Source organism: Cupressus sempervirens, chromosome 5 (assembly GCF_028749045.1).
Source record: "Cupressus sempervirens isolate cs-2001-9-10 chromosome 5, ASM2874904v1, whole genome shotgun sequence".
In the NCBI taxonomy this organism is placed as follows: Eukaryota; Viridiplantae; Streptophyta; class Pinopsida; order Cupressales; family Cupressaceae; genus Cupressus; species Cupressus sempervirens.
The window spans coordinates 428578988-428651076 of NC_143122.1; the positions used below are offsets into that span (position 1 = coordinate 428578988).

The 72089-nt window shown below is 35.0% G+C and overlaps 1 protein-coding gene across 1 annotated transcript; it reads left to right on the forward strand.

Moving 5' to 3' along the window:
• Window positions 1–6015: 6015 nt before the first annotated feature.
• LOC149556621 (ubiquitin-conjugating enzyme E2 7) lies at window positions 6016–32728 on the forward strand. Its single transcript, XM_089831037.1, has 6 exons — window positions 6016–6260; window positions 7927–8029; window positions 22540–22637; window positions 22848–22948; window positions 23080–23157; window positions 32254–32728. The coding sequence occupies exons 1-6, from the start codon at window positions 6215–6217 to the stop codon at window positions 32329–32331; spliced, it is 504 nt and encodes a 167-aa protein (XP_089687163.1). The 5' UTR covers window positions 6016–6214; the 3' UTR covers window positions 32332–32728.
• Window positions 32729–72089: the final 39361 nt, after the last annotated feature.

A 72089-nucleotide genomic window follows, 5' to 3' on the forward strand; every position in this document is an offset into this window, starting at 1 on the left:
CTGTTTGGAACTTGAGATTATCTCCTCAACACGGTGGGAGTGGACCACTTAGGTTCCACGCGGTCGGGTGGTAGTGTTTTATCACTCTTATCATTTGAGATCTGTTTGAGACACCGTGGCTGAAGTATTCTTGGTTGGTATTTATCTTCATTATGTTCTTGGATCATTATGATAGATGTTATACCTTATGATGGATGTATTTATTGGTATGTTTCTTATATTGATGATTTGCATATGTTAGATGATGGTATCCTATGCTTTACTTTGCATGTTAGTAGGATGTTTTAGGAGTGACATTCCTACTATGTTAATACCAATGATCTCTTCAGTGCTTTGGAATGTTACGCACAGAGGGATGGCTGGGATCCACGATGGTCTAATGATGCTATTTACGGTTGGGAGGAATCGTGCACTTAGTTATTTTTGTTTGTGTTTTATGGTTATCTTTTATGATGGATGTTTATATCTTTATGATGATGATGTATCATGTATGATATGTGGTTTCATTTACTTTAATTGCATCATGGATTAATATTGGATGTTGATGTACCTCATTTACAGTGGATGATTGAGCTAAACTAAAATATAATTACAAAAGGACACTTGTATATGGTTTAAAAATGTTGGATGTATCATTGTTATTTCATAAGGATGTGATGTTAGATAAATAGTTAATTTAGATGTGATTCAACGTTAAGGGATCTTTAAGCAATGTAATTGTTATGTATGTTATGTTTACTTGTATTTGAATTGTTGCTATTGCTTCCGCAGATGTTATGAATGGTTTTACTTTCATATTTAAAAAAAAAAAATTGTTTGGCAAACTTAGTGAAATTCTTTGGATCCCTTGGTGGGGCATTACATGTTCACTCTTGCCTTGTATTCATTATCTTTATGACCATACTTATTTAAATTATTAAAAAAAACTATAAAAAATATTTTCTCTATTTCTATAAATATTAATGGTGTGTCCCACCTTATGATAAATAAAACATACAAGATTACTAGTCCTATTTTTGCATACATTAGGAATGTGTACCACTTAATGACAATTAAAATACACAGGTTTGTAATATTTCTTACCAAGACTCCTTTGAGTTGCCTTTGGTGCATATATAACATCTTTCCTGGCACCTTTGGTTTTGAAAGAATCACCTTCTTCATAATTATTATATCCTAAGCCATATTTCTTTGCATGCATCCTTTGATTCCTACTTTGTGTTGGTATGTGGAGCCTAATCAGACTCAAAGGTTAATTTTTACCCACTTCCTTCGACACAGTTTCCCCCATAATTTTTATAAAGGGGTTTGGGGGGAGCACCTCCGTGAAAGGGTCAAGGGGAAACACCCCTTATGGGTTCCTGGGGTAGAGCCCTAGGCATGCTTCTTGTCACAATACAAGGCAAGGTTGAGGGCAACGCCCTACGAGGCCAAAAATGACTTTATTATTATAAAAGGTGTTGGGAGTTATTTTTGTATTGGGTGACATATTGTATCTCTAATTTTGTAATTATCATATGTCTTGTATAAAATGGCTTAGGGTTAGGGATTTTATGTATGTATGATGTTTTAGTAGCTTCTTGCAATGATCTTGAGTTGCAAGAAATTATAGATTGTAATAAGACTAAATCATTGGATAATAATATTAGACTCATTGTTTGGTGGATATGGCACAAGGATTGGGTGAACCACGTCAAATTTTTGTATCTTCCATTCATTTGTGTATTCTTTATTCCTTTGTGATATTAGTTATATTTACATGCAACTATTATTTTTTGTCTAAGTAATCCTAACAAGTGGTATCTGTAAAAGTTGAGAAATACAAATTCATAGAACTTGAAGACCACTTGCATGTAAAATAACCTATCACAAGGAAGAATAGAGCAAAAGGCAAAAAGATGGCTCTAAAAATAGGAAAGATGTATTCCATAGATAATGGAATTGAATTTTAGAATACAAAGGACTAATCCTTTTAAGAGGAGATCAAGACCTAAAAGGTAAACACTTAATAATTAATATAATTATTAAATGTGACAATGCATAAATTGAAATCTTAAGAAGGCATAAAAGGTGACTTAATAAAACAGTTAAGTTTAAACCTTTTACTCTAACCCCCCCAGGATGAATGACAATGCAACTAGAAACAATGAAAGCAAAGAAAACTACAATGCAGGAAGAACAATTAGGTCCCAACAACAAGGCTCTGATACCATGTAGATGTCGAGAAATGCAACTTCACAGAACCTGGATGCAAAATAACTTGTCACAAGGAAGAATGAAGCAAAAGACAACAACATGGTTCTTAAAATAGGAAAGATCTATTTCATAGATAATGAAATTGAATTTTAGAATACATAGGAACAATCCTTATAAAAGGAGATCAAAACCTAAAAGGGGGACCCTGAAAGGTAAACATTTAATAATTAATATAATTATTAAATGTGACTATGCATAAAGTGAAATATTGTGAAGGCATACAAGGTAGCTTAATAAAACAATTAAGTTTAAACCTTTTACTTTAACATTTAAACCCTTGATTTTGTTGTGTTGAGAATGGGAAATTTATATGCAAACATTATAGCCAAAATATAAATTACAATCTCATTGTAATTTATTATTGAGCGTTGTGAGTTTGGATAAAAAAACTAAAATTCAAACATTTTTTATTCACATTTGTTTTCCAAATGATTTGTAGTTAGAATTTGTAACTTGATGTTTTCTTGGCTTCAATTGATAATGTAGTTAGATATTGTTTCAAAGTTCTTGAACAAGAACTTGTATCACATGTACACATGGGTAATGATTTCATGATTTGATGAATTATGAAAATCTTTGTACTCTTATTATTATCCATTGATACTTGCACACATTTATATGAATGCAAAATGTCCAATCAATGCTCATGTGGTTTATTTAATTTTATCTAATTGTCTAATGCAACAAGTTTGTATATTGTTATTATTTTAAATAATTTTAAAGCTTAATTCATTTCATTCTTGATATCTCTTGTATGCTTTTGTTATTTATTTTCTTGTTGTACTGCTAGAAAAGATTGCTTGAGTAGTATTGTTTTCCATCTAGATTTTGTTTTGAAGACATTTAATTCAAAACCAAAATAGAATTACCATTTCAAGAGAAGTGAAAAATATTAAAATTTCACATGGGACTAAATGGAAGAGTAAAACCAACAAATGCCCCTCCTTAAACAATTATATGGTTTAGTTGACCTATCCCACACAATTAAGACCTAGCTTACCAAACCCTGGAGCAAACTCTTACTTTTCAAGAGATCTTTGATTCCAAATTCCTTTCCATTGTCTTTGCTAACACCATAGTCAATAACATACTCAATCTTTTCTTTCTTTAGTTTCTCTACTGAGTCCTTTGAGAAACAAAATATGATTATGAATAAAAACATGAAACAAAAAAAAATATTTAAAATTATCCTTCCTATCCTCATAATTTTATAAATTACATAATTTTATAAACCACAAATTGAATCCAAACTATAACAATCAACAATTTATATACATAACTAAACTACTAAAATAAATTCAGTACAATATATGTAATATAATTTTTACTGTTGGAGGTAAAAACACTATATATGTAGAGAAAAGTTGAATTTGTTCGTAGTTTCATCAATTTCCTAGATTCTTAGAACTTTCCTCTCATTTCCAAAATATCCCACTCATTGTAGATCTCAATGGCAAGATAAATAATGGTTTATAGACTAGACAAGGGACGTAGAGGATAGAATAATGATTAGGCCAATTACATATGGGCTTATAAGGATATAATAAGTGTAAATAGAACACATAGGAAATGAAAAATGTTTTTGATTACGTGTGAATAACAAAACAACAACAAAAAACTCTTTTTAATCACGATAAAGGGCCATGTGTACAAACTACAACCCCTTGAGTTCAAGATATATTTTTTTTCAAAAAAATATGACTATTTGAGTGACAAGTGAAAGTCATGAGAGATATCTAGGAATTCTTAGGAGGTTAATATGTGGTACCTTACCTTTGATACATAAGTTGAATGGAGTAGTTCTAATATTTTATGTCTTAATGAGCTAATTTGTTGGATCTTTCATTATGAGTGAACTTGCCATTTAAGTCCTTTTCATTTCAAGCACTTATAGACTCAAGACAAGCCCAACCTATGAAAGGCATACCAAATGTCCACCACTTACCAAATATCAACAAACGATAAATAAGGCTATTTAATGCCCAAAGGTCTTAGAGGAAAATTGTTGTGGATGACACTTAAAAGTAAGACAATTTTACGAGAGTACAAACCATGTACCAAACAAATAATCATCCTCTTTGTAAATGACAAAATATAATTTATTACGAGAAAATAATTCCACAAGAATTGTAAAGTTTACCCATGAATCAACTAAAATCATTGATAAACATATAGGTAGGGTTCCACCCTTACATTAACTAAGAAGTTTACCACATTGGAAGCCTAGTTGTCCTCCAATTAAGGGTTTGCCACCTTGTTGCATTCTATGTAACAACAAACATAAAGAAGACACTATAGTTTTTTTTGCATGTAACCCACGATTCTTGCAAAAACTTGGTGTCTTCCAATATGAGCTCAAATTCTACCACTGTTGAATATCTTTCCATAGTAAAATTCATTATTTCAACATCCTTAACAAGAACAATACCTTCCCAAACTACTTCCAATTCAACTTAATCATACACGTTGATGCTCACATATTTAAGAGCTAGCTTTCACAAATAAACTATAATCATCATTATAAATGACCACCTCACCCAATAGCTTTACAATTGCTAGATTAAGGTTTCTCAACCTTAGTGTCTAAAAATGTTTCTTTTTATTATTTATTTATTTTATTGCATCGATTTTAGAGTATTAAAATCAGGGGACTAGTGTCATAGGTTGCTATCTTGAACCTATGACAATTTCTATAATGACTAGGACAATTCCCAATTTGGTGTTAGAGTCACAAAGATATAGTATTTGATATTTGGTATTAATGATGTAGTTCACTTTTAACAAGTGGTGTGAGGAGGGTGTTGCATATAGTAAAGAGGTTGTTATGGATGAGTTATGCATTGTCGCTTTGGAAGTTTTTACGTGCAACACCCCGCAAGATTAGCAAACTATTGTTTATGACATCACATACCTCTTTGGCATTGGAGTTAGATTTGGAAACCATGCCTACACTTTTTGCTTGTGTTGAGCTTTATAAATATGAGGCTTCTTACTGAACTTTAGATAATAAATTAAAGATCTTCTAAGAAGCTTCTATGTGTCACTTTTTCTCGATAATTTTGTACTACTATATATACTTGTGAAAAACATTGGCTCTAGGTATTGTAATGTAACTATTGGTGGTTGCTGGTGGTTGCTAATAATACAACCAAGTATATATATTAGATGTTATGAATTTATTTATTTAAATATTATTTTCTATATGTTTATCTAATTTGTATAGTTAAGAATTTGTAAATTTTTTTTGTACCATCCTTTCTATTAAATTTAATATTAGATAATATTTATTCACACTAAATATTTTATCAAAAAATATTTCAAAATTTTACTAGAAAAATACTTCAAAGATACTTCTATCCAACCCTATTTTTATAACTACACATTTTAAAATGACATCAAATTAGTCCTCTCCAATTGTCTCAAGGCTCCTAATTTTAAGAAATTTTGACTGTGGAGGGAAGGTCTTGGACCCCAACCTAAAGAAACCTCAAGAAATCCGTATGGGTAAAAACACATGGAAAAATGTATTTAGGCTTTGCGTCGGTGACTAGGTAAAAATCTGATCTACATGGACGGAAATCAGAAAAAGGCCAAGAAAATAAAAAGGTCACGGTAAAAAGTGGACAGAACTTTCCCTCATATAGGAATGCAGTTAATTCTATGAAATAATAAATTTAATCTCTAATCATACAATTGTGACTGTAAGCACTTGACTTCTGTGCTACCTATAAAATTCTCAGTGGGGTTGCAGAGAAGTTTGTATTGGTGGAAGGAAGCAGTTCATACCTATTTACAACACCCACATAAATTACCCAGTCTTCTAGAACATCTTATCCCTCGCTCCTTCATCCATTTTTGCTTTCTTCATTATTGGCAAAGAATTCACTGCTACTGTTTCCTCAGGTTCATTTTTGCATAATTCATTGGTGGGGTTCAAAGGCTTTGAAGGAGAAGCGCCATGTCAGAAAGCCAGGCCAGTCTTTTACTCAGGAAGCAATTAAAAGGTTAGGGCATAAAATTATTTCTCTTTTATGGGTTTTTGTTTTTGTTACTTCTTTTCTAATCTTTTGAAACTATCTAAACATCGTGTGGCAAACGTGATGCTGATCTAGCTCATCTACATGTGTCGGAAGAAAACCCGTTTGATCTGCGTAACGAGGTTATCTTGGGAAGAAAGAAGATTAACATTTAGGATAAGAGAATTGTTTTTGTATGCCTTTTCGTTTGAAGTTTTATGTTGTTGTGGCTTTTTTAAGCAGAGCTGAGATCTGGTGAATCAAGAGTTAAGTGCTGGTTCATCTATCTGGATATTGTATGGTTATTACATTGTTATTACAATCTTTCCAATCGAAACCTCCGGGGTGGAAGATGTGGTTGCCAGGAAGTTTGTTTAAGAGTGTTATCCAACCAAAAGCGGTGTGTCATTTGAAATCGTGGTTTGCTATGTTTTTCGGTTCTAAATTCTTGTTTTTTGTTTCTACCGATTATAGTAAGGGTGCTTTATTGCTTATGAACTACACGTGTTTCACTGTATTCTTGCAATAGATTACACATCAATCGGGATATGCATCTTTTTGCTCGATTTTCTCAGTCCCAATTTTGTTTAAAACATAGGGGCGTCTGCCTATTGCAATAGGCTACATTATCCTCCGATTATTTTAAAGTTTGCCTGTTCTATGGGTTTTGGGGATTTTTTTAGCTTAGGGTCCAAACAGGTATTTTTTGTAAATTTATCAGTATGCAATATTTATTCTTTTGGCTCTTTTACATTTTGGATGAAAAGAGCAGACATCATTCTAGTCAATTTTTCCCCTTTGCGTAGTTCGGCAAGAGCGTGGCTTGCGTTATTAATTTTCTGTTTGGTATAATCTGGCAAGATTCTGGCCTGCATTGTTATTTTTCCATGTTTGGCATAAGTCGGCAAGTGTATGGCGTGCTTTGTTGTGCTTCCAATTGGCAAAAAATGGCAAAAGTGGAGTCTACATTGTTATGTTTCTGTCAGGCATCCTCTTTTGGAAATCTAGCCTTCATTGTTATGTTTCCATTAGGCACAATTTAGCAACAGTGTCACCTATATTATTATGTTTCTGTTTGGCATAATCTGGCAAAGGTGTCACCTGCATTATTATGTTTATGTTTGGCATAATCTGGTAGAACTGCTGTCTGCATTATGTTAGTACATGGACCATGTTCATTGAGCCTTGATCCTAGTTAATCATCATGGCAACAGATTATGTCACCATCACAGTGAGTGTTGCACAGCCATAGATAATTTACGTGCACTTCTTGTTTGATTTCTTCATGAGAGTATAATTAAGATATTGTTTTATCATAATACACTATGTGCATATGCTTTTTAAATTTCTGTTTTCTACCTTTGGAATCTGTAGAGGATTTTTTTTTGGGTTGAGCTGGGACTTGTTACTCTGTTAATGTAAAGGGTTTGTTCAGATTGTTGTGAGAGAAATAGCTATTATGAGTAATACCTGCCCTAAAGCAGATTAGGATATTCACAGAAAACCTAAATTTGGAGTGGACAGAAGCCATCTTGGTCATGTGCGACCAATGGCAGTTTCATTATCTTTGTTCTTAAGATTTGTAGTCTTGTTAGTTTTAATTTGCATTTCATGTTGCCAAAACAAATTGATTCGTTTTTTTTTTTGTACACAGAACTATCTAGAAATCCAGTGGATGGCTTCTCAGCAGGACTTGTGGACGATTCAAATCTTTTCGAGTGGAATGTAGCAATAATTGGTCCCCCAGATACATTGTAGTAAGTTCTGAACAATGATCTTGGTCCTTGCTTTTTGAAGTAACAATGATAGTTTCTGTTCTATTATAAAAAAATATTTATTGGTTCCTTGATCAATTGCATGAATATCAATTATCTTGATCACATCTTTACTTTGTTATAAGGTTGTATTGCAGATGATTATGATGATCATTTGGAAGATATGTAAATGATGTGATGCTGTTGTATTTCAAAGCTTCTCTTGGATCCTTAGACAAAAACATGACTTATAATAAAAATTTCATGGAGCAGTATTCCGCAATTTCCAGTTGGTTCACTTTGTTTGGAATGTTTTTACATAGTTTCAAACTTCAAAATCCTGTTACAAGAAATATAACGTCTTTGAGAATTGAGTTGTGGACAAGTGATGGTTTTTTTTTGCCACGTGCTTCTTGGCCTACGAGTTGTGTTTCGTGATGGCTAGGAAACAGAGTCATTTAAGTGCTTGTTTAATACTATTAAGGCTGATTCAAAGACATTTTAGCTTACTGAAAAGATGTTTGTCAACTTTATGCTTAAGTCAAGTAAAGGGAAAACCTGCTTATCTGACGTTTTTGTTATGATCCTTTTTGTTTCTTGCTAATAGTTGTTGTTAGCTAACATTAGATGGGCACTTTATCATGATGGTGGGTTCATCAACCCTTTTTTTGGCCTATGTTAATGTAGTTAGATGTTATGCAGAAGGTGCGTAGATGTGTATTTATCCAAAGGGGTAATTAATCTTGAAAAGGTCTTATTGTTGTCATGATTTGTGTGGAAATTGTGGGAAAATCTATTGGGTCTGTGTTTTGGGTCAAGTTCAGTGTTCATAACTTCATACTGTGTTGGGTAATTCAATGGGAGTTGGTGTATGTACCATCTCATGAATCTTCTCTTAACCTTATTCAGCAATAACCAAATCTCAAATGTTACTGCTCTGTGCAACTCAGCCTACAATTTGTTTGTATGTGAAACAGAGAATCCTTTTTTGGTATTCCCTTGGGTATATTTCCTATTTTTGACGAACATAATGAACCATTATCGCTTCTAAACATCACTGGAGAAATAAAAGAAGCCATTCTCCTTTTTTGTCAAGTGCAGTGTTCACACCGTGTTGGATATTTTGAGGAGATATGGTGTTATGCACCATCTCATGAATCTTCTTTAATCCTTGTCTGGTAAAGTACAAGTTTCAAATATTGCTGCTCTCTTTAACTCAGCCAATAATTCAATTATATATAAAATAGAGTATTCATTTTTTATACTCCTGGTTAACTTTCCTATAGTTGATGAACATAAGGAGCCAGCCTCCTTTGTAAACATTATTGGAGAGGTAAAGGGATTTCTACTATCAGCTTGAATGATATGCTCTTGTTATGTGATAGATCTTCAAAAGGCATCCCCAAATAGAGCTGGTGTACCTCACATTGGATGGCTGTTGTGAGTTAACCTTGCCATGTAAGAATTTCATGGATTTAAATTTTATGTTGGAAGATTGAACATTTGCCCTTAGCAAGCCATTTGGAATTTCTTTTGTAAATTGATCTTTTGTAGTTTTGGTTGCAAGCCTTCAACTGTAATGATCTGCTTTTCTTGCTCAAATTTCATGCACAGTTCCTCCATTTGCATTCATAATTTGCTTAAATTCTTTAGCCGTTGTGCTCGTATGACCACATGAACCCCTTTTTGAAACAAATAACAAAGTAAGAGAGGCTTATCGCATGTCCATTCACAAATTGATCTGGCAAATAGCAGAATATTGCAGTCAATGGCCGATTTTTTGCAGCATCCCCTTTCTATATTATTGCAAAGGGGTTGGGGTGCTTGACAAGCATATCATATCCTCATCCCTTCATCCATGGTACATCTGGGAGAGTGCCATGAACGCTGATATTGTGTCCTAGATCGGTTATGCTTGCACTTCATCATAGTGTCACTGTTGATTGAAACTTGAATGTTTGTAGTGAATCAACCTCTAATACTACTAGTCTCCAAGGTAGCTAATGCCAAAACTGATGAGGTTGATTGCAGATATTATCTGGATTGCTTCTTTTCCCAAAAGTTTGGTATTTGGATTTTCCCAAAAGTTATTATTCTCCCCGATTGCTTCTGGATTTGATTGTGAAAATCTACTTGCTCTTAATACGTATTATGACAATCGATACTTCTTGATGTTCATGTTCAAATGCAGTTTACGCTCAAGAACCTAATCAAAACACTTTCTTACATGAATTCTAGGATTAGCTCACACATTTAGCTGCTCAGCCACCTCACTATGGAAGGATAAGAAATTTACAAATAAAAGACTAAAGTTAAGCACAGGGACAGTTACACCTTGCCAACCAGATATCAGAGGAAACAAATGACCGTGGCAACATAACAGTCATCTGTATATAGTCAAATAATATTTCTTGAATACTCAATTACCCACAATACGAAATAGAATCATCTTATTTACCGCACTTTCATGGCAGTCCTAGAGAGAGCTAAAATTAGAAGATAGCATCCAGGTGTAGAAGTGAAAATGAATAGAATCAAACCCAGTAACTGTTAAATTTTAAGCCAGAAATACAATAAGTGAGCAACCATCAGAAAAACATCAGAGATTACCCTGGGGTAAACCCTCCCCAACGAGGGAAAAAACCCAGCCCACTGAAATAGCACCTTTATTTCAAATCTCAGAAAAATGATTAAAATGTTTTCAACATATGATTGAATCAAGGTTATTATATCAATGCGAATATAGAAATTATCATGTGTAAAACATTCTCTCTGATAAGCACAAGAGCAATATGCTGAATGAATGTTTCAACAGTTCTGAAGCATAGAGCAGAGATTAAAAATAACTGAAGAAAGTTACTACTCATCTCTTAACTTGCATGCACATCTGATTCATACACCACTAACAATCATTAACAGGAATAGTCACCAACTTCTCAGAGAATGTGGTTCATAGATTATTTTCTGTTCACCACAGAAAAAAATGCTTTCACAGAGATGCCATAATTTATCACCACGCATACACACTTTTACGTGTTCTCTTAATTTTAACAAACCGATAATAATATCCTACTTCCACCAAGAAACAAAGAAGCTGAAACAATTCTCGACCGTTACGAGACAAGGCGATTAAGTTGACAAACATAAACATTCCAGTTGACACATAAAAGAAGTGTCTTGAGAGAAAATAATAAAGTTGATTCGATTTGAATATAGGAACTGATGAGTAGGAGCAAACCGCCAGTGTGAACACCATGTCATATGCTGAGAGCCTGAGAGGGCTTTACACACCAATGGTGGTGGAAATAATCAACAAATAATTATGCGCCAAAAGGAGATGCTCAGGCCAGGTAAAATGAGCAACCAGAAATCACAAACATAGGAATTTTCAAACCAAAAATAGAGAGCAGGGTCAACTGTATCTGAGCTTCAAACCATCAAAGATGGAACTGCCAAAGACTGATGAGAGTAGAAAAATCTCTTAGGAACACAGAGATTTGGAACCACAGCAAATATAACTATACAGGATATCTTTTGCAGCTATATTCGCAACATTAACTACGAAACTGAGGAAATCACTGCTGCTGAGGAAACAAAACAAACAGCTGGAAATAAGGAGATATGAATGCTTATGCATCATGTCAGGGTATCTCCCTGCATTTCTACTTCAATAATGTTATGTTGCAGAAGAATCTGGGTTCCCAAGCAATCTTACATCATCCAAAAACAGAATAAGGGATGGTTGCGAAGTTTTTGGTTTTGGTGTGCCAGTTTTTGAATAAATGGCATGCTTGGTTGAATCAACCTGTTCTAGGATCGTTCCATGCTACAAGTGACTTTGGCAACAATACAATTTTTTCGCCGTGTAACAATTCTGAGGTGCTACACAAGTGTTGCTTATTGCCCTTGGTGGCTTTCATGCATTTGGCTTTATTTATGTCAAATACTTGGCATTTGAAGTTCTCAAGTTATTTCAGTTAGAATAGTATAGACCGAGTTTTGGGGTTTTATCTGAGATAATAAGGCAAGATTTGTCTAGAATAAAAAATATGAGTTCTAAACTAGAGCAACTCATTTAATAACAACTTGAGCATAACAGCAAATCTGCTTAGAAGACAAACTGTAGATTTTACTGATTGAGAGTCACCTTTCCAATCATCATAAGGGCATTTAGAGTCAAGTGAATGAACCAAAACACAGTGGCAATAGCAAAAGGGCATGGGCAAAAATGTGCCCTACATATGACAGGCCTGATATATCTGGGTAAAGAACAATGTAAAGAATAGGTGGGGAAATAGTTTACAGTTATAGAAAATAATGACCATTGATTTTCCTAGGGAATGCATTCTAAAGTTGGGAGGAGATGGTCTATGGTGCAGCCATTGAGATGTGTTAAAGTAGAGGCTCATGTGCAGATGTGGGCTTGTAGAGGGCTAAGTATTTGCATGTGGGACTTCCCTATGGTGTGGAGAGTTGTTATAAGCCACATTGGGAGAGGATGAGAGTATAATAATTAGAATTCTTATCAGCCTGTTGTAAGTCTGGAAGGAGAGAAGGTATCAGTGTTTAGCTTCCATTCAGTACTTGATATTGTGAGTGTTTTGGCAGGCTACTAGGCTTAGACTGTTAAATATAAATACAGATCTTTATAGAGGAAATCAGAACTCTTTATATATATCAGTTTGATATTTGTAAGACTGTCACATATATTATTTCAGATTTTAATATGTGTTATGACTGGAAATTGATTAAGTTATCCAAGGACCGAATCATATTTAACTTGATTTATCTATGAGACTGCTGGTAGTCGATAATGCCCTGGTTATTAATTATTTTCTACAGCAGTCATCGACGATGGATAAATACCTACGTGGGAGTCATTGTCCATGGAGGGACATGACTCTCCCATGGCATATGCCACAAGGAGTCATGGCCCTCTGTGGCTTGACTCATCATAACCAAGAATCAATTAAGGATAACAAGATCTTCTGTCTTACCTCAATTTTAATACAACAGTTATCACAACCTCTAACTAGTTCAGAACTAGATCCAGTGATAACACTAGTATCAAGATACAGAAGGACTTCATCTGAATGTAGTCAACCTCGATACATCTGTCATCAAGTGTTCAAATCAAATTATGACACATGATAACAGGTCAAGCTATTAATAAGATCGTCACCTTATAATAGCGACCATATCCACATAACAAATCATCATTTCTTATGCCACAAAACATCCACAATATTGCAATATTGATTTTAATAAATATTCATGAATAATTTACATAATATGAGATTTTAATCTCAGGTGACAATTTAATCATACCAAGTTTGTTCCTGAAGTACTCAATTTTCAACTTTGCAAAAGGCTCAGTGAAAATGTCTGCATTTTGTTCTTCAGTACTAATGTAGATCAATATTATAACATCTCTATCCACCATGTCCCTTACATAATGGTAAGGAATTTCTATGTGCTTGGACCTGTTATGGAAAACTAATTGATATTTTAATGCAGCTTTGATTGTCACAGTAGATTATAGTGGGTTTTAGTGGTTTTTCAAATAATCCAAATAAAAGTTTCCTTAGCCATACTACTTCACGTGCTCACATAGAGGCAGCCATATATTCAGCTTCAGTGGAGCTGTGAGCAACTGCTGACTGTTTTCTACTAAACCAAGATGCCATAGCTGATCCAAAGCTAAAACAACATCCTATAGTGCTCTTACGATCAATAGAACTGCTTGCCCAGTCTGAATCAGAATACCTTTGAAGTTGTAACTCTATATTTGTATACTTTAGTCCGAGTCCAATCGTTCCTCGTAGATATCTTAAAATATGCTTGGCAGCCATTAGATGAATTTTCTTGGGTTCACACATGAAAAGACTTCACACATTTGTAGCATAACAGATATCAGGTCGTGTGTTTACCAAGTACATAAGAGATCCAACAATTTGACGGTAATGAGTAGGGTTTATAGGTTCTAAATCTGCTGCTTTGTCTTTGCTTATGAAGGTTAGTTTCCATTGGAATTGAAAGAGGCTTACAATCCATCAATCCAAATCTGGTCAATATATTAGTAGTATATTTTCCTTAGTTTAGGAAAATGTATTTCTCTTTCTGCCTCACTTCTAAACCTAAAAAATAATGTAGAAGTCCAAGATCCTTCATGTCAAATTCAGCTATGAGATCTTGTTTGCATTTGGCTATAAGATGGTTTGCACCTATTATCAGTAAATCATCAACATAAAGAACAAGAATTGACGTATCATCATTAGATATTTTGAAGTATATGTTAGGATCAGCTTCATTTTTTAGAGTATCCTAACTTGGAGAGATATCTGTTAATCCTCTCATACCAAGCCTTGGGAGCTTGCTTAAGGCCATAGAGAGCTTTCTTTAGTTTGCATACATAACACTTCTTGTCATGTGTGGTGAACCCTTCAGGTTGTTCTATATATACTTCTTCTTCAATGATGCCATTTAGAAAAGCTGTCTTTACATCCATTTGATGTATTTTCCATCCTTTGGATGCAACAATGGCAATTATCGTTCTTACTGAGGTGTAGCGTACAATTGGAGCAAATGTTTCTTCATAGTCAGTTCCAGCCTTTTGAGAGAAATCTCTTGCAATAATCTGGCTTTGTGTTTTTCAATGCCGTCAGGTGCATACTTGATTTTAAACAACCATTTTGAAGATACAACTAATTTGTCTTTAGGTTTGGGTACGATATCGTAGACATCATTTCTTAGACATCATTTTTCTTCTACTATTGCATCTTTCTATGCTTGACATTTTAAAGCCTCCTCAACATTAGTTGGCTCAGTTTTTGTGAGTTTTGTTATTAAGGCTACATAACATTTTTGACTTCTTGTTTTCTTATTTTCTCTAGAAATCTCATTTGGTTCTACATCGTTCTCTTCAATCATTTTCCTGGCCCATAGTGGTTTTTTCTTGTGATTTAAAACTTCATCATTCTCAGCATTAGGTACAGAAGGGTTTCGTTCTTTTGAAGGACTCTTCCTCAGATTTCTAGTCAAAGTATCTTCTATAGTGTTCTCCCTCTGATTTTTAGTATTATAATCGTCTTCTATGATGTACTCCCTTCTCATTCTCAATTTCCTCATCTTCTTTGTTTAAGGATGTTTTGAAAGCGACGTCTTTGTCAAATTGAACATCCCTATTGATTTCAATAGACTTTTGTTTTGGAATATATTCTTTGTATTCCCTAGTTGTTTCACTGTAACCAACCAATATGCCTTTCTTTCTGGAAGGTTCTAATTTGAACCTTTTCTCTTTGGGAATGTGAATGTAGACCGGACAACCAAAAATTCTTAGATGATTAAGGTCTGGTTTGTTCCTTGTGAAAGCTTCTTCCGGAGTTGCATTTTCTAATGTTACTCAAGGGCTTATGTTTTGTATGTATACTGCTGTATTTGCTGCTTCGACCCAAAAAGACATAGAGAGATTTTGATCATGATTCATGGCTTTTGCTGCTTCTATAATAGTTCTTTTTTTTCTTTTTGCAACCCCATTTTGTTGAGGATTATAAGGTACTGTAGTCTCCATCTTAATCCCCATAGAAACACAAAATTCTTTGAAGATGTTAGAAGTGTATTCACCTCCATTATCTGATCTTAAAGTTTTTATTTTCTTTCCAGTATGATTTTCCACTAGAGCTTTAAATTCTTTGAATTTTTGTAAAACTTCATTATATTCTTTAAGTTTAGGAAGTATATCCAAGTTTTTCGAGAGTAATCATCAATAAAGGTCACATAGTACAACAATCCCCCTAGAGAAGGTGTTGACGTGGGTCCACACAAATCAATGCGAACAAGTTCTAGTACATTTTAGACTTGTGTTTACTTAAAGGAAAATACCCCTTTTTATTTTTCCTAGTGCACACCCTTTACAAATGCTAGTATAATCAGATTTGAGATTAGGTATACGTGTAGTGATTTTTCTTATGGTAGGAAGGGTACTAAAGTGAGGTGTCCTAATCTTCTATGCCAAAGTTCAATTGATTTATGGACCTCATGATTTAGGGCTTGTCATTTTGCTTTAGTACTTAATTTGTACAGGCTTCCATCTCTTGATCCTATATTAATGGCGTTCTTTATGTTGGAGTTTTTAGGCCAGAGTAATACTTTGCCCTCATAGAAGGTGACACAATATCCTTGATCAGCTAGTCCTAATATGGAGATTAGATTTCTTTTTATCCCAGGTACAAATAACACATCTTTTAGTTGAAAGGTTTCGCTTGATTTTATTTGTAAGGAGCAGGTCCCAATTCCTTTTACTGGGTAAGTAGAATTATCTCCAATTATGACTTCTTCTGTGCAATACTCTTTGAATGTTTCAAACTGATTTCTAAATCCAGTTATATGTCTTGAAGCTCCACTATCTATTATCCAAGTATTATGACTTGAATTTAATTCACTTGACAAGGCTAAATAGAATAGAGGATTTTCCACTTCATGGGATTTAGACAAGGTAGCTTGATTTTCGTTCTTTTTTGGACAAAATCTTTGAATGTGGCCAAACTTCTCACATCGATAGCACTGTACTTTGGATAGATCTCTTTCCTTTGGTTTGAACTTCCTCTCCTTTCCTTTGTTTCTTTCCTTTGTATGTAGTGCTTGAATCTCTCCTTATTTGTTTGTAGAGATTCCTCTTGATATTAGTTGTGACTCCTCTTGAGTGCATTCATTCTTTAGTTGATCAAATTTTGGAAGTGTAGGATGACTTACACGTTAGATGAATGACTCCCATGACATAGGAAGTCCTCTTAGAGCAATTAGAGAAAGTTCAGAGTCGTCTACATTGTTTCCAATGGTGGCAAGTTGATCCTTTATTTCAGAAATTCTTGGGAAGTAAGATGTTATTGCCTCTCCTTTGTTTATTTTCATGTTCATGAGTTGCTGCTTTAATGTAAGTATCCTGCTTGCATTGTTTATTTCAAACGTATCCTTTATGATTTTAAATACTTCAAAAGCTGTTTTCAGTCTTGCTATTGAAGGAAGAATATGATCTCTAACGGTATCAATTATAATCTTCTTGGCCTTTCTGTTTCGTCTGTTCCAAGTTGTCCTTTCAGGTTCTTCTTCAGTCATTTTTTGATCTTCTTTTACAAAGGTTTCTAATTCAAGTTCTTCAAGTAAGGCTATAATTCGTATCTTCCATGAAGAGAAGTTTCCAGACCCTTCCTATCTATCTTCTACTTTGATCCCGTTCACCATTATAGCCTCGATTTAATCTGACTGATATGATAAATAATAAAAAACATTATTTCAATTTAATTCCGATGATTTTCCTCTAACGAGGCTCTGATACCATGTTAAATATAAATACAGATCATTATAGAGGAAATCAGAATTCTTTATATATATCAGTTTGATATTTGTAAGACTGTCACATATATTATTTCAGATTTAGAATATATGTTATGACTGGAAATTGATTAAGTTATCCAAGGACTGAATCGTATTTAACTTGATTTATTTATGACACTGCTGGTAGTCGATAATGCCCTGGTTATTAACTATTTTATACAGCAGTAATCGACGATGGATAAATACCTATGATGGGAGTCAATGTCCATGGAGGGACATGACTCTCCTGTGGCATATGCCATGAAGAGTCATGGCCCTCCGTGGCTTGACTTTTCATAACTTACAATCACGGAATGGTGACTTTACAAAACCCATTCGATAACCAATATCATTTCAATATTAAATCGATTTACCATATATGTATTTTAAGGAGATATATATATCTCTTCAGAAGTACATATAAATATTTAATATCAAAACAATATTCTGAACCTATCAATCCGAAGGAGACTATAATCTTAATATAGACATAATTTCATTGGATCCACCAATGTAGCAGTGTACCATACCACCTGTCATTCCCATTCACAGTTTTAAGTATTATGATTGTACTCAAGTATCTGCACTTGTACTTTGAACCAGAACTTGTTTCGTACTGACACCAGCCAAGTGACTTTGTTTCAACTTACAATTTTATTGTGGTAACATACTCTTCAATGTAAAGCTGTATCTAAGGGTATGCGTTTATTTTCCAAAGATCAGGTTGCCAATGGGAACCACTCATATCCTGCCTACAGAAACAGATATTGTTAAGATTTTAGAGGATGTAGCTCAAGATGGGTCTTGGGTCAAATTTTTCAATGTCAAGGGCATCTCTTAGTTTGAGTGGGGGAGATTGTCGCAGGAGTACCTTTCTCGAATGTGCAAGGGACAACCATAGTTAGGAATGCATGTTACTGTCTGGGACATTGCTTAAAAGGACGAAGTAAAGTAGTCCCACAATCTAAGCTCAGGAGTAGCGAGGTATTCTATATGGGTCCTAGGGAATGAGAGTAATCAATCTTGCCTCACATTGGAGTGCTTAGGTTTCTTAGTGGATGTTGGCACACAGTCCTAAACTAGCCAAAAAAAAAAGTAGCTGGAACTTTAGCATGGGATGACTTTTGAGGGAGCTGCCCATGCTGGTTATAGTTCTAGTTGAGTTGGGTGAGCAATGTTGGTTTATGTGTCAAGTAAGGAGTTCAAGGATGCGAAGGAAGTTGAGTGTTAAGTTGGGCACTCACTATGGTTGCCTTTATGCATAGGATGGTAGGAGAGATTTATGAATTGTCCCATAGGAAAGGTTCAAAGTGGCTTTGTGGACAAGGTCTCAATGTGATAGCTCAATTTGTACTTTAAGTGACATGACAATAGGCTATGGGAAATAAAGTGGTATGAGGTATTGAGGTCATTGAAGGAATGGACTAGAGGCATGTAGCTCAGGGGGCATTGTTGAGTTGGATTTGGAGTCTAGAGTTTTAGGAAAGTTTGGATGGGCAATAGAGAAAGAGTTCAAGGAACTAAGTGAGGAAGGTGCAAACGTGGAGGAAGTTCACGAGTAAAAAGGCCTTGCATATTGGCTTAGTATGGCTGTATTGGAATGCATAGGGATAAAGGTTCCATTGGTGGGGCTTTGTGGGACAGGATGTGTAGTTTTTCCTATTACACATAAGGAAACAAAGAAGAAGCTAGCTTGGGGAAGTTTAGCCATCCCAAGGGAAGGAAAAGAGGCTTGAGTGGTTCAAGGATGAGAGGGTCATATTTAGCACTAGTATGGGGGACAATATTGGCCCATCTTAGAGTGTGTGGCAAGGAAATGCTAGCAATGTTGTAATGATTCTGAGCAAGTCAAGGAGGAGCCACTAGGCTAGGAAAGCCAAGGAACAGAGTTGGATATAGGAATTTGTTCATGTTCCATCTAGAAACATGCCAAGAAATTGAAGGGTTGTCTTGTGGGATAAGTTGAAAGGCTCAAGGAGTTAGTTTAGATGGAGTGAAGGGCTACGAGTTCCTTAGAGAGATCGGAAAGGGTACTTAAGGGTTTAGAAATGGTTAGACTATGAAGGGTTGTCTTGTGGTATAAGTTGAAAGGCTCAAGGAGTTAGTTTAGATGGAGTGAAGGGCTTCGAGTTCCTTAGAGAGATCGCAAAGGGTACTTAACGGTTTAGAAATGGTTAGACTATGAAGGCTATGCACATGGGGTGTAGTGATATCCAAGGAAGGTGGATAGGAGTTTAAGGGGGACTTTAAGGTTAGACCACGAACCGATACTCACTTAGTCATTGTTTAGGGAGTAAGATATTGACTGAGTGAGTTATTAGTTCAAGGAGTAACAGAGAGACACAGTTGAGGCAAAGTTGGGTAAGGGACATGAGTAAACTGTAGAGTTGGGCAACATGGTAGGACTGCAGAACATGAGAGCCAATGGATACGGGGCAACATATATTCACCCCTCCCAAGGTTAAATATTGGACGTCTTTTATACTTCCATTGAATAATGGTGCATACTATGTCACAGGGTTCAGCAAACATCATGCATGAAGTTTGAAATTTGCCAAATGTCCTGATAATCTAAAAAAATCATTTAAATTCACCCTAAAATTCATTCAGTAGCATTGACATTTTCACTCTAATCGTTGCATAGTTAAAACAAGGAAACAGAAGCTAGGGCAGTCCACTGATTGATGATGTAATCGTGCTTTAATTGTGCTTCCACTAGCAAATGGTCGCATCTACTTCACTCTTCATCGCGAATGGTAGGATCTTTGTTTTAAATGGTCGTGTATTTTCGGTGCTGCTCCATCTGAATTAAAAGGTTAGCCTTTCTGCAACTATTACAACATCCAAAAGGAGTACCAGCATTAAAACAAATTGCCATTGTCGTCAGAGATATGCCGTTTTTTTAATGTTTAAAAAAAACACTAGCAAATCGAAATGGTAATGTGTGGAAGAGGGTGATGTAGAAGTCGCAGATTAGAATGGCAATGTTTCTACTGCTAAATCTAGCGAGAAGTGTTCAAATTTAACATATTTGTTATATATTTAAATTCTTAATTTATGAAAGTTAAAATTTTAATATAATTAAATTAAGATGTTCTAAAAATTTGTTATTATGTGTTCAAAATTAATATCATATTGTTTACAATTTTTAATTTAATATCATATTATTTTATCTTAATATTAGTAAATTAAATTTAACTATTGAATTTCAAATTTATTTAATTTATATAATAATTTATATTGATAATAATTATTTGTTTATATTTTATACAAGTATATTGATATTTTTTCGTATATATTACTTATGTCTATAAAATAATTCAAATCTAAATAAGTCGATTTTTTTTTTTTGAATTTTTTACTTTGTTGAACTTCAGCCGAATTTTATTGCTGCCGAACTCGAACTTGAATTCGAACCTTGTGACTTAGGGTGCATATATGTTGCCCTATAGACAGTGCCAACATGAGATCATCTTTGGGTTATGAGAGGCAAGTGTGACTTGTAGAGCTAGAGCATGAATTAACATGGCTAGGTCATGGAGATAAGTGGAGTTGGGAGAAAGATGAGTAGCTGCTTGTATGGGATGCTGTCTACATGGGCAGAGTATCGAGGACATTGGTATGTGAAGTGATAGGGGGGCAAGTTAGTTTGGAAGTCCTAGGGATTGTACAGAGAACTTTAGTTTGGAAGTCCTAGGGATTGTACAGAGAACTCTATCACAAGGTTAGAATGAAGTAGTGAATGAGTCAAGGACTTAGGATGTAAGAAATCTGATAGACTGTTAAAGTTTGTAGGATGAGTTGAGTTGGCATGTTGAGAAAGAAATGAAAGGGGCATGAGACACAAGAGGTGAGTTGGCAGAGATATGTTGTTGATGCTATGATTGAGATGTTACATGTTGCACTAGGCTTTGGAGTGCTTGTTGATGGGTTGGTGAACAACTAGAGTTGTGCAATGGAAGTAGGTTGATAAGTCAAAGTTGAAGGATGTGAACTAGAGGGGTATCTTTAGGGAAGTGTATTAGTGGATTTAAGGAGTTTGTAGGTTGAGCTAGGATGGAGAATTTGGAGAAATATTGGATGAGACATTAGACATAGAAAGTGAAGTAGTCGAGAGAAGTAGGCAATGTGGGTTGCATATCATGCATTGGACCAGGCATTAGGGGTGCTTGTTTATGAGGTGACATATGATTGTAGTTGCGCAACAAGAGGTTGAGAAGCCAAAGGTGAAGGGTGTGAATTTAGAAAGTTGTAGGAGACATCGGAAGCTGTGTGTTATGGGACTTTTGGTGCTCAGAATAAAGAGTAATTAACACAATAGAGTTGGTGTTAGGGCAGTCTTCTATTTCGATGTATGTAGAGGGTTTGAGGTGCAGGGGAGATTTGGAAGATTAGTGTTTGGAGTGGGAAGGGCACATGACTAGGGGAGCTAGGAGTTGTGTGTATGATTCGGCAATGTGTGGGGTGGAACACTCAAGGGGAGAGTTTAGTTTGGGATTTGTGGGAGGTCCTGTCTGCAACAAGGGATGCAGGCTCAGTATGGAAGAATGCCTTTTTAGCATTGCTGTTGTAGTCACAAAGGAATTGTATTACGGTCTGTAATTGTTTTTAAAAGGTCTCCTACACGTAATTGTAGTGTTCAACATCAATTGCATGGTACACATGATTATTGTTTCTTTTGTAGTCACCAAACAATTGTATTGTTAAATTAATATTTGCCTTTCACCGCCCTCAATTTGTATGACAGTCTGAATTTGTTGACTGGAGAGGAGAGAGGAGCGAAGGATTCCTTACTGGTTTATCTATTAAACTGTTTGGTTCTAAGCTATTTCATTTTCGGAATGTACTGGAATGGAAATCATTTTGTAAAATTGCAATTGTTTAGTTGCTATTAAAGACATAGTTTCCTGTATAATTAGTTTATTGTTATGCAGTCATGATTTCAAAATGATATTTCAATATGTGGATTAGAATGAAGTTGCCTTAATTTTTGTTTTTGATTATTCAGCCCATAATTATTACTTTATGCCTGGAATTGTCAAAATTAGTATTATGTTTTTCTACAGAAGGTAATAATGGGCCAGTATAATAGGTCCAAGTTAACACTTGAGCATTTAACATTTTTTTGCAACTTTTTGCAGTGAAGGAGGATATTTTAATGCCATAATGAGTTTCCCATCGAACTACCCAAACAGTCCTCCATCAGTGAGGTTTACATCAGAAATGTGGCATCCAAATGGTTAGGTTTTACCTAGTATCATCATAAAAAAATTAGATTTCATGTTCAAAACTGATTTAGTTTCCGAGTTAATATTTTGTACTCTCTACTTCACGTGTTGATTTGTGATCTGCTAATCTGTGGAAGTAGTGCACGTGTTCAGTTGGAAGGTTCATTTGCACAGAGCAATCTTTAATAAATGAATTTAATAACAGATTATCTTTTTTCCAGTTTATCCAGATGGACGTGTCTGCATTTCTATTCTTCATGCACCAGGAGATGATCCAAATGGTTATGAGCTTGCCAGTGAAAGATGGTCACCTGTGCACACAGTAATGAAGTGCATTTTATTTTAGAATTAGTTAGTTATCAGTAAATAGCTACAATGCAATTTATTGGTATCTGTGAAATATGAAAAATAGTATTCCATCATCTATTAACTTTCTTTGGATATGGTGTGCAGGTGGAAACTATTCTCTTGAGTATTATATCAATGCTATCTAGTCCTAATGACGAATCACCTGCAAACATTGATGCAGCGGTAAGCATTTTGAAATATTATGAGCCTTTTGTCTGTACATGCATCAACTTTATTAAGCTAACTTTGATAAATTTTGGCAAGAGAATATATGAATAAACCAGCACTCTTTTCTGGTAGTTTTTGAAAAAAATTGTGCTTATCAGGAGAGTTAGTGGCAACAATTTATCATTTTTGCACTGTTTTAAAAAAATTAAAGGTATTTTGTACTGTACTCAAGTTGCAGGTTGTGGTTTCTGTTCAGGCTCAGTTTTTTGAATTCCACTAATATTTTTTATGGATTGGATTCATCTGAACAGAAAACATTCATATATATATATATATATTAGTTACCGGTTCGAGTTTGATTTGAAATATGGGTTTGAAGAACATGTTTACTGGTACGGAAAAATTGTGGAATAGGTTCTGGGTTCGTTTGTACAAAAACATGTAAAAATTATGTATATACATGTTTATGAAGACAAGAAGCATAAGTTGAAATTAGAATGTTACATAGTATCATAAAATTATATGATTTAATCATTTAAACAACAAAAACTCTATAGGCATAAACTTTAAACTTTTAACCATAGCATCATGAATCTTGATCATACCATCATATATTTCAAGTTCAGCATTGACGATTCAAAACATTAAAATTAAATCATGATTCATGTATCATAACAGCATGATCAAGTATCATTGTCAAACTCAAGTCTCAACTAATGCATTAAAAATTGTTAGAGTTTATGGATCGCTGCAAATGTAGTTGCATTGCCCTTTTGAGGTATATGCTTTTCAAATGCATCAATCTCCTCTTATATGTGTCTACCAAACGTTAACAGTTCCTCTTAGCTAAGGAGGGTAAACAAGAATTTGAACAATATATTACCTCAATGTAAAAATGGTTTCGGAATATCAACTCATTCGACTTCCTGGTTTATTGAATGCCAGCTCATTTGACATTTTAAAGTCCACTAATTTGACTTTGAATATGATGACATTTGATATTTGAATGCCAACTCTTTTGACATTTGTGAATATCAACTCATTTGACATTCACTAGGTGCTTAAATATTCATAAGGTATGTGCACTTGCATTCTCATAATGCATACCATATAAACATTTACAATGCAAAGTATAATCTATTATGATTTGCATAGACATCGTAAGATATCCATCATAATAGAGTAAGTTATTGAAAGATCGCCACCTTTCAATAACTTCTGCAAATACAAGTGATGATCATTTGGAAGTCGTCACTTCTTCATGATGTCTACATGGGGCAGGCCCATTGCACACATAGACTTTTAGACTCCCTTTGAATCCAAATCTCCCTCTTTTTCTTGCAAGAACACTTTTGGAAAAGATCAAGGTAAATAGCTCTTATAATTCTATATTAAAATAGTTGAGAGAGACTAATATAATTCTCAAGAATAATAATTTTTGATCAATCCAATATAAGATAGATAAATATCTAATTTAAATATATATTCTCGTTAAGAATATAAATTATTAATATTTATTATTCTTTACAAAAATCTCTTAGACACACATAGTCATCATATACTAATATATATAAATGTGAAGAAGAGAACTTAACATAATATATCTTATTAGTTTTACCTTAATGGAATCGATGATTAAGTCTTTGTAGGGGCACCTTGAACTTGACACCTCCCACGTTCAAGTACCTTATCTTCTTTTGAGTATGCCTTGGCTCTTTTTATATGAGTAGTTTTCATCTTCCTTGACTTGACAAACTCCATCTTCCTTCTCCTTAAAGTACCAATTCCGACATGCATGCTTTTGATATGAATTTAAATAAGTGAAGTAGGTGTAGGCTCTTTTCAATATCATTCCACATCAGTCTTGCGTATTGCTCACTTTTGTCTTCCCCCATGCGTATGGTAACTTAGTCAAGTAATTCTTTGGGGGTCGACTTGTATTCTTTGAAATCTATAAACTCTCTAGTGTGGCCGAAATTATTTCTTTTGTTGTGCTTAATGGGTGTAATGACAAAGAGTTTGACGGGTTTTTAAAATCTGTCTTCCTTGTTGGTGGCAATGCTCATGCTCCCATTAAGTGTAAAGTAAAACCAGCTACAGACATTATAATCTGCTTGCTCGTGCACAAGATATTGCGGAGATTCGAGCAAAGAATCTTGGAGCATTAAAAGAGGAGAGACATCCTCTTTTTACTTGAGAACAACCTTAATTATGGGTGAGTCCCCAACTATCGGTAGCTTGCCACTTCTCTTGTATATGTCTTATCATGAATTGCCATCTCATACCCATGTAATGTGGATGACAATGTGTTAGATCATGACATGCTTGTAATCCTTACGTGGATTTCACGTGGTCACTCGGTAACTATGTAACTATACTAGTTATATTTACCGATCTCACTTAGTTCCTCTTCCTTTCTTTTAAGCACTTAGTACTCCATCCTATGTGTCTTGTTTTGTGTTTAGAGTTGTTTACCTTCACTTCATAGGCAGTGGATGTAATTCGTAAACTGTCTCTCCACCTAGGTAATCCCTTGATTTTTGCGTTGATATGTATACTATACAATCAATGTTTGAATGAGTCCTCTCAATGAAATTGGGGACGTGAATTATTTATGTTCTTAAATCCTTTATTTGTTTATATTTCTAGCCATGCTTTGGGCTTTCAGTGATATCCGCAAAGTTCAATCACTTCATTGGGGCTAGTTTAAGCATTTTATTAAAACGTGTATTTCTGTTGTTTCATTTGCAGCTTGGCTTTGATACCATGTTGAGTTTATGGATCGTTGCAAATGTAGTTGCATTGCCCTTTTGAGGTATATACTTTTCAAATGCATCAATCTCCTCTTATATGTATTGTAAATGACACATGGAGAGACATGTCTCCTCATAAGACATGTCTATCCATTATAATTAATAAAATAACAAATATATAACATCTCATATATTAAATATACATATACATATACATATACATATACAAATATATATATATATATATATATATATATATATATATCACACCTGTATATGTAATATATATATACACACACACACTAGTCTCATATGTTTAACTGACTGAAGCTCCCAAACATTAACAAAAATGACAAATGTATTAATATTCATTTACTTCATCTTCCTCTACTTCATCATCATCTTCTTCTTCTTCTCCTCCTCCTAGTTCTTCGACATTTAGTTGACTTAGCAACAGAGCTAAGGCCAATGGGATCAACAGTAGCAGCAATAATAGTATGGGCATCAAAATCTTCAAAATCTTCAATTGTAAGCCGAGAAGCAGAAACATCCAAGTCCACCAACTTTGCATTTACATCCCCACACATCCCACCTCTTTGTCTCACCTTCTTTGTATTCTTTAGTCTTGTGCGAGAGGAAATGCAAGTTGTAATGCACAAATACCAAGTTTTCCACTCTTTTTGATTGCAATATATTGCGCTTTACTGAGTGGATGAAAGAGTATGTGCTCCAATTTCTTTCTGGAGCAGATGAATTAACAACCTATGAAGACATGATCAAGTAAACAATCAAAATAAAATTTAAATTATGTCTCTTGAATCTCAGAATTTCCGGCAATTTAGGAAGACAAAGTAAACTAATAGAAATTCAAAAAAAAATTAAACTTGTTATAACACTTTGATTGCAAGGGGCTGCAACGTTTGGAATCTTTGACTATGTAGGTACCACCAACTATGAGCATCCTTCCTAAACCAATGACGAGGAGCATCATTTATTAGAGTTTTTGCATCCACAAATTGTATGAACTCATCCGTAATCAAATCTCGCATATCATTGTCAGGTAAGTGTCTTTCAAATGCTGCCTTTTATTCATCATACACTTCTAAATCTCTATAGGGTGGTAGCCTTCGTGGTGGATCAATATATTGGGTGTGATAGTATTTGGGTGCCAATGCATAGGCAAGCAAATGTAGAGGATTGGTCATTTTGTTCCATCATTCTACAACAATTGCTTGCAATTGTTTGAAGGTCTCTTGAGGATCTTGCTCTTTTCATTTACAATTTGCTTGATCTTTTTAAGCATTGAGTCCATGCCATCATAGATCTCTCCAAGGCAAGGCTTGTCCGTGTCTGTGTACCTAAGCATGATTATAATGGGCTTGATGAGCCCAATGAGATATTCCACATGTTTCCACCATAAGTCATCCAATATCCTAAGCTTTATTTTGGATGCCCTCTCATTGTTGCTTTGCCTCCATATAGCCCAATTGTTGCTTATTACCATATTGGAAAGTGCCTCATTCACTTCCATAAGCTGTCTCAAGATGATTACATTTGATGCAAAATGTGTCTCAACAACCTCTAACACAAAATAGAGCAAATGAAATGCAACTATTATATACTTACTTCAAAAAAGAATACACATAATATAATAAAAAAAAAGAAATCACAAGATACTATTTAAAAAAAAATTAAATAACTAACTTGAGTGCAAGTTCACTTACCTTCAGCAACTCCAAACATGCAAACATTTTGGAAATCCTTGGAGTCAAGTGGTGGTTTGTGATGAACATCTAGATGTCATCAGCTTCTGCATACACTTCCTTAAGTCTTTTGTGGCATAAGATTGAGTGAATGAACCGCACAAGGTGTCCAAAACATATGTTGGTATCTCTCTTCCATCAACAAACTAGCAGCTCTAAAATTCTTTGCGTTGTCCATTACAACTTGGACAACGTTTCTAGCACCCACTTTTTCAGTGGCAGAGATGAGAATATTAGCAATAAATTGCCCATCTTTTACTTGCTTCTCACAATCCACTACTTTCAAAAACATTGCTCCTTTGAGGGACACAACCAAAACATTGAACAATGGACGATTTCTAGCATCTTTCCACCCATCCGAAACAATTTTTACCCTTGTCACAATCCATGGATCCTTGTTGGGCTTCAATTGTTCATTAATCAACTTGACCTCTTGATCCGACAAGGTGGTTTGTACTATTTCAAAATTGGGATCTAAATACCCTACAGGTGCTTCATTAGCACTTCTCAACATCCTCTTGAAATATGGAGAGCGAACTAGATTAAAAGACAATCCATTTGGATACAAGCATCTTGACGCATCATTTCCCTACTTTGGTTTTGAGATGCAATTTTTAGTGGTCCCTTTCTTTTGTGTCAAAGAGGTGCTTCATTTTGAGAATCAAGGGCAGCTAAGGTAGTATAGAAGGGGTGATTGTCTATCACAACATTTGGGGTGGATTTTATTCCCTTTAATCTTTTTAAAGTTTTATTGCCATCAATGGTATTTTGCCTAACTTCATCTCTCTTCTGCTTCCTCATGCTCTTGAATATATTTTAATACTAATGAATTTGACATAGGTGCATTTTTTTGCTGGGACATTTCTTGACTCCTCTTTTAGGGTATCCACACAAATGGCTCACCAAATGATAATATGAACTATTTCTTTCTACATCACAACCTAGACATTTCCAATAGAAATCACCACATCCTGGAAGAGGATGTACAATATCCTCATACTTCCACAAAGTAGAATCAGATTGGGGTTCTATTCTTTATGGGGTATTGGCATTGCCTACTGAGGAAGAGATAGATCCCATTGAAGTTCCTTTTCCTATGACCAGGAATTGTATGCATATTGAGAATGAACTTTTAGGGAAAACAATGGCTAGATCTTATTAGCAACGAAAGACAATTTAATAAAAAAATCTAAACAAAAGGAAAATAGAACAAGAATTTACGTCTTGCTGCCATTGTAAGCTTGCAAAGGTGTAGGAACACAAGAACTTGAAGATACTTGCAAACCAATGTTCCAACTCCTCCTTGCACAAACAAACTCTTGCTCAACCACCTATTTGCTCTTTCTCAAGACAAAATAACCTATTTGCACACCGAAAATGAATGCTAGAAGCTAACATAAGCCATTTACGTTCACTTTTCAAGGTTGTGAAACTCAAAAAATTATAAAATAAGTTCAAAAAAATAACTTAAAAGTCGTCCGTGGGGCAAAATTTGACATGGTTCGCATGAAATTCAACCTGTTTGAGGCAAATTCGCCTGGGTTCGAACCATGGTCCCAAAATTCAAACCCTGATCGAATTTCTGGCGAAAGAGACTCGAACTAGGTACTGGTTCGAACTCAGACCTGGTCTGGAGGCCAAACCAGCAGCAAACCAGGGTAACTAATACACACACACACACACACAGAGCACATGAACAAGAAGAAAATTGATCAAGAAGAAAAACATCCACCATAAAAACAAAAATGCTACTTCAATATCCATTTGTCAACTGGATTGTCATTACGAAAATTAAAAATATAATGCCTGCTTTAATTAATAACTTTTGTCACTAAAGAAGTCAAAACATAATGCATACAAAGTTAATCTCAAAAGGTATAACTTACTATTAAATAAAAAAATATTTAGAGCAAATGCTTACTTTCTAAATATGAGGACATGAATATTTTTAAAAAATATATTAATAGGGAACTATAAAAAAGCTACAATATGAGTGTATAATATTTACTACATGTTTCAAGGTAAAAACTAAAACAAAAGAATTACTGAAAAAATTTAACGGTGAATGGCATATAATATTTTTTGTGCTCCTGTATTTTTGGTAGATGTATTCTAGATATGCATTTCAGTTATGAAACAAAAAAAATTAAAGCATTGGGATGGTTAAATTAAAAAAAATGCACACTTTGTTCTCCATAATGAAGGGTGAAGGGAGCAAAGTTGTATTTTAAAATTCAAGCAGGTGACCTGAGAGCAACTCTGCGAAGACTAAGAAAAAGCTTGGTAGTATCCACCTCAGGGTGAGGATTATGGATGTTACTGTAACAGCATTCCCATGTTCTATGGGGATGACTAATCTGATTTCCACAATCTGAGTAACCTATCAAAAGCATCTATAGAGAGTAGCCCACGGTGAAACCCTTTGAATACAACCTCTACACCAATGCCAAATTATATTCTGCTGCCATGTTTTGACTTTCCCTGCTTGGTGCACCTACCAATATTTCTGTGGCAAGGGTGGTATGAAATGATGATGGTATTGGAGAATAGAAACCATTGGGCATTGGGTTACAGTCAAAGTTAAAAAATAACTAAAAAGAGTATGGGCACATGTGGGATGAATCCATGGCCAAATAAAGGCCCTGCCAAAATTGTCACCCTTACTGACCTGGAATCTGAACTGGGTGTGAATTTGACCCAGGTCAGGGGGCTGCAAGGGACAAACTGGCAACCTAGTTCTTTATGGTTTTTATTAGTATTGCTTCATTGAATTGGTTATCAATGACACTTATCACTTGGAAGTAGCATGGTGTATGAGTTGCAAGTATTCAAGTTAATCTATTGAATAGGAAATTACCTTGCCTGGAATTGTATATGAATTGTTTATAAAAATAAATTATTCTTTCAGGATCTTCATCTTTAACTTTTGATATTTTGGTCAGCGTCTCTTGCTTTTTGGAGCCTGGTTTCTTATGTGTGCCAGGTCGGAATTGGTCTATATATCAACCTTAAGCCTATCAAAATCATGTTTTTTTGTGCATGGGGAAAGTGATACAATGGCAAAAGGGTGGTTTGGCTCAATAATGGTTATAATATTTCTGTAAGTAAATTCGAACCTTTTGAAATTGTTGTGATTATAAAAGGAAAAAGGTAATGTTGGTATAGACTTCTTGTCTATATTAGGAAGCAAATGAGGCCTAATGATAGAAGGGTAATGAGTTGCCTGACTGTTTTTGAAATATTTCTTTCCCTAATGCAAAAAGAGAAGTTCGATTGTTGCAAGCAAATATATAATGTAACTATATTACAGTACCTTGTCGCTTTGTACCTACAATCATATAATGTAGAAGCCCATTTGAAAAAGCTTTAGCTTCATAGCTAAGGTGATAATAATAGCAAAGGGAAGATCCAGCAACTCCTGGAAAATGTTGTTAACTTGTTCATGCGAACGGAAGATTTAAGTGGTGTTCCAGCTTACAATAAATAATGAATACAACAATTGTGCAAAAGGATATAACTTGTTGGACTAGATATAATCAAGTTTGGAATGTTTTGATAGTAGGGTCAGCTGGCGAGTAGTTCTTCATTATAGCTCTGAGTTGGAATTGCAATCTTATCTAGCTGTTCATATCTTTACTTGAATGGGCATTTTTTAGTTATAGGTTTTCTTTTGATTGGTATTCCTCTGGTATATTGTGAATTTTAATTAGGCAGTTGTGCTTTTATGTTTTTGGTTATAGTTCTTTTCTCGTGCAGTCATCCTGGATTCATATGTTGTGCTTATGTTGGAATTGCAATTTTACCTAACTATTCATATATTAACTGGAACGGGCATTATTGGACTACTGGTTTTCTTTTGATTGGTATTAAGACATTTTCATGTGTTATATTGTGATTTTTAACTAGGCAGCATGCTTTTATGTTTTTGGGTGGGTTCTTTTCTTGTGTGGTCCTCTTGGATTCTTAGGGTTGTTCTTCCCATTAGCTCTCATTGGACGAGTGTAATGTAACGAAGGTCCTGTTAATGATTACTAGCAACAATGGCATTTTATTCATATTGTTTAGAAATATGAGAAGTTTTGGATGAATTAAATTACAGTACAAAATTACCTCTTACAAGTTTGTTTGGCTTGGGTTTTTCCTAGTTAATGATAGTAAGTTTCATATTAAGGTTTAGTAGATTGACTGATTAATATTAGTCTTAGGCAAATCTGCAAGAGAAATATAAAATGAAACCTTAACTACATAATGCTTGTAAACCTGTGTCCAATCTGATTATATCTTGAAAGGGCTCTTTTTGGTGTCCAGCTTTGTACTCCATTGGATTGTGACATATTTCAATTTGCATAGTGTGAACAATCTTCTGGTCTCAGTGCTTTTTTCTCATGTTCTTATTGAATTCTCAATGTTTGTAATGGGCACTCAATAATTTTAATGGTAGAAGCCACTATGCATGGTTCCGTCACTATATTGTTGTAAAGATAATGAGAATTATGGGGAAAATGTACCAGTGTTGGACTGTTTTTCTAGTTACCTTGTGCTGTTCTATATGCATGTATTTAGTTATTGATTAGATATTAACCATGTATGTGCAGAAAGAGTGGCGAGATCAAAGAGATGAATTCAAGAAGAAAGTTGGCAGGATTGTTCGGCGGTCGCAAGAAATGTTTTGAATCTGGACAGGGTCGATTGATGAATTCAAGCAATTCTTTTTATTATTGTCCGGTCAGAAAACCTGCATATGGATTTAGTCTAGGTTGTGTCTAAGCTGTGGTAATCTAGCTTGCGTCCGATTGTGTCATGGCATGCTTAAACTTTGGAAGTATGCATGAATCTATAGCTGCTTCAACATGGACTCTTGTGTATTCACAACTTTGGAAGCCGAATTTACAAAGTGATATGTGATATTCAACAGCAGTCTATGCTAAGCAATTATTGTTGAATGAATTTCATTGTTGCTGGTGCTGCTTTTTTTTGGCTTGTGGAGCCTGTGGTAATCATGGCAGCTCAGAATCTTGATGTATATGGGGGTTTTCCAAATGAATATATATATTTTGGACTTGTCGGCAATGTTGTCAACATGTCATATATTCTTGATGTTTTAGAATAATTAACCTACACAAATAACACCAACTCTTGTTCATATGACTAAAACCAAAATAAATAGTAGTTGATTTATTGATGTGACATCCAACGAATAAGCTCAAAATGCATATTCGACTATATTTCTCGAGAATTGGAAACTATTTTGTGTATGAAATCTTGTCATTAAAGAAAGCAAATGCCAAGAATAGGTCGAACCCTCAAATCTTTCCATATCAACGAAGTTGAATCTGTTGCACAAAACTTATCATATTGACAGGTGAAACTGAATGGTTAGGGAGGGAGAGTTGCTGGCTTGCAAAATACGAGGAAGCAATGTTTCTGTTTTCTAAGACCATAATTTTCTTCACTTCATTGGACAGCGTTTGATTAATAATCAGTTGAGGCCCGAGCTTAATCTTATTTGAATGAATGTGCAGCTTTTTGTAGCACCAAATGTTGATCACAAGGGAGATATTCTGATACATACACATTCAGCTCATTAAAGTCTTGCCATAAGAGGTCTAAAATCTTTAGTTTCACTTAATTCGGAAGTAAATGATTCCAACATTCAATCTATGTAAGAGGATTAATAATAAAAGTCTGTAAAATTGAGCCCATTTCTCAAGTCTTATTATTTGTTATAAGGTATCTAATGTGGATTAAGCCTCGGATTCCCCTATTCCTAGATTTGTACCTTATTTTACTAGATGTAAACTACTTGCTTGAGGACTGGATGCTGAAATTTGAATGAGTTCGATTCTTCAATCAAGAACAGCTGTCAACAGTCCACAGATCCATAGATTTGATGGTCAGGTACGTAAGATAACATGGTGAGAACCAGGGGCCACCAGTGCCAACAATTCTGTTGGATGTAGTTGGGTGCAATGTTTGCTTAACACTCTCATTTGACCAATATATCTCGTGGAAGTGCAGCAGCGCTTAAATGATAAATGCTGCTTATAATTGTCAAATTCATGAGGTTGATGGGCTATAACTACAGAGTAAGTGCTGATGTGCTTGAAGTATACAAGCTTGTTAGTAGTTGTAATTGTAATTGTAATTTTAAAATTCATGAGTCGCTGGGCTATTTGCTTAGCACTTTTCTTATTTGACCTAGAAGAATGTGCAAATGCGCCCAAGGGTAAGATATCATCTAATAGTTGTCAGTTCCATGCTTCACACCCTATGCAATAGCATACTTGTGCCTGGTGGCTTGGGGGGGTGGGGGCAGGGAGCACATCGCCCTGAGATAATGCAAATGTTTGGAGGGAGCTAGAGACTTTTGGGTTATCTTAATGGTGTCTGACCTTTTTGAATTGTAAAATATGTGAGTTTATTTAAATGGATTTATTTTTTCACGTTATCCCCATGCCTATTAAATGATTAGAGGTTTTGGGCTTCTTGTAAGATGAGGAATCAGGTTAGTTAAAATATACAATACAGCTAATTTATCTAATACTGTCATGAGACTGCATGCATTAATTTGTACTCGAGTTGTGCGAGGCCATGCCAATTCTTATATACTTTTGATCCTTTGATGTTTTGCAAAGATAAATGTATTGAGATTGAGGGCATGAACCATTCTTGAGATATATTTGTGTGCAGGTTATTGGTGTATTTTATCCTTGCACTCGTTACCTTGTGTATATTTGATGACAACTAGCTGCTTAAACCATTATGGCAATTATTATGTTCATACAAGCTATGACACTTGTATTGTTTAGATTAGACAAGCATAGGAAGGGCCTTGGTCCTTTATAGATCCGCCTTCAATCCAAATGAAGTGAACCTACAAGACATGGGATTGGCAAAAAGAACAAACTAGCAAAAACAACAAACTGGGAAGCCTTTGACAGAAACAACAGACTTGTGAATAATTATTATGAATTTCAAACTTCCTAAATTGACCGCCTAACCAACAATATAACAATGTAAAACAACAAAAAGAAAGCTGCCACCGTAACATTAGGATTTATGCTCTCGAAACCCTATCAAGGGAAAAATCTTGAGGGGGATTATAACTACTACAGCATGTACTAATATTTGAATATCCCTGTTAAAGGATATGACCACGTTCAGAGTCAATACAATGCATTTCGTACATCTGTCTTGTTAAAGGACAATTCCCTATTAAATGATTGAATCACTATTTAAAGGTTTACAATCTTGTTAAGAGTGATGAGAATAGAAGGCTCATTGTTGAAGCACATTGCCTAAGGAGAGAAGGTTAAATCCACCTTCAAGAGACTCAACGTTTGATAAAGGTTAAATCCACCTTTGTTGAATAGACTCATCAACAAGTCAACTGCCTTTGTAGCTCCATGGATGTCCACTAGGAATGTTATAGATTCCATTCACACCTCTTCTCAAAGCATTTGACAATCCTTCAGCTTTGTTATGATATCCAACATCAAGACTCACATACATAACAATCATTCCATACATTACAAATGAGGAAATTACTTTTCTTCATATAAGTTTCAAACAAGCAATTCAGTTAACTTTTTAGGACTTCCCTAGTTTATAAATAAACGAAATAACTCACCCAAGATATACACACCTTCCTAATATAATAAAATGTACAACAATTACAATTTATAAAATGCACATCAAGATCCATAATTAATGCTCATCACATTAATTTATACATTGCACCATCTTGTCAACTACTAGAAAGATATTCCATATGCCACATGCTATATATATATATATATATATATATATATATATATATATATGAAGATACACACACAATAGAGTATTCTCTGATCCTCTAAGCTTGCAAACATTAAGTCTAGCTCAGAATCATGTTATACTCAAAATAGTGCAACTATTTCTAGCATAATTCCCTATCATTAGCTTGCAACTCGTCCTCACTAAATCCATTGTAACTCACTTAAATCAACACATAAGAAGTTGTGGCTATAGACATAAGGTCTGCACTCATCTTGTAAAACAAATCCATGTGTGCAAAATTAGGATTGTCATACATTATTCGTATGGTACTGATCAATACCTTGCAACATACTGAATTTGAGTTTGTCTTGCAACTACAAAACATATTTTGACATCAATGACAAAACTTGTATTCATATCATCATGTCAATGTTAACTTCAACTCAATAACAATCTCAAAATCTCCCCCTTTGGCATTGATGACAACATATGGTGAAAAACCATCAATCCAAAAGTAACATCATAATACAACTTATGAATATACTCAACATAGCTCTCCCAAAGACATACTTCTCCCAGATGGAGGTTTTTTACACAAATCTCTGCCCCTTTGACATCAGTGCTAGAGGGTGTCATAGTAATGTCAAAAACCCAAAACAATAGTCATACATTGTTCGTATGGTACTGATCAATACCCTGCAACATACTGAATTTGAGTTTGTCTTGCAACTACAAAACATATATTGACATCAATGACAAAACTTGTAGTCATATCATCATGTCAATGTTAACTTCAACTCAATAACAATCTCAACAATCTCCCCCTTTGGCATTGATGACAACATATGGTAAAAAACCATCAATCCAAAAGTAACATCATAATACAACTTATGAATATCCTCAACATAGCTCTCCCAAAGACATACTTCTCCTAGATGGAGGGTTTTTACACAAATCTCTGCCCCTTTGACATCAGTGCTAGAGGGTGTCATAGTAATGTCAAAAACCCAAAACAATAGTCTCCCCCAATTTGATACCAAACTCTTCTTACTATGAGACCCCTCCCCTTAACACAAATATCTCCCTCTAAGATATAAACCTTTGCAAAAGTTTCCGAACCAAAGGTAAATCAAGTGCACCTCCCTAGCCCCCGACTCGCCCCTAACAAAAAATATGATCTAAAAATAGCTCTCAAACTTAGCTCTACACAAGGTGACTACCCCCTTGAGGAGCAACAACAAGCATCAAGTCTAGATCATGTGAATATGCTTTGATTATATTTGGATTGATGCATACCTACATTAGTCAATCCTCACAAGGTGGGGCCATCACCCCAAGCATACCTATGAGATACTCAAGGCGTCCTTAAGAAAAAGGCTTAATAAAGATATCTGCAATTTGTTCTTTAATGCTTACATATTTTAATCTCACTTCCTTTCCTACCACTTCCCTATCAAGAAATGATACTTGATACATATATGCTTAGTCTTATAATGCAACACTAGATCCTTGGACATATTAATAGTGCTTGTATTATTATAATGAATAACAATAGGTTCATTAATTATCATACCAATATCCTTTGATTTGGCAATGCAACTCAAACACCAGGTCTTTGCGCCATCAGGCAAGGATATCCACTAGGCTTCATTTCCTTTTGTGCATCAAATAGCTCTCACAGTCCAATTCATCACCCATGCTATGGTTGTTCTTCATCATCCCAGTCCTAGATCCATTATGGATATTGCCAACCTTTCAGGTTTTCTTTTGGATAATCAATCAATCATCAATAAAGAATTGTTAGGTGAGGAGGCTTCGCATGAGAGCTCTTTTGATCAAATTAACATAGAATAATTGCTAGTTGTGGAAACATCATTTGAGAGATCTTTGGATCAAGTTAACAACACCATTATTCCATATGAAGACCATAAATTTGATGGACAAATTTCTTCTTGGACTTCTCCATCGCCTCCATGCTATGAATATTCTTCAACCTTACGATCGCTTTTATGCTATAGATCAAGCTCAGTTTGATTTTTCCACATCCTTAGCTCTAGCACCAACACCTTATACCACTCTATCACCTAAGAAATGTGGTAGAAAGAAAAAAAGTTGTTGAAGACCCTCAATCAGTCTCAACAACACCATCTGCTATGTTGGGCGTCAAGAAGAGAAGGAAAAAACTATTTAAAATTTTGAGCATTTTAGATCAGTTGGAGGAAATAGACTCATTTGATATTTCTATTAACAAGCGTATGAGGTGTGCTATGTGCACTCTTTGAGGACAATGAAGCTCATTTCTAATTGGAATGTTAGAGTCATTAATGCTTGTGACAAAAGGACTTGCATCAAAAGATAAATTGATGCAAGTGGGGTAGATATTGTTCTTTTACAAGAAACTAAGTTATATGTTCAAGCTTCTCAAGTTATTTTTGCTAAATGGAAAAAATGGCAATTTCGCTCATCACCAGCTCAAGGTGCTTCTGGGGGGTTGATAATTCTATGAAATCACAAAAATTTGCAAATTGCTCACATTCACTCACATTTTCATTGGCAATTGGTACAAGTCTCTTCATTTGACATACACTTCATGCTATATAACATTTATGGTCTTACATTCACTGAGGTTGTGGGATGCTTTATCAATATTAGTAAACAATCTTCAAATTCTTGTTGGTGATGTCAATGTTATTTTCTCCCCAGTGGAGAGACAAGTAGGCATTTCACCTCCACAGCCAGTGATGAATGACTTTTCATTCTTTATTCAAGATAATACTTAAGTGGATGTTCGTCCCTCAAAAAGTAACTTCACATGGACAAATAAAAGGAAATGGTTTCATGAAATTGCTGAGAGATTGGATCATTTCTTAATTTCAGCTACTTGGGCAACTTCCAATATGTAGTTTGAGTCTCACATTCTTCCTTTCCTATCAGCTGATCACTACGCATTGCTTTAAAATTTTCAGCTTCAAATACTAGAGTGAACCAAGGTTCTTCATTTAAGTTTGAGAAGATGTTGTTCAAACATCCACATTTTCTTCAGCTACTCAAACAATGCCGGGTATCAACTCCATTTACTAAAGGCACTAGTATGTATTAGTTTCACATGAAGATGCAACATCTTAAAAAGAACATCCTGATTTGGAATTGGGAACTGTTCAAGAACATCTTTCATTAAAAAGTTGTAGTGCAAATAGAGTTAGAATATATTCACTCACATGTCATTCAACATGGGTTGTCCTCACAAATGTATGACTGTAAAAATTAATTGCAACAAGAAGGGGAAGAGCTTCAAAAAAGGGAGGAGATATACTAGCATCAAAAGTCTAGAGAGACGTGGCTTAAAGACGAGGATAGAAACACAACCTTCTTTCATAATACAAAAAAAATTAAAAAGGCCACTAATACCATTTTCTCTATTCACCATGCTATCACAGGGGACCTCATCTCAAATGCTGAGGGAATTAAGCAAGAAGGGATAAAATTCTTCACAAATCTTTTAGCACCATACTCTCAATCCTCCTCATGCAATTCTGATTTTGAAAATTTGAAAACCATCCCAGCCCTTCTCACTCTTAGGATAATATGCTTCTAATGAAACCATTAACCATTGAAGAAATCAAAGATGTGGTCTTCTCCCTCCCTTCAGATAAAGCTCTTGGGCTAAATGGGTTTACAACTATATTTTTCCAAAAGGCATGAGAGGTAAGTGCGTCAAGATGGTGTGCAAAAATGTGGACACCATAGGAAAAAAGTGAAAAGTGAAAAGTGCACATAATGCGACCGTGTTACATGTACTTTTCATAAAATTCAAAATTGGGCTTGGCTCGAAAATAATAATTAAAAAATCATCAAAGTAAACATAATGCGGTCATGTTTTTATTGGTGAAAATAAATTTTACTTTGCCTGTAGGTTGGGCCATTTTTCATGTCCAAATTTGTAGACTACAGAGGTCAAAGTGGAAAAATAAGCACAAACACAATTGGGTTTGGCTCCCTCAACCTCAAAGTCATCTTGTTTGTCGAATATCTTCAATGGTGCCTCCATGAAAAGGTTAGTTATCTTTGTTTTTGTTTTTTGTATTGTATGTTGTATTATTTTTGGTTTTTTGTATTGATTTTTTTAAAAAAAATCATTTGATAATTAGATACATCTAGACCCAATAAACACAAATGAAACCAAAGGTCACCTCCTACCGAAGAAGCAAACATTAACCTTGAACAAACACCTCAAAATGAACCACAAAACCCTCAAGGGGAAGCCCCAAGCACACAAAACCCTCAAATGACTGCACCTCAACAATCACCACCATGTCTAGGGTCTTCACTAATCCCATTAGATCATGTGAACTCTACCCAAGAAGACCTTGTTAAACATCTCATAGAAAATAGTGCCAGGATAACTAATTTGGTTGGTAGGTTGAGGTTTTCTAATCTTGGCCACCACTCCACCCTAGCCAACAAATTAGAAAAAATGGCCACTAATGCCAATGAGGTGACTGAGGAGGTGATTAAATGGGGTTCATGGAGGGATAAATGTCGTGCATATTATGTAGACGGGTTATCCTATGATCAACTAGTATTGTTTATTTGAAAGTGATTTATTGTGTTTTACCATTTTGTTCAAGTATTTAACATATATTGTATTTTATCATACAGGTAAATATCACAACAGTTTCATCAGGTGATGTGCCTCCTATTACCACAAGAGTCCCAACTCCATCTTTGGTATGAATTTGTTATTTATTCCATGCCTCTTGTATTTTTAGTATGTCTTAATCATTATTGATTGTGCATTAATTTTATTAACCCGCGAGTCCTCCTCCCCCACGACAAACCCCATTATGACCGATGGATTCTCTACTTGTCCACTTTTCTAGGAGTCTCGCTTGCACAATTTGGAACCCATTACCCTCATCATTTATCATGAAGAACAAGATGAGGTAATCAAACATTCAACATTCAAATTAAAGTATAGTCCTCTTTTTAGTTAAATTGATATTATTTTTGGATAAGATATCTAAATTAGCATTTGAATTGTTCTTGTACAGATGTAGAGCAAGCCATGTAGTGCTGCGATGAAGCTTCATTTTGATAATCATGCTTCATCATAGATTTTGATAGATAAATATTATGTAGATACTTCATTGTGGTCATTAATGACCATTTTTTGTACATATTCAACATTTGTAGTTTGCATATTGACCTTCATATAGGTGATGCCACATTTTGTAACTCTACTTTTGATCTAGCATATATGCTATATTTTGACATGTACTCTCGATATTTGATCATATTTGATTGGACATGAAACTTGATATTTGATCCTATTTATTCATTATGAAAATGTGTTTTGACAATGAATTTTCACAACAATGTGTTTTTTTTAGTTTTAGATTTGCAATATGTTTGAAATTCATTTGCTACATTAGGTGCATTCATCATTTCAATATCAATTGGTGCACTCTCACCACTCACATCATGTTTATTTGATGCTCTAGTTTGACATAATCTCCTCACATGCTCCCTTTTTAATTTTTTTTCCTTTGTTACCTCATTTCTCTCAATTGATCTCCTTTTGTTCTTTTCCATTGTTGATTACCTACAAAATAACAACAAAATTGCAACATTTTGTTATAATCCCAACTAAAATTGGTATAATAACATGATCATAAACTCAAAAAATAATTCAATTCAATCATTTTCTATAAAGGTGAAGTTACAATGATTATATAAACATGTACAAGACACCCAAAAACATGAATTTTTGATCATTTCAAAGCAAGAAGACAAAAAAAAATGCATACCTATAGTAGAACACCCTATGACACAATAGTGGGACCTTGCAGCAACTTGCAATGGCTATTTAAGGCCATTAAGAAGTTAATATTTGCATAATGTACAAAATGCGATTGCATTATTAATACCTAAACATAATGTTCTAATTTTCCATAATGTACAAAACTCTATCATGTTAGTAACACGATCATGTTATTAAGAGCTAAATCGTTGCAACTCATTCTCCATAACCCGATTAGGTTGGTGGTGGGGGGGATAGGTTGGGGAGAGAGAGGAAGAGAGAGGGGATATGATGTAGAGAGAGAGTAGGGGATGGGAAGAGAGAGAGAGAGAATAGGATGGAGATAAAGATGGATATAGTGAGAGAGAGATGGATAGAGTGAGAGAGAGTGATGGAGAAAGTGGGATAGGAAAAGATTGAATCTAGAGAGAGAGAGAGAGAGAGAGAGAGAGAGAGAGAGAGAGAGAGAGAGAGAGAGAGAGATGGGAGTAATGGAGAGAAAGGGATAGGATGAGAGCGAGGGAATATGATGGGGAGAGTGGATATGATGGGGAGAGTGGATAGGGTAGAGAGAGAGGGGGAGGTAGAGTGAGGGGATAGGATGTACAAAGAGAGTACGAGATAGGATGGAGAGACAAAGGGAGGGAATAATGGAGAGAAGGGTATAGGATGGAGAGACAAACGAAGGGAATGAAAGGGACTGATGGAGAGAAGGGGATATGAACACACAGAGAGAGAGAGAGAGAGAGAGAGAGAGAGAGAGAGAGAGAGAGAGAGAGAGAGAGAGAGAGAGAGAGAGAGAGAGAGAGAGAGAGAGAGAGAGAGAGGATATGATGGGGGAGAGAGATAAAGATAGAAAGAGAATAATGGAGAGATAGAGATAGGATGAGAGAGAGAGAGAGGATATGATGGGGGGAGAGAGAGGATGCACATAGAAAGTACGGAAAATGAAGAGAGGGGATATGATGGAGAGAAAAATGGACGGAGTGAGAGGGCGTAATGGAGAGAAGGGGATAGGGAGAGAGAGAGAGTGTGGATATGATGGGAGGGATGGAGAGAGAGAGGAGGGGAGGAGAGGGGGGGAGGAGAGGGAGGGAGAGGGGATATGATGGAGAGACAAAGAGAGGGAGTGAGAGGGAGTGATGGAGAGAAGGGGATGGGAAAAGAGAGAGGGGGTAGGATGGGGAGAGAGAGAGAGAGAGAGAGAGAGAGAGAGAGAGAGAGAGAGAGAGAGAGAGAGAGAGAGAGAGAGAGAGAGAGAGAGAGAGAGAGAATAAAAGGGAGAGACAAAGGGAGGGAGGGAGATGGAGTAATGGAGAGAAAGGGATAAAATGAGAGAGTGGATATGATGGAGAGAGAGAGTGGATAGGATAGAGAGAGAGGGGATAGGATGTGCAGAGAGATTATAGGATAGGAAAAGAGAGAGAGAGGAGATAGGATGGAGAGACAAAGGGAGGAAATAATGTAGAGAAGGGGATAGGAAGAGAGAGGGGATAAGATGGAGAGACAAAGGGAGGGAGTAAGAGGGACTAATGGAGAGAAGGATATAGGAAGATAGAGAGTGGATAAGATGTATAGGTAGAGTAGGGGACAAGAAGAGAGAGAGAGGGGATAGGGTGGGAGAGAGAAAGGGTGATAGGATGGAGAGAAGGGGATATATGAATAGAGAGAGGGGAAAATACAGAGAGAGCATAGGGGATAGAAAGAGAGAGAGGGGATAATATATATAGAGACCTCATGATGGAGAAACTTGGAAGCTTGCTACATCAAGAAAATTTTTCACAAAAATCACAATTGCAACAAGCCCGATGGCTTTGTGACCCATACCTAGGAGGATCAAAGATGGAGGCAGACACAGGTGACCACGTGGTAGTTCCAGATCCTTCAGTAGTATAATTTATGAAAGATACAAAGCCGAATAAGATAGTCAAGATCAACAAAACTATGAATACAAGAGATGATCATGTAGTTATAAAGAGACCTCATGATGGAGAAACTTGGAAGCTTGCTACATCAAGAAATTTTTTCACGAAAATCACAATTGCAACAAGACTGATGGCTTTATGACCCATACCCAGGAGGATCAAAGATGGAGGCAGACACAGGTGACCAATTGGCAATTTCAGATCCTTCAGTAGTATAATTTATGAAAGATACAAAGCCGACTAAGAAAGTCAAGATCAACAAAACTATGAATATAATAGATGATCATGTAGTTGTTGCCTCTTGAAGGGCCACTACTTCTTCCTCTATTTTTGGATCAACTATAAGCCTACTCCTCTCTTTGAGTCTCTACATTCCATTATGACTAGGTTGGTTAGTGCTACTATGATTATGCTTCCTCTTGTTAAACCACTTTTTCCTTCTACTACATCAAGTCCACACTTTCATCCTCAAGCTTTTTGTCAATTCCACTGCTAGCCAGGACATGATATTGAGGCCTATTATTCTTTAAAACATAACATTCAGGATTTGATTGATGCTAATGCTTTATTTTTTGAGGGTCAAGATAGTGGGAATAAATTTGTGGCATCTCCTAATCAAAATCTTCAAATCAACACTAATCCTTTACCTCAGCACACTACTAATGCTATTGTTCAGAATCATTCTTCTTCTATTCCTCCTCAACTGAATGTTTCTTATAATACCTCGTGACAAGAGAATGATAATATTGTTAATGTTGTGGAACATGTAATTCAACCTCCACCTCCACCTAAGAAAGACATTTCCTTTGCACCTAATGATTAACCTGAAATGTCCCCTTTTCTGATTTGATATGGTATTTCACACCTCTAATCTGATTTTCAAAATCAAACAACTGATATCACAAAGATCCACCAAATTTCTCAAGAAACCCCAAATCGGGTATGCCGAAAATAGTGCCAAAAAGCTTCACAGCTTCACCTGTTATTACTAAATCTGAAAGTAGACATTTTTACAGAAATTTGAGCAGCATAAAAGCCTATAAAATGAAATTTCCAGATCTGTATAACATGCACACAATAGCTCCCAAACGGAGGACAAAAACAATGCTCATCGGGCTCTCGAAAATAACACAAAATAGCTCGGAATCACAATAAAAACTTAATAATCTATCACAGAAGTATAATCATATCCAAATACATATTTTTAGCTCTATTTTAACATTTAAAAGTCTGATATACAGCAACAACCCAAACTGATATGAAATACTCAACCGGAAACACCAAACTCTTACAAAAAATACACCCAAAAACTCACAAATCTGCACTGTTTAGCACAAAGGCAAACTCTGCATGAGCATGCACATGGAATGGCTTCAAACTCCCATCCTTAGCCTTCTTGGAAACCTACAAACTCCCGTTCTTGGGTCTCCCTGGAAACCTGCAAACTCCCGTTCTTGGGTCTCCTTCTCCACAGGTTTGGCAGCCTCTGAAGAATAACAAAGAATCAACAAAATCAAGTTTTGGAATGAGCCCAAAATGCCTCCAAACCCCTTAAAAGAGGGAATAACTATAAATCACGTCCAAGAGAGGTTAATGAAACATATTTTAATAATAATTTTCATTTATTAGTCCAACGGTTTCCAAAGATTAACCCCTCTTTTTTCGAAACTTCACTTTCTTGGGCCTGCCTGCCTTAGCAAAGATTATTATTTTTTAATTATTTGAAAAGGGGACATGAAAAGTCCTCCCCTCCCAAAAATTGCTTGTCCTCAAGCAATGGCTGAACAATAAACCTATCAATCCACTTGGATCCCAAATGTATTCATGAACTATACTACTACCAATTAACATAGGCTCCTGCAATATCCTCTGCAATATGACCAAGAGGAATCCATAATCAAAATGACAATTATAGCTCAACCAAACTCCAAAATCACCACTACCACAGTCAAAAACCCATGAGACACAAACTCTTTGAACATCAGAACCCAAGTAAAGTGGACAAATCAAACTACCAACACAGTAAATACCATCAACGCATCCCACTGGCCCATATGGAATGTACAATCCAACTCTGCAACAATGGTGAACGCTCTCGAATGAAAATGTACCAAGTATGGAGAATCCACACACTGTACAACTCCTACAGTCAACACAACTCTGCAAATCATTAGCCACTATCTCATAACCATAACTCCCATGCACTGCTGATGGTGAAAAGACATTACAAGATAAAGAGTAAGAAATGGAATCCAAACCAAATTTGCCTGCCATCAACTCCTCAAAACAAGGATCAAATGCTAACTGATGTACATACCCTGCAATATAATGTTGATTAAAAAAAACAACCTCAGTCAACAGCTCACCATGAACAAGTGATACAACCCACTGTGACTGATCACTAGCTAAGTCAGGAGATGTCATAGCCAAAGGAGTAGAATCAATAACAACACCCACTGAAGCATCACTCCCAAAATCCTGCTCTAAGTCACATATTATCAAGTTGTCAACTGCAGAACCTATCACCATGTCATGCCCATCACAACTCTCATCTTGAGGCATCAAACTGTCCCATAACTGATGATAAGCACTAGGAACCAAAGTGCATCTCTGTATCATCATCTCATCAACATGGTCATCAAAGGTAAATTGATGAGCATACCTCGCAGTGTAATGTCGATAGAATGTGCCAATCTTAGTCAGTGGCTCGGACTGTAATCCAGATGAAACTAACTACAATTGATCATTAACCATGTTGGAACTGACTACTACCTTCGAAGATATCCCCAAGGGAGTAGTATTACTAGCAGGAACCATGCCAACTGCCGAATCACCAACATCACACATGATCTTTGATACATCTCTAGTCTTCGTGCCATCAGTACTAGAGGCCACCACCATGTCAGGCATACAACAATCTGCTACAACACCCAGCTCAACTAAACCTGACTCTAGTGGGAATGAACCTAATATGCCAATGTTAGTATCAAGAATGGATACATCCCCATCTCCACTGTCTCTAACAATCTCAGCCATGGACATCCTCGGATCACCAAACACCACAGCTTGTGACTGTATAGAATCAGGTAAAGACTGTAGTTGCTCTAACTCCATGGTCACCTTAGACAAATGAAACTGTGACTCCTTGAAAGCCAACTGTGTACTCTCAAGAATCTCAGAAGTCACCTCAAGCTGCTCAGTAAGCTCACTCACCTCATCTTCCTTGGCCAACAATGCATCATATGCTGTACTGCCCCACTCCATAAGATAGTCTCTGTCGACTACCAAATGCATATAATCCTGTCTCAGAATCTAGATAGCCTCCCATAAAGAGTGGAACTCTGTCAATGAAAGATAACTGCCTCCCTGCTCATCACTAGTAGGAGAACCCCATCCATAAACTGCTAACAATTGACGAGCAACATCGAAATGCTGGCCTGTTGTAACTATACCATCCTGAATACCTGTGGCATCACCCTTTGACGACCTGTAAACAATTGTCTCAATTTGAGTATCAAGTTGACCATTACTATCAATCTTTGTAATATCCTTTCCCACCACCTCTTGTCGCAAAGTAGAATCTGAGACCTCTACCTGGCTATCAGCTAGTTTCTCAAACTACTCATGCAAGTTCTTGGGAATTGTGTCATCTGTCCTATGAGAAAATTTGCCAAATAGAAATCCAGTCAACTTATCCACCTTAGCTGGGTCGGAAAACATGTCATTCATTATCCGATGGTGCTCAACCAACTGTTCAGACATGTCATGGCTTATTTTCATAAGTTTATCTTGAATGTCTAAATAACCATCCTTTCTACTGTTTTGACTCTGGATATCAATTGTCCAAGATCGTGTCCTCTGAGACTCTGTACTATACCTGTCCATTCTGGATAAAGTAGAGTGTAACCCCAATAGGATATAACTTCTTCAAACACCAAGAACTAACATGCAAATTATTAGAAGTAGCATGCAACCATAGATTTTGACATGCAACTGATTAGAAGCAACATGCAATCACCAAATTATGACATGCAAGATCTGGGTAGTTGTCAAAACTGACATGCAAGATCTAGGTAGCTGTCAAAACTGACATGCAAGATCTGAGTAGCTGTCAAAACTGACATGCAAGATCTGGGTAGTTGTCAAAACTGACATGCAAACTTATACAACCACCAAATTCACCAAGAACTAATATGAAAATGATTAGAAGTAGCATGCAACCATAAATTTTGACATGCAGCTGATTAGAAGCAACATGCAATCATAAATTATGACATGCAAGATCTGGGTAGTTGTCAAAACTGACATGCAAGATCTGGGTAGTTGTTAAAACTGACATGCAAGCTTCTACAAACCCTCAGGCTGGTAAGATCATGGCTCTGATACCACTGAAATGTCCCTTTTCTGATTTTACATGATATTTCCAACCTCTAATAAGATCTTTAAGATCAAACAACTAATATCACAAAGATCCACCAAATTTCTCAAGAAACCCCAAATCAGGTATGCCGAAAATAGTGCCAAAAAGCTTCACAGCTTCACCTGTTATTACTAAATCTGAAAGTAGAAATTTTTACAAAAATTTGAGCAGCATAACAGCCTATAAAATGACATTTCCAGATTTGTATAACATGCACAGAATAGCTCCCAAATGGAGGACAAAAACAATGCTCATCGGGCTCCCGAAAATAACACAAAATAGCCCGGAATCACAACAAAAACTTAATAATCTATCACAGAAGTATAATCATATCCAAATACATATTTTCAGCTCTATTTTAACATTTAAAAGTCTGATATACAGCAGCAACCCAAACTGATATGAAATACTCAACCGGAAACACCAAACTCTTACAAAAAATACACCCGAAAACTCACAAATCTGCACTGTTTAGCACAAAGGCAAACTCTGCATGAGCATGCACATGGAATGGCTTCAAACTCCTATCCTTAGCCTTCTTGGAAACCTGCAAACTCCCGTTCTTGGGTCTCCCTGGAAACCTGCAAACTCCCATTTTTGGGTCTCCTTCTCCACAGGTTTGGCAGCCTCTCAAGAATAACAAAGAATCAACAAAATCAAGTTCTGGAATGAGCCCAAAATGCCTCCAAACCCCTTAAAAGAGGGCATAACTATAAATCACGTCCAAGAGAGGTTAATGAAACATATTTTAATAATAATTTTCATTTATTAGTCCAACGGTTTCCAAAGATTAACCCCCCTTTTTTCGAAACTTCACTTTCTTGGGCCTGCTTGCCTTAGCAAAGATTATTATTTTTTAATTATTTGAAAAGGGGACATGACATAACCTCAACCTAAATTGAATCGTAAGCATACTAGAGCCCTTACTATCTCCTTGATTGATGCTGATAAGTTTAAGGCTACAAATACTCCTCTCTATATTGCTACTTGGATTTCTAAATGTCCTTCTTATGGGAGGCATTGGCCTACAGTGTAGCGATTTCTACTTCTCTTTGTAATAAGAATATGTTGTGTTCAATTCCCAAAATGGGAGGTTAAATAAGCTTAATATATAAAAAAAAATTTGGCCTACAATGTAATGGTTTCTGCTTCTCTTTGTAATAAGATCTTGTGTTCAATTCCAAAAATGGGAGGTTAAATAAGCTTAATAAAAAAATATCCTTCTCATGGGTGTCTTGTTGATCATACTTCTATAGTTAATATCATTACTAAAGATCACCTTTATAATAAACAGAAACAATGTGACTTCTATGAATCAACTAATACTTGGATTCAGACTTGTAATGGTTTCTTTTATCCTTCGCAAGGTTCCATATCTTTTTTTATTGAGCTTTATGGTAAAGTGGTGAATAGTACCTTTGTTGTCATTCCTACTTTTGATTAATTTCAAGTGAAGCTTGGTTTACCTAGCTTGACTACCATACAAGATATTACTTCTCCTGTTCATCAATGCATTACATTTCCTTATGATGGTGACATTAAGAAGATCAATCATAGTCTTTATCATCCTTCTAGACTTGAACATTGTGTTGTTGTTTTCTTTTGGCCTTCTCTTCCTACTCCTCCTCCTACTTTTCAGACTATATGTTTCGTTCGTATCAAGAATATAAATATCAAAGGATTTTTGAGTTAGGTATGCCTCATGGTATTTTTCCTACAACTTCTATGCCTATCTCTTTTGATTCTTCTATTTCTAATAATCAACCACCTCTTGCATCTCCATATCCTCCTAGTGTGGTACCTTCTTTTGGTATGGTTCCTCTAGTGTAGTTCCTTATTCTACATGTCAATCTTCTCTTGTTCCTCCTCTTGTGTCATGAAAAAGTAAGGAACCTATGGTTGTTGATCCTCCTCTATTGTCTCAACAAATTCTTCTCAACGAATGCTTCTCATCAATCCATGTTTGTTAAGCAAGTTAATGATATGTATATTCCTAAATTGGATTCTATTGCTATTAATTTATATGAGGATGATAGTTTAGATGATGATCATGAGATTATTGATATTGATGTTGATTTACCTAACGTGCTTTCTATGCAACTTATGCCTACATCTACACTTGAGCATAGTGACTCTCTTAAGAGTCCTTTCGATTTAGCTATCGTTCCTATTGTGTTGGACATAGATCCTCTTGCAATTTATCCACCTTATCTTATTACCATTGACCAAGACATGGAAGGAGGGAAACATGGTCGAAGTGAGTGCCCTAGCATAGTATCTTTTTGTGTGTTTTCTTGTTGTTATGTGCTTCCCCTATATTGTGTTTGCTAAATGTATGTTCAAATTTCTTTAAGTGAACCTTGTTTCTCTATTGGTGTAAGGTGATAAATAAATTTAAGCATTGTGACATTCTTCTATTTTTATCTTACTTCTTCTACCTATTATTCTATGTTATGTTATACATGTGCTATTATTTGTATTTTGTGTGCTTGTGTTGTCTACTTGGATTTATGACATGGTAGCACCAATTCTTTTTGGTCTGTATTATGGTGATCCAAAAATACTCTTCTTTGTAATTCTTATGAACCTTTCTTTCATTGTGTTGTAGTTCTACTTTCTTTTGTGGATCATGATATTTCATACTTTATATAATACTTGCATAGTATCATATGATCATACTGACCCTAGAGTTAGTAGATCCCTTCCATGCTCTTGCATGTTATATTTTATTTCCCTTGATTTTTCTACTCTTTGGGGAATCTCATAGTGGAAACATCCTTTGATGATTTTACATACATATACCTATATTAAGGCATACACTCTGCTCATTCTTGCATTCCGATCATGGGGTAGTGAATATGGATTTTTGAGTCTAGCTTGGGGTACGTTAGCCTTAGTTTCTTAGTATGCTTCCTAAGTTAGCATCAAATCTATGTATTACTACTTCATCCTTCTCTTTCAATGCACATATACATGAATTCCTTTATGGATTATACACAATCCTAAAGAATGAATTCTCTATGCATAGATTTAATCCACGAAGTGAGCATGCTTGACATTGGGTGTCTTTTTCCTTACATGTACATATGCTAAATCTCATCTATGGGCTACACATAATAATTTAATAAATTTGAATACATGGGTAATGCATCCTTGCAAAACCTTACCATGGTGACATAGAGAAAATTGATCTATGGGTAGGTATTCCAATAGGTTGACTAGCAAATTCCACCTAGTTAGACTATTTCAATGCCATCTTTTGCAATAGCTCTTTCAATGATTCATTGTAGGGTGGGTACTCTACTAGTCGAGATAATCACTCCCCTCTTCTTTACGTTCAGTTAGCGATCTCTCTCTTACCATAATTTGGGAGTTAGCAAAGTCTCAATCCCTCAAGGGCTTGATTTGATTCTTTTCCTCCTTGATTGTAATAAGAGTATCCAATGCCTTGTTTTATATTTTATGAAGATTTTGGATTGAGTCCATCCTCTTGCTAAAGTGGGGGAATATATTGTCTTAAATTGGAAGAACTCCAATTTAATGAAGGTTTAACACCTATTTAATGAGAGATCATCAATTTCCCTCTCTCTTTAATTTCTTCTTCCATTTTCCATCCTTTCTCTTAGATGGAATTAGGGTAAAACGTAATAGATCCTCTTAAAATATCCTATTTTAATGGTATTAAGCTCGAGGTAGGATATATTTAACCTAGATCCTTCTTTTCCATCCACCTCTCCACTTGGAATCTACTCTTGGCACTGAAATAGGGTTTCCTTAGAGTCTAGGTCACATGATTTCTAAATTCCAAGATCTATTTTGGGGTCCCTAGATTGTCTCTGGGGTTCATGCCCTTGATAATTAGGGGTTCCATGTACCCCTAATTCTTTAGGGGTACATTGAAGCCCTATGGTCCCATTAGAGGCATAATGCACCCTTGATGATGCCATATATTGGCCCCCTTCTTCATGTCCCATGTTTTAGGATGATCATGTGTTAACTTCTAGGACAATCAACCTATGGGAGTTAGTCAAATCCGATATCTATATAAACCGTTCTAGTTGATCCATTTTTCATATCCGAGCATCCGTGATCATAGCAATAAATTGCATCAACAAGTTCAAGCTCTCAAGTACTATTGCATCCAAGCTTCAAGCCTTCAACCATCTTCCTCTAATGGAGATCAAGGATTCAAGCACTCAAGCAATTGAAGGAGTTTATCTTCAAGATCTTATTCAATCTATTCAAGATCCTTTGGCCCATATTATGTATCCATTCATCTTCATCTTCTTGGTCCAAACACATTGGTAAAATAACCACATTAAATTCAATTTAAGAGATCTGGGTTTGTAAGGTGAATTCATACATTTACTTTACATTCATACTATTTCAATTATTTCAATTCAAGGTTAATTCCTAAACTGACGTTTGACCAAGGAAAACCCCCATAAAAAAAAAAAACCTCTTTTTATTGTAGGTCACAAATATCAAATAAACAAATAGGTTGTAGATCAGAGTACCCTTTTTGGCATTCTTTGAAACTATGAAATTATAATCAATGTCAGACACAATCAATCGAGATCGCACTGCACCTCTGATGCATTAGTTTGCCCCTAGCAAATTGGCAAAACATTTTTGGGTTTCCTTTGTTGCGTAGTTTCAAGCTTGAATCTAAATATTTCCTCTCATTTTGATTAGATCAAAAGCACAAAATAGATTTCAAAGGCAATTTACTTCTCTCCCTTTTTCATTTCAACATATCTATATATCTTGCATCTATCTTACACATACACATTAAGGGTCTTTAGTTAATTAGATATCTTTCCCCTATTCTTCCTAGATCTAGTTTGCATTAGTGCTATTTTTTTGCTTGGTTAGCATTAATCTCTCTAGATCTAGTCCTTGAGAATTGAGATTTAAAGGTTTATCATCCTTATCTTCCCGCCTTCTATATCACACACTTGAACATTTAAGTGGGTTATGTGATGAACTTAGGTTTTGTATCCTTGATTTATATTCCCACCATACACATCATAATAATTATTAATTACATTTTTCATAGTTTCAACTTATTCAGATAATAAAGTATTTAATATAATTCTTATCATCATATAATTCAAATCACAATTGTACATAGCTCAATAAATTATAAATAACCATGAGTATATAAAGCAATTTGCTGAATCATCTAGAAACTAGGTTACCTTTAACAAAATTCAATATGAATGAATTTTAACACTCCTATATATCATCCTAATAGTCACATGGATTAATAAATCACTATGTATATAAGAATGTATAATATTAAGTCCTTGAAAATTAGAGTCTAATCTACCATTTCATCAGATTTCTTAGACCTCTATCTGTAACTATCTACAAAGTGCATTTTTATCCATGTTTCCTAAGAGATGGTCATGACCTAAGTTGTGAATCATATCTCTAGTTAATAAAAAATTAAGCTATATTTTTGTCTCACCAATATTCATATTCTAAAAGAGGTGTCTCATATTAAATACCTATGTATATATTTCCATTATGTCATATGTTGACAATAACAATTTATTATGGGAAACTGTTCATTAGTTTAATAATCCCAATGATATTCCATTCTGAGAAGGGACTAGCATTTGTAACAAGTGTCACATAGAAATTTAGTTCAAATGGATACAAAGGTCTTATGGAAAAAAGTCAAATCTATTTAATTAACTAATAATGCATGGGACAAAATCCTGACAATCAAATTTAGATATATCAAAAAGAAACTTTTTAATCATGAAAGGAACCATCCAAAAAGGAAGACACATAAACCACATCATATTTTCTAATGACACTATCATTATTTCTATTTATAATACACACAACTTATTAATTAATCTTTAACAATATAATGAAAACATATTATGGTTGCATTAATCTCCCAAAACTCATGATCTTATAAGTCCTTAATGAGATGCGGTCTTACACAAAGTCAAAGTTTTTACATTCTTTTGCATCTCCCTTTCAAAGATTTTTGAGTTAGGTGGCTTGATTTTGTCTCCTATCTTTTTAAGGTACTTTCAGTGATACAAATTCCAAGATTTCCTTTCATTATTCTCAATTTTGAATAATGATTTTCTTGAGATGCTTCTTACCTATTTTGGATCATTCTAGGTAGTCCCAAAGTTTCCAATGCTTAAGTGAGAATTTTATAATTTAAATTGTCAAACGCCATGAGATGCTAGGAAAATTTCATTTGGAGTTTATTACAAAGGTTCCCATTTATTTTATCAAATATTTGAAACTAACTAAATAATTAAAACAACCTTAGACTAAAACCTAAAGAGTAGAAAACAAAAAATATTTTTGGTCGATGTTTGATAGCCTATAGACCATGGATGCTCTTTAATCATTTTTGAGTTATCTATTGCAATATTCCACTCCCCCATTACCACCTTTCCCCTACCTTCTTAATACAAATATAGATATGTGATAACCTAAAAATTTAAAATAGAGTTTTTATTTACCAAAGGAAGAATAAAAATATACGTTCTTATATTAAGTATCCAGTATTCCACTCCAACCATTGCTACCTTTCTCCTATATTCTATTTTTTATTATCAAAATTCCCCTTTCTAAAATACCTTTCCCCCATTTATAACATCCTAATCCTTTACCATTAATTTTTTTTTCTATATTTTGGATCAAAATATTATCCCTTCCCTTATCTTGATACCTAATATTGGTCTCCCTCAATTCTAAACTCCCAACTCAAATTATTACTCAAGTGCTTTATCAAAGTTAGGATTGTGTGCTTTCTTAAACCTAAGTACCACTTTCATCCTTGAATAACTACTCTAAAATTATCCTATATAAATATTGTTGATCTTAGATCAGTTTTGACAAGTGAGCGCCTACACACTTTAGTCATTTATTTAGTTCATGACGAATAAGTAGTACATACTGAGCACAACATGTATATAATAGAGCATGCCAAGTCCATAGTGAGTGTCGAGTCACTCAAGTGCCAAGCAGATAGTATATGCCGAGTAATTCAAGAGCCAAGTAAGAAGTGCATGCCGAGTGATACAAATGTCAAGTCAGAGTATAGAGAACAGTATATGTTGAACATCAGAGACTTCAAATGCCGAGTAAGACATTTTTTTTATAGTTGTTTGTAATGATAGAAACAACAATGTAAACCATTTTTGAGCCGACTTAAAGATTGAATTACGATATTTAGAGATAAGGACGAATATTAATTTGGATTACCAATGCATTAGATGTAGCCAATCAAAAAAAGGGAAGGATTAATCGACAAAATGGATGAATCACAACTATTGATTCATACCTAACCCTAAGTCACTAAAGTCTTCTTAAGGAGGAAAAACCCTAAATTATTTATGATGCGAAGAAGGTGTATGAAGGGAGTAAAGGGAGAAGTTTCCATGACAAAACAAGGCATTCATGGTGTCTAAGGAGTTATGAACTGAGATTATATTGCAAAATTTATTAAAGGAGAATAGAGGAAATAAATAGTATACAACAACGAGACATCCAATCAAAAGGATCAAGAATACATCAGTATAGAGGTCATCTGTCATTAGGCAATCAAGTGCTAATTGCAGGATCATTGCTAAGTCATTCTAATAGGTGAATTAGTTAAATTTATTAATAGAGTAGTCCTAATAGGCTGCATTGAAATCCTTTAATAGGGTACTTACTTAACTATGAGTTAAAGTCCTTCAACAAGACACACTTCTAACAAGGTGTTGAAATCCTTTAACAGGGTGAGACCTAACAGTCTTTGTAAGCCTTTAATAGGGCATACCTTTCACAAGGTAGATAATGTCTCATAATCAAAACATTTTAACCTTCATTGGATACACTTTATTACTATAGTAGTGAATATTTATGGGTGTCATCCCCACCCAACTTTTACCTTCTCATTGGAGGGTTTCTAGGTAATTATATCTGGTGTCATATCTGTTTACTTGTTTAGATGATTTAGATGTACATGCTCTACATGTATTTCGATTTACTTAGTGAATGTATGAGATGGATGTGTGATGAATGTTTTAAGGGTCAAATTTTAAACTACTGATTACCCCCCCGACCTCTCAGAAGTTTACCTTTCCTATTGTAATTCCAATGATTGGTATTAGAGCCTAGTTCTTTGAAAGAGGAGCTTTGTAGCTTTGAGGAAAGATCTTGAAAATGAAATTCTACAAGTTGGGAAAGATCATTGAGAATCAGGGAATTGAAATACAACTCATTTTACATCAACTAGATGAAGCACAAGAAGAACTAAATAAATCTTTGAAGAGAAGGAAGAAAATTGCCATTGAGGAGAATGACACAGAATATAGAGAGATAGACACTACTAAGCTATTTGCTAATGGATACTCCAATGAATTTGATGCAACAATTGCAGATCTAATGGAAAAGAATAGAGCCCAAGCTAAGGAAATTGAAAATCTCAAGTTAGAGCAAGAATCACAAGCCATACTACTATGTGAAGTGACTAAATAGAAAAAGAAAGCTATGGAAGACAAAGCCATGATTGAAGATGAGAAAAGAATTTTGACAAAAATATTGGAAGATAAGCCATCAGAGCTAACCAAAATTTTCAACATGCAATTGGATACTTTAAGTAAAATGACGAATGCCAACTATGAATTGAATGTTGACATTGAGATAACAACATTGAAACTATAGGATGAGCAATTGAAGAGCGACCTAAAAAGGGAAAAGGATTTTTTTGAAAGTCTCAACAAACCAAATGAAGCCATCAAATACTTTGAGCAAGTATTGAGATCCCCTAGGTCCAATCATGATACATTTGGACTGGGATATACAAGTGCTAAAGAAGATGAATCATCTAAAAGTACTGAAGAAAGGAACAAAAAAGGTAAGATCTCTAAAACTACTTGTCATAATTGTGCTAAGAAAGGACATACTACTAATGTGTGTAGGAGCAAGACTGTAAATTAGAATGTCAAGCATAAGAGCATGGTTCACTACCATAAGCACAACAAACAAGGACATCAAGAAAATGAATGTAGAATCAAGACCATGCACACACAAAGATTTGAAGGATATTGTTATAATTGTTAGAAGTATGGACATAGAGCTTTTTAGTGCAGATCCAAACCCATGTGGTCATCAAATAGGCAAATAAAGGGAAGGGACAATGGAAACTCTTACAACTGGGATTATAATACAAGATATAGCTATCATTATTGTCATTAATAAGGACATGTTCCTGAAAATTATGTTAGGACACACTTTAGAGGTGACTATAAAAGGTGGTTAAGTCAAGCCACATGTTCTAGCTATTTGAAGATTGGTCACATCAGTCGCTACTATCCAATAAGGTCAAAGGCACCAAGTTGTGAATTTGATAAAGGAAAAGGCAAGGCAGATGTTTAAATATCAAAGACAAGATGAACAAGACATGAAATAGAAAGGATGGTTGCAACACATCAAATGGAGAAGGGATCACTTCAATCAATGGGTTAGGTGATCACACCTCATCAAACTAAGTAATCAAGAGTTATGTGGTACCGATATTTAAAGGTTATATCATACATTAGTTCCAAAAGGACTTAGTACTGAAAAGAATACATAAGCATGAATAAAGATGCAATATGTTATTAGGAATCCAAGAAAATCTTTAAGTTTTCATGTTACTACCGAGCATGAAATATTTCCTATGATTGCTGAGAGGAATGCTAGAAGATGTGGAGCTACTGGACTAGCTAGTTGATGCCAAGCTTGTAATGGTTTCCAAACAAATGGAATGATAATGGATGCTGAGTGAGCCTTAAATTGGTTTATGCCAAGCTTACAACTATTTAAGCACTCAACATTTATTGCAAAACTTCAAAGGGTATTTGATCGATTTTCAACTCATTTCACATCATTTCAAAATGAAGAAAGAGCAAGGAGAGTAGAAGGATATAAGAAAACTCATCCAAAATTATTGTAAAATATTTTGGCAGCTATTCTACATCATTTCATCGGATCTTGCAAGGTATTTATCAAGTGCCAAGTTATGTTGTTTTATTTTCGCAAACCCTTGTTTTGCACAATGGCATCTAGTTCAAAGAATGTAGAGGGAAAGGAAGTTTTGAATGTTTAGTTAGTTAGTAATGAGGTCAAGAAACCAATATTCAAAGCCATACAAAATATTGCTTATAAGCAAGACCCCTCCAATGCGTTATCCATGATACAACCAAATGTTTTAATGGTGCAATATGTTAGGAAATGCTACAACTATACAATTGGAAGCATAGGCGATATGGATATCAAGAAAGCATATTAAAAACTTTGTGAGAATGGTGTGCTAAGGGAAGAATATAAAATTGTAGAAAAGAAAGGGTTAACTCGTGCCCTAGATTTCCTAAATGTGTTCAAAATTGAATGGATTAAGATTGTGTTAAGCAAAATTCATGACAATTCACTTTGGTTAGATAATGGACCCATCAAGATAACCAAAAGGATAATCCATAGGGTAACAGGGTGTCCAACCCTAGATTGGCCTAAGACTCTAAGAAGTGACTCAAAAGAGGTTATTGAGAAAAATACTGGAGCTGTATGAAATAAGAGAGGAATGACAATTGATACTATTACAGATCCTTTGATAAACTTTGTAGTAAGGGTTATTTCACATAAGTTTTACCAATCAAACAGATGGAACAATGTGCCCTGTATTGTAGTAGATGTTGGTTATAAAATTGTCAAGAAAGATCACACATATGATCTTGCAGAATTAAAACTATAGCAACTAATTGAGAATCTAGGAGCAATAAGGAAGACAAAGAGTTAACAATGTAAATTTGGTTCTATTTTGATATGCATTTTCTTTGATGTTCAAAACATTTTTCCTACATTTGGCAAGTTGCATGGAAAACCAACAGGTCAGTGGCAGTACAGATTGATGAGTTTGTTGAATGATTGCGAGAGAACTTTAAGTCAATTATGACCAACTATTTTGAGGACTTTAAGTAATCAATTAAGAAAAGATTAAAAATACTGGTATCCTTAGTGGAGAAACATTATGATGATGTTTTCTTTCTAGTGGATGTTGATTATACTTTTGTTCAAGCAACAAATCCAAGGGTAAGATGGCTAAGGCCATTAGGGTATGGAGTCAATGTAGATGAGGCCTCTGGAGCTATTACAACTTTACTTGTAGAAGACATTGATAAAAATACAAAAGCATTTGGAAACTATGAAATAACTAAATCCAAAATCATTATGTAACTGAAGACTGCCTCTATTATTAAGAAAAAAGAGAAGTTGGTTAAGAAATTAAAAGCTAAATTTGGTGAAGGTGTTGAGTAGGAAGAGGAAGAAGAAGAAGAGGAAGAAAACATCCAGACACAAGCACCACTTGCATTAACTCAAGGAATGGGTGAAGATCAACTAGAGGTGGAGACATAAGTTGCTAAATGTGGCAAGGGAGAAGAAGCTGAGGAAGCACCTACACCCACTGATCAAAAGAAGAGGAAGGCCAAGGCCCAACTAGTGACAAAAGCCAAGAAGGTTACCAAGCCAAGTCAGCCCAAATCTACAACACCTACTACAAGGGCTAGTGTATGTGTCACTGCACTAAAGGAAAAAGAAAAGAAAAAACCTACATAACAGGGAGGTGAAGTGCATAAAAGACCAAGGATAAAGTACATTGCACAAGCTCAATCTGATGAGGAGAAAACAAAATCAAATGATAATAGCCAATTCAAAGTGGGGAGTCCCAATCCTCTATCAGAATTAGAAAATCTATGTGAAAATGTCAAGAATAATGTAGATTTAACATGATTTACCCATGTTGATTTTGATAATCTTGGTAAAGTTGAGAAAAATCAAGTAGAGGAAGCTATATATGCCATGATGGAAAATTTTAAGAAAGCCCCACTAGAAATTGCCAACTCAATGCCTAAAAGTTTATATGAGAGAGTTGAGTAGAAATGACACTATTGCTTGAACTTGGAAAGACAAATAAGGGAGACTTCACTTGTACAAGTGATGCCTAAACTTAGTAAGGCACAAATTGCTAAGGCCATGAATAAATATGTAGTTAGGTTTGTACCTAAATATAGAGCCTTTAGCATACTACAAAACAATAGTGAAGATGTAGTTAAGAAGTCTACTCAAACGTGGAAGATAACTTATGGACTTGCTATAGTAAAGGTAGGTGAACAAGACCCTATTGAGGTGAAGGATGATGAAGAAGATGACAAAAATGAAGAAACTATTGAGGGAGATACAAAAATAAAAGTAGATGACAAGGCAACAACTGAGGTAGAACAACAACAAGAATAGAGTGTACAAGATACACAATTGCCTAATATCAGCCCTCAAAATGTAACAAGTACTAAAAAAATAACAGTAAAGGATGTTTCTGATCTCACAACTTAAAACATCAGTCCCCTTATAAAGGAAGATCTAAGAAAGGGATTTGAACAGTCTCATTGCAAGCCAAATAATGTGATAATCTGGTATTGGTAAGTGTAGATGAGATATAGAAAATAGTGACTAAAATTACAAGGGAAGAGGTGAATACACAAGAACCACCTACTATCACCCCTCAAGTCACTAATGTACAACCTTTAGATAAAAAACTTGAAGCTACATCAGAAAAGGTTGATACAGTTGGAAAAGACACAGTGAAAACCCAAGCCACTATAGAAACTTAGAGTAAAACAGGTCAGATAATCTTATCTATACCTCCAACACAAGTACAAGGTGCATCAAAAGGCATTGTGAAAGAAAAGGACAAGCTTGAAGAGAAAAAGTTAACACCAAAGATGAAGGAGCAAGCAACCATTCAAGCACTGGTAACTTTACCAGAAATTGGCACTCCTTCCAGTCACACTCTTTAGAAGCCAAACACATATGCAACACCATTGTGAATCTTAGTGCTGAGTCCAAGCTCATCAAAGGTTGAAGAAGTGATGCAATATGGAGATGTTAACCTTGATGAAGAGATTGTGATACCAAAGTATGAATTTGACACAATGACAATTAAGTAGATGACCATTCTCCAAGAAGGGCTAGCTAGAAAGAAGCATCGAGAAATGCTCAGAAGGGAGCATAGGCAGAAGCAAGCATTTTAGGATATCAAAGACATCTTTTTAGATGCATTTAACCTGCCGACTCCAGATGAAACCAAGTCACTTATTGAACAATTGATAAATATAGTGGAGAAGGTTAGTGATGTAAACCTAGACACAAATGCAAAATTATTAGAATGGTTAGACAAGAAATTCCAAAGCAAAGTAAATGAGAAAATATTAGGTGACATAGCACTCACACTAGTGGCATTAGCAAAAAAGGTAGAAAGTTTGAAGAAAGTTGAGAATATCTTCTCACTGTACACTAAATTGTGTAACTCAACACTTCTCACACAAGAGACAAGAAGTCACATATTGATTTTGGAAAGTTAGTTTAATGCATCAGGTGAAAAATTGCCTATGACACCAGCTCAAAGTGAGAAGCACTTCAAAACTTTGCTACAAATCCAGAGTCAGTTAGCTGCATTATTAGTAGATGAAGCCAATATAAGGGCTAAACTGATTAGCATCCAAACAACACATGGAGATTTTTCTTAAGGAATTAGGCTACGCTGAAACACTTATGAAGAAAGACCCAAATCTTTCAAATGTATTAGATGGTCTAGTCCACCTTGTTGCCAAGCTAGCTATCCAAATTAAATCTTTGGATGTAGCATGTGAAAATTTGGATGCAGCTCTCAAAATTATCCTAGATGTCCATAAATATTTCTTGGACAAACACACAATCATTGTATAATCCCATTGACATAAGTGTCAAAAAGGGGGAGATTTTTTTTTTGTTGTAAGATATTAAATTTTGGCGAGATAAAAAGGAGATAGAGAAGACAAAATAACGTAAGGGGGAGCAACCACAAACAACATCAATTTCAAAGAACATCAATTGAGTCACATTTACTCATAAGGAGTACATAATTTTGAATATAGAATAGACTTATCAACTTAGGGGGAGTTATCAAATTTTGAAGTACAAGTTGCAAGTTGTTACAAAATTGTGAAATTTTGATGTTCTGTATATAAGACTAATAAGAGATATGTTATGCTCATAAGAATAAGGATATTAATGCATGACCTAGTGTTTTTGACACTCATGTCAAAGGGGGAGATTGTTTATCTCAGATTAGTTTTGACAAGTGAGTGTCTAGACACTTTATTCATTTACTTAGTTCATGCCGAATGAGTAGTACATGCCAAGCACAAGTATATAATAGAGCATGCCGAGTCCACAGTGAGTTCCAAGCCACTCATGTGCCGAGTCACTCAAGTACTGAGTAGATAGTATATGCCAAGTAATTCAAGAGCTGAGTAAGTAGTGCATGCCGAGTAATAGAGATGCCGAGTTAGAATATAGAGAATAGTATATGTTGAACATCAGAGACTTTAGATGTCGAGTAAGACAGTTTTGTTATAGTTGTTTGTAATGGAACAAACAACTATGTAAACCATTTTTGAGCTGAGTTAAAGATTGAATTACAATATTTGGAGATAAGAATGAATCCTAATTTGGATTCCCAACGCATTGCATGTAGCCAATTAGAAAAAGGGAAGGATTAAGTGGCAAAATGGATGAATCACAACCATTGATTCATACCTAACCCTAAGTCACCAAAGTCTTCTTAAGGAGGATAAACCCTAAACTATCTATGATGCAAAGAAGATGTGTGAAGGGACCAAATAAAGAAGTTTGCATGACAAAACAAAGCATTCATGGTGGCTAAGGAGTTGTGAATTGAGATTACATTATAGAATCAATTAAAGGAGAATAGAGGAAAGAAATAGTATATAATAGTGAGACATCTGATCAAAAGGATCAAGAATACATCATTATAAAGGTGATTTGTCATCAGACAATCAAGTGCTAACTATAGGATCATTGCTGAGTCATTCTAATAGATGAATTAGTTAAATCTCTTGATAGAGTAGTCCTCATAGGCTGTATTAAAATCCTTTAACAGGGTACTTACTTAATTGTGAGTTGAAGTCCTTTAACAAGGTACACTTCTAATAGGGTGTTGAAATCCTTAACAAGGTGAGACCTAGCAGTCTTTGTAAGCCTTTAACAGGGTAGAACTTTCACAGGGTAGATCATGTCTCATGATCAAAACATTGTAACCTTCATTGGATGCACTTTATTACTGCAGTAGTGAAGATTTGTGGCTGTCATCTCCATCCTAGTTTTATCTTCTCATTGGAGGTTTTCTAGGTAATCATATCTAATGTCATATGTGTTTACTTGTTTACATGATTTAGATGTACATGCTCTACATGGTATTTTAGTTTACTTAGTGAATGTATGAGATGGATGTGTGGTGAAAGTTTTAAGGGTCAAAGTTTACGCTACTAATTCCACCCCCCCAACTAGAAGTTTACCTTTCCTACTGTAATTCTAACAAATATGTCTTATATGTTCATATTTTTCCTTCTCATATTTCCTTCTCTACCATTTTGACCCCTCCAACTTCAAAGCTATTTTACCAAAAACTTGTTCAAATTTTGGTCTCAACCTTCCCTCTCCCAGGATATCTATCACAAGGTTGTTTGAATCTCATTCCATAAGATCCAAAATTTTATTAATATACAATAGAAAAAGGGAAGCAAGGTGGTTGATTTGAGTTCCTATTGCTCAATCGAAAAGAAGATAACCCAATATGCTCAAGTAGGACTTAAGTGCTAAACAATAATGAATTGGGGAAAGTTGGCTTCGAGGGAAAATTATATAATGATGAAAATGAGGATAAATAATAAAAATTAACAAGATTCAATAAATGTTGAATGGAAAAAATAAAATATAGTGTTATAATGATAATAAATGGGACTTTGAGAACTCTACCAATGTGTGATTGAAATTTGAAGTTGATACTGAGGGTACAAAATGACGAGTAGGTTTTTTCTTAGGAACAAAAAGCCCAAGGAATTTTATTCCCTTTGGTTTACCTTAAAAATTTGATCCTTGATCATGTGTGCAAATCATAAAATTTCTAAAATAGTTTTGATAGCTACACCACATGTTCCCATGCACATAAGTATAGGAAAAAATAGGTTGTAGAAAAGGATTTTCCTTGGTCAAGTCCTTGCATAGGAATAAAATTTTAAAATGAAATAATTTTTCATAAATAAAGGATTAGTAATATAGAAAAAAGCTAGATATAAATCATAATTTTCATCTACCTTGATGGTGACATGTTTCTTTTGATTTAATCACAATTGTTAATAAAACAACCCTTGAATCCACACACAAAAACCTAAAATAAATATTTAAATAAAAGATTTTGCATGATGAATGTTGTAGTTTTCTAGAATGCTTGATAAAGGGGAAGATTCATTCTTTGAAGGATTTAAGAGTTGGATGTTTGAAGAATTTGAGAATGTTAAGATGTAGAAGATCTCTTGAAATGTGATCATGAATCTTCTTGGTTACCAACATTAGAAAAAATAAGGTACATATATACTTCACTAATAGTCTAGGATTCAAAATTGATCTAGGCACACCAAAAGAGATGATTTTTCATTAAAATAGTGTGATGGGTCCCCAATTCAAATTTTGGCCAAAAGGAACCAAATGTCATGGGCATTTTATAGCTATGAGAATGAGAAAACATTTAAATGGGAGTTTAGTGAGATAGGGTAGATGATGAAATAAGAGGCACAACTAATTTTGAGGTTGGAAATGAGTATAAAGGATTCACATGGTAACATAGGGACCATGTAAGCTGATTAATGATGCAAGATGAGAAATAATAGAGGGATGTGCTTAGAGATAAGAGGTTACATCAATATTTATGAATTTGAATTAACAAAGGACTTAAAATATTGATTTAATATTTTGATGTGCATTAGGAGATCATGAAATTAATGTGGGAGCCCACACATGCTAAAATGGGGCTAAATTGCACATTTAATTATAGATGATTATGGCCACATTGAATGGCCCTTTATTATTTCAATGTTTCAAGCCTTGGGTTTTGGCCTAGAATTTCTTCAATCTATGCAGATACATTTTTGAGATGAGTCTTCTTGCATCACTACCAATGGTTGTCAGTATGAGACCTTTGGCCTATTTAGGTCCATTCACAAAGGTTTTTGGCCCTTCAACTTTTTTCTCTATGTTCTCACTATTTAAGACTTTGGTTACTTGCTAGTCAATGAAATATCTACTAGTCTTATTAGAGGAATTTCCTTGTCTAAGTCACATGATCAGATTGTCAATCGACACTCTTTTGATGCACTTCCTTTCTCACTCTCATTGATGATGAGGATAATATAAGCAATTATCTTTAATGTCTAGATACAATTTTTGTTTCTTTTGGTTTGGAAATCCAATGGTGCAAAACTCTTTTCTACAAAAAAATTTCCTTTGTGCACCACCTTATATTTTGAAATATGATTGGAAATGGATTCAATATAGAGAGATACTCTATTTTTTAGGCATTCCTTTTTCTTTTAAGTAATCTCCTATGGATCTTTAAAATACTATTATTGCCAAGACTAAAAAGATACTTGCATATTGGATCACTAAGCCTCTTTCTCTGGCTAGTAAATTCCATGTCTGCTCCAATGCTTTGGCTACTACCCATATTTACTATTCTTCATGTTCGACGCCTTCAAAATCCTCCTATATGAAGATGAAAAATATGTTAAGGGACTTTATTTGGGCCTATAGGGCCAACCATCATGGATTTCATAAAGTCACCTACAAATTTTGTTTTCCATCCCAAGGAGTCTAGAGTTCTTTTCCTTCTTTCCAAAAAAAAGGCTTATCTTTGTGTGCTAAGTGAGTAATATGTTCTTAAATGGAGACAAGGCTTTGAAAATTCTTCTCAAACATTGTATTTCCTTAGGTGTTGGTTCCAACACACCAACACAAAAGAGAAATGACTTTCAAAACCTTCTTATTATTTAACATCATTTTGAGATATATAGAGTTCATTTGTGGCCAAGAGCATTTCAAGAACTTGGGAGGCTATTACGTGTTAGCCCCAGTTGATAATGTAGTTGGTAATGCTACAAATGTATGTAAAAGAGTCATATCAGTTGTTTTAGATGAAGGTAACAATAGGTTTTGAGGGGACCTGAAACCCCTTACAACAAAGCAAAAAAAAATATACGATAAAATTTTCCTAGGTTTTACAAGGACCTGAAACCTATAAATTAACGAGAAAAGTTTAAAAATAGGTTTTACAAGGTCTTGTAACCTAAAAAAGTATTAGAAAAAAAAAAAATGTACTCAAAACATAAATAAGAAAACTAGGACCAACAATCCAACCAACAACAAGAGCCCGCAACTAAAATAACTCTTTGATCACCTTAGCTAAATCCTTACCAGCCACCACAATACCTTGAATGATATCCTCCATAGCCAAACCCAGAGTAGCAAAAAATTTCTTCATACTTTACCTAGTTCTCTTGATAGGGCCACCAGAAACCTTAACTGTAATAGGGGATATGATTTCCTCATTACTTCTTTTACCAATTCTTGTAGCAACATCACACAAAATGGAGGCTACCATATCCATCCTTTGACCACTATCCTTAACCTATTGAAATTATTCCATTTCATAGACCTTTAACTTCTTAGGGATATTACCCACCTAATTCTCCAACTGAATTCTCTTCGTTCTTTATTCATCCAGTTCATTCTATAGCTCTCCAATTTTTTCTTGAGTACAATGATTTCATTATAGAGCCACAAGTCAACCTGGAGAGAGGCATCAAATTTCAATTTAGCCTTATGGAGGAAAGATAACTTCACCATATTGTTGTTATTTTCATTGGACTCCTCATCACACATTTTCTTTGAATTAATAGTCACATCCTGGGTACCATCCAAATTTAACTAATTTTCTTTGTTTAAACCCTCCTAAACCATGTTATCCTTCTGGTTCTCCTTGTTTGAATTCTACTCTTTAATCACAAGGGCATTATTCTCAACATTAATTTCCTTTTCTAAGTCCACCAGGAGCTTAACCTTATTAATATCCATCTAGGTAGGCATAGGCCCTTCACTTTGAGTTGTGACATTCTTTTCCTCATTCTAGCTTGAGGGTTATGACTACAACTTAATATCCATTTTCCCTTCACTACTACTTTCCCCATCATCTTTAGCCAAAGAGACTCCCCTACTACTAGAATACCCATTCAAGTTGGTGTTGAGATCACCAGTTTCTATTTTGTTCTCATTTTCTTCACGTCTCTCAGAATTCATAGTGAGCTCATTAACCTTTAGAGTATTATTAGCCTTAATCTCCTTCTTTTTGCCCTTACTATCACTACAACCCTCTTCAATTTTCACATTATAACTTTTAATTTTTTTAGCATCATTCTGTCTAGAGGCTCTTTCCCAAGAGATTTCCTCTTCTTTTCTATTGTAGGTGAAAGATTCATTGCATTTTTCTATAGTAATTTTCTATTAACAGAATAAGACCTTCATGGAGCATTGGCCTAGTCTCTTTCTTTCTATGAGCCTGGAGACTATTCAACAAATAAAACTTCAAGTAAAAGGGAGAGGAAAACCTATCCTTATACCAAAAATGGTTCAAAAACACAAATGGAATTTATGAACCCTTTTTGATCTACTATCTAAAATAAAATACTCATGAACACAAGATAAAACATATTTTCATATTACCTTGATATGTTCTAGGTCACAGAAGTCCCCATCCTTGACAAGTTTTTTTCTTCCATTTCATTTTTGGGAAACTTCTTGAAATTTGGATTTGATATGCTAGTTTCCTTCTTAAATTTTAGACCCTCAATAGGAAAACTAGTAATCTCAACAATGAACTCCTTCATTAAATCCACTATAACCTCATGAAGAGTAACCCTCTCGACAGACTAGTTTTTGAAGAAATAATCAATAATGTGAGGTTTAAATCTATGCAAATTCTCAATTTACATAGTCACCTTACCCTTTTGGTGTATATCTCAGATCACGCATTTACCTTTCCATTCTTTACAACTAGAAGGCTCTTGCTTCCTTGAATCCCCACCCATAATGCATCCAACTCTAATAATTCTATAGAAAACAATAACAATCACATAAGACAAGTTATATTTTAACTCAAATAATTTTTTTTCCTAGAATACATACCCATTTCTCTTGGTAAATATGAAAAGGTACTCCCTTGAGAAATGATATTACTCCATATTAAAGCCACCATTCGCTATTTTAATCCACAAAATCTCACATAATATTTCCTTCAATTGCATTAGTCATATCATAATTAATGATCACCATTATCTCCCTTTCCTTGTTAAGAAAGTTAGTCCACATTAGCTTCTCATCCACATTCACTAATTTATTATCCTCTCGGTTATTATGAGATATAATGACTCTATCAAAAATTTTAATTATATTTTTAATTTCAAGAATACTCCCTTTAATATTCCATGTCACTATATCCTTATTATTCAACATATTAATAATATTTAAGGAATCCCCTTCCAACCATAAATTCTGGTAACTAGTTTCCATTGCCATTCTAACAGTGTAAATAATAGTAATAGCCTCTAGTTTTGAAGTGTTGTCTAGAAGAAAATATTAATTTTTGGAATAAGTCCTTCATCCAAGCTTTGGCCCATAGCGGGGGGGGGGGGGGGGGATTATCCTTAACATTAGATTTAAACACAGAAGATCCCTTGAAATTATCACTAGATTCTATCCCCCAAACCGCAATATCTTCCATGTCAGGATAAAGATTATAGGTGTTGACACAAATTTGGAAATTGTTAAAACTATGGAAAATCTTAGCAATATTCACCCAAGCATTATTTGTCCAATAGTTACCCACTAAAACTCCAAAAACCTATTTACATCTTTCTATAGGAGTGTTATCATCAAAGTCATCCAGCAATGGGTGATCCAATAACTACACATCTCCCAAAAATTGAACCTTTCTTCCATCCCCAACTTTTCACTTACAACCTTTATTTAGAATACGTTTAGAATCTTGAAGCACACCCCATATAGTAGAAGAGTTAGAGCTATTTGGATAGGATAGAAAATTTGATATCGATGGAACATTATAAAAATACTTGTATTTCCATATAGAACTCCATTCTTTATCATCTTGGCACACTCTCCAACCTTGTTTAGCCAAGAGGGATTTATTTATACTTCTAATTGATCTAATATCCAAACCTCCTTCAATATTAGGTTTACAAACCTTTTCCTAGGCTATAAGAGCCACTCTTTTTCTTTCTTTAGTACCTAACCATAAAACAGTTTCTTTGAATTTGATCAATAACATCAACAAATTTAGATGGAATTTTGAAAAGGATGAGAGCTTAGGTAGGGAGACTTTGAAGACAAGCCTTCAATAAAGTCACTTTGCCTTCTTGACTCAACATGTTTCCTTTCCATCCAGCTAATTTCTTATTGAATTTCTCCACTAGATCCTCCCAAAAAGATTCAAAAGGACTAAACCCCAATGGGAGACCAAGGTAAGTACTAGGAAAGGATACTATAGTACAACCCAAAATATTTTCAATTTTTTGTTTCCTGTGAACACGAGTGTTAACAAAAAATAGAGAACTCTTATCCCAGTTAACCAATTGCCTAGAGACTGAAGAATATAAGTTAAGAGAGTTTTTAAGACTCCTTGCCTCCCTTACATCAACTTTACCCATGAAAATTGTATCCTCCACAAACTATTCATGAGAACAGAATAGCGGTTAGGAAGTTGGCCTCACACCTTGGATTTCCCCTTTTAACACCAACCTACCAATATACCTACCAAGACAATAAGCCATAATAGTGAAAAGAATAGGAGAAATAGGATCACTTTGTCTCAAACCCCTTGAAGGTCTAGAAAAATCAATTAAGCTCCAATAACTAAGACAACTAGAGAAGAGATAGTAACAAGTTGCATTATAATCTTAAGGTATTATTCACTAAAACCAAAGGTGTTAGGATTAAACCACATACAGAAAATAACAATTACATGCAAATATAACTAATAACATAAAATAATAGATCACACAGAAAAGAACATAAGGCACCAAGATTTAATGTGGTTCACCCAATTCCTGGGCTACGTCCACCAAACAATAAGTCCAATATTATTATGATCTAGTGATTACAACTTGATTACAATCTATAATACCTTACAGCTCAATACCACCACAAGAACCAATTTTTCATCACTACTACAAAACAATCCCTAACACTAAGCCCTTTTATACAAGTATTTTTACCACAAACTAACAATCTCCCACTTGGGGACTGATTAGGCTCCACACTAAACAACAATCTCGCACTTGGAGACTGATCCTATAGCTATACCGCTACCACATGAGGCTCCCACTAGATCAAACCACCTTGGAATTTGCTTTTCTTTTATTCATGTTCAATCTAGAAGACCAACTAAAGCAGAAGAGGAGTTTAGCTTTTCCCTTGTTACTACCTTTGTAAACATATCTATTGGATTGTCATATGTATGTATCTTATCTATCTTTAACTGTCCATCCTCCAAAACTGACTGAATGAAATGGTACCACAACTGTATGTGTTTGGTCTTTGAATGCAGAGCTGAATTCTTTGCAAGATGAATGGCACTTTGACTATCTGTAAATAAATAATTATCCCTCTGATGGTGTCCCAATTCTTCCAAGAAGAACTAAAGCCATATCATCTCCTTGGTTGCCTCTATAGTAGCTACATACTCTACATCTGTAGTGGATAAAACATTAACCTTCTGTAACCTAGAAACCTAGTTCACGGTGGCCCCACCAACAGTAAATACATAACCTATAGTACTCCATCTGGTATCAATATCCCCTGCCAAATTTGAGTCAACATAGCCTTGTAAATTAGTAATATAGCCCCCAAAGTGTAAACACTTATTAGATGTTCCTCTCGAATATCTGAGAATCCATTTGATCGCATTCCAATGCTCAATTCTTGGATGACTCATATACCTGCTAATGACTTCCACTGCATGTGCAATATCTGGCCTAGTACATACCATAGCATACATCGAGCATCCTATAGCTAAAGCATAAGGTACCTTGGATATCTTATCCTCCTCTTCTTGTGTCTTAGGACACATCTCCTTAGTCAACTTCAAATGACCAGGTAAAGGTGTGCTAACAACTTTAGCATTCTCCATAGAGAAACATTGCAACACCTTCTCAACATAATTAGCTTGAGATAGTGTCAATTTTTTGTTTTTCCTATCTCTACAAATCTTCATACCAAGGATTTTTTTTGCTGCCCCCAAATCCTTCATAGAAAATGCATGTGCTAATTAGCATTTCAGCCCCTTAATGTGATCCATGTTAGACCCAACAACAAGCATATACAAATATTCATACCAAGGAATTGTTTTTCTGCCCCCAAATCCTTCATAGAAAATGCATGTGCTAATTGGCATTTCAGCCCCTTAATGTGATCCATGTTAGACCCAGCTACAAGCATATCATCAATATATAAACATAAAATAATGTACCTGTCATCATCCAACCTCTTAAAATAAACACAATAATCTGAATGACACCTATTATATCCATGCTCATTCATAAAACTATCAAATTTTAGATACCATTGCCGAGGTGCTTGCTTCAAGCCATATAAACTTTTCTTCAATTTGCACACTAAGTTATCCTTACCTTTGACCACAAATCCCTATGGCTAAGCCATATATATCTCTCCATCCAAATCACCATGAAGGAAGGTTGTTTTAACATCAAGCTGTTCTAAATGCAAATCTTTAGTAGCCACAAGACTTTAAGTTGTACGAATGGAAGTCACCTTAACAATAGGAGAAAATATCTCATCAAAATTGATGCCCTTTTTCTGTGCAAATCCTTTCACAGCTAACCGGGCTTTAAATCTTTTCTTACCTCCTTCCTCTTCTTTCAACCTATAAACCTGCTTATTCTGTAAAGCTCTTTTACCTAGAAGCAATTTGCATAAATCCCATGTCTTATTCTTCAACAAAGAGTCCATTTTGTCTTTCATTGCAGACTCCCACTAAATCTTAGTATCCACCTACACAACTTCATCATAACATTCAAGTTCACCAACATTAGTAAGTAAAATTGAATGCAAGAAGGGAGAGAATGTTTTTGGAGGTCTAATTTGCCTTGTTGACCGTCTAACATTCACCAATGTGTGTGGTATTTGTTATTGTGATTGTTGCACATCATGAGGAATGGCTGGAACATTAGCTTTTGGAGTATCATCCAACACTACATAATCATCTTCTTTCTTCTCATGTTGCTGCAATAGATCTTTGTACAACACTTTCTCATTGAATATGACATCCCCGCTTCTTAAAATTTTATGATTTTCAAAATCCAAAAGTCTATAACCAAATTCATTAATTCCATATCCAAAAAATACACATTTCTTTGACTTAGCTTCCAACTTGATTCTATTTTTAGAATCTATGTGAGGAAATGCTTCACAATTGAAGGTTTTGAGAAAAGAATAACTCACCTTCCTACCAGTCTATGCTTCCTTTGGAATACTACAATC

Excerpts from the sequence above, each read along its gene's own strand:
- LOC149556621 (XM_089831037.1), top strand. The coding sequence starts at position 6,215 with ATGTCAGAAAGCCAGGCCAGTCTTTTACTCAGGAAGCAATTAAAAG. Across the intron at positions 6,261-7,926 it reads ACTCAGGAAGCAATTAAAAG|AACTATCTAGAAATCCAGTG; the intron begins GTTAGGGCATAA and ends TTTTGTACACAG. Across the intron at positions 22,638-22,847 it reads AGAAATGTGGCATCCAAATG|TTTATCCAGATGGACGTGTC; the intron begins GTTAGGTTTTAC and ends TCTTTTTTCCAG.